The sequence below is a fragment of the Jaculus jaculus genome, chromosome 2 (genome assembly GCF_020740685.1).
Source record: "Jaculus jaculus isolate mJacJac1 chromosome 2, mJacJac1.mat.Y.cur, whole genome shotgun sequence".
Taxonomy (NCBI): Eukaryota; Metazoa; Chordata; class Mammalia; order Rodentia; family Dipodidae; genus Jaculus; species Jaculus jaculus.
In genome coordinates this window covers 99,486,572-99,558,660 of record NC_059103.1, presented here as the reverse complement: position 1 = coordinate 99,558,660, position 72,089 = coordinate 99,486,572, and positions in this window count along the sequence as shown.

Below are 72,089 nucleotides of genomic sequence, written 5' to 3'. Positions count from 1 at the left end.
GTCCTTAGCTTCATGTTGACTCTGGATAGTACAGTAGTAGATCCTCTTCCAGGTCAAGTGTCACTCCCATTTTCTCCCTAGCTTTGACAATCTTTTCCGTGTCCTTTCATACAGATTTCCTTTATTCCATCATTTTGCATTTGACAAGTGAGTGAGACTCTGAGCCATATCTCGGGGCCCCATAGATCACACACAGTGACACAATGTATATTATGGGAATCAACACCACTGGTCCAGCAGAAATGACCTGTACACTGATGAAAGCAGGCTATTGGTAGTCCATGGCAAAAAAAAAAAAAAAGTCATATTGTTATGTTTGCTTCCTGGATTCATTAGTCTTATTATTTATTTACTAATTTTTATTATGTCCCTGAAATAAATAGAGGGCAATTTAAAAGTCAAAATCTTATTCCCAGTACATAATTTTGTGGAAATTAATGGTAAAGTCTAGGAAAATTTATAACAGAACAAATACTCAGAATTGAAGGACTGGAGAAGTTCTCCCAGGGAATCACATTTAAGCAGATATCCATGAAATACATAGGCATAGCTCAAAACCAATTCTGAAAGAGCCTTATTCTCAACAGATAGAGCAGCCTGTGCAAAGCCCTGAGACAGAATAACATAGGTAGGCTCTTAATATTTAGAGAAGTTAATGAAGGCCAGTGTAGCTGAAAACTGATAAATACAAAGAGGAAGCAAGTTCCAGATTATATATGGTATTATAAACCACAGCATCCACTTACACCTTTATTTTAATTAGGTTCAGTGCTGTTAAAATATTGGAACAATGCAGGTGGGAGGGAAATATAAGATATACTATGCAGTACAAACTGACAGAGAGTCAAGGATAGATTGATGAAGAGTCATCAGGAGGTTAATATAAAAATCTAGATGCAAAACTAAAGACAGAAAGAAATAAGAGGTTCAGGAAAACATCAGGGTGGAGAGAATATTTGGCTAGACATGGTGCCCAAGTAGAGAATGGGAAAGCTGGGCTGGATTAATGGCTCAGTTGCTAAGGCATTTGCTTACAAAGAAACAGGAAGAAAACATACAGGATTTTCCCCATGAGTTTCTGTCTTGGGAAGACACAACAATGCTTAAAACCTATGGGAAGCTAGTGTTAAATATAGGTCAGGGCTACATCTCCATTGCTTAAAGGTGCTATATAAAAGTAATTATGAAAGCATTTATTATTCATTATATGCTCTTAATTCATACAAATGTACACCAAGCAAAATGATGGTCATCATTCTTTTCTACTTGAGCATGAGGTGTTGAGGAACTCCTAGTCCTAAATCATTCCCTTCTCCATCTATACTATTTCATAGCATTAAATTTTAGTTGATCTGTAATCAAATGCTTCAGCTCATAGAAATTAATGAAGAGATAATAATGGAAGTAAGGAAAGAACTAGTATAAGACATATAAAAGTCTGTGCCTATATGAAAAAAGAGATATGAGAGAAAGGAGAGGGAGGGATAGAGAAAGAGAGAGAGAATGATTAGGCTGACTTATTACCATTTTTGAAAGAGTGCTCTCTATATAATGCATTAAGTATAAATTTAGAACGATCTTTATATGTGTAGTTTCATACATTAGCCCTTCTGATAAAAGTACCTGGCTTCCCTTGAGACTGGATGTCATTCATTCTTCATCCATGAATGTAGATGTAGCTAATAAGAGCACTTCCCATCAAAGGAGTCATAGAACATCACTGCCCTAGTGAGTGCTTGAGAGACAGAAACAAAATCCAAGCCCTATTATCTGAATCTGAACCCAAGTTTCTGGACTTCTGTTGCAATAAGTAAAATAAATTCTTTCCTTTTACTGAGCATACTGAGAAGTAGGATGTGAAGATAGAGCTAATGGCAATGACTCTGTCACCTTGGAAGAAATTCTGCTTGTGGATCCCATAAGAAAGAAAGGCCGGCAGACAGTACAGAAAGATCACATAATCTATGCCTTTGGAGTCATATGGAAATAAAGATACACATGCTTTTAATGTATTTTGAGGAACTTTCATTTTATGCTTAATGAAAATGTACATAATGAAAATACCCAGCCTAAATGAATGTAGCATAGTCACATGTCAGGGTGAAAAGGAGACTTGTTATGGTTTAACAATTATTGGGAAGCTAAATTTACAGAAATAAAATCAATAAAATCATATTACTTTACAGGGTTCCATGCATCTAAAGATTCTTCAAAAACCAGTATTTTACACATTATACAGGTCAAGAGATTTTATTACTTTTAAGGACAAGAGACATAAACTTGCTCATGAATTTTTCCTCAGGTCATCGTTGTCATTAAAGAACAAGCTAAGCATTTACTATGATGTGTAATTGAAAATAGAAAAATTGAGATGCAGATATTTCTCAGTTGATAAGGCACTTGCCCACAATGTATCATGACGTGGGTTGTTTCCCCAGTACAGACATAATACTAGATGCACAAAGTCATGCATGTATTTGGAGTTCGTTTGTAGTGGCTACAGGCCCAGCATGACCATTGTCTCTCTCTCTCTTTCTTTCTCTCTTTCTCTGTGTGTGTGTGTGTGTGTCCTTGCAAATAAATAAATGAATAAAATATTTAAAAACAACAAAATTGTACTTGTGGCCAAGATGGCGACCACCTAGCTACGCTGCAAATACCTGGGAAAGAAAGGCAAGAAATTAAGGGTTATCAGGGTCTTCTTACCAGCGGGAGGGCACAGAATGGGGAAAAACAGGGAAACATGGATCCCCTCTCGGGTGGGTAGTCTACTCCCCCATAGAGCCGCCGCACCCCATGCCCCAAGTGGCTGTGATCCTATTGAGAGCTGGCCAGCCCACTGTGCTGATGTGGGGACCTCCGCCATTGTGCTCTGATCACGCGCACCAGACTGCCACGCTGTGCTCGGTTCGCACACCCGTGGGGGCCACCTCTGCCATTATTAGGCAGCTGCCAGACCCCCCGCTGCTGTGCTCCGATCTCTTGCCCACTGGCCAGACTCTGCTGTGTCCCGATCCAGTGCCCACATCAGCTTCCTCTGCACTACAATTGCACGTGCAGCAGGCCCAGTCCCACAGCAAGGGCCACACAAGCCCACACTGAGTCACTAGTGCCAGCTCAGGTGCCATCCCCTACCTGTCCATCACCACCCATCCCCCACTCCCCTGAGGTGGGAGAGCACAGACTGTTTGCAGGTCCCAGTGTTCCCAGCCAGAGTTTGGGTAGCTTCAGGGCTTGTTACCTCAGTCCCCTTTCAAGCTCGAAGGCAGGCAGCTTTGATGCATCACTGAGTAAGAATTCAAGCAACTTTGGTGCCCCTGTCAGGCAGTAGATAGGTGGCTTTGGCAAGAGACAGCAAAAACCCAGGCTACTTGCAACTGCCCCAGGCTGCCTTGGATTCTCATTGAGCTAGAGCCCAGGCTGCTACCTGCCCATATACTGACATGGGTAGACCACAGCACAAAAAAAATAACATGAAAAATAAAATTCAAGAAAATCCAGACAGATCACCCAGTCCAACAAGGACTACATCTAACCAAAACATAGAAGAGTGTTTAGGATCAGAACATCAAGTGGAAGCTATGAGCAATGCAACCCTGACCAACCTACTGCTAGAACTTGCAGGAAAGCTACAAAGGACAGATAATCGTGTGAATGCTACCATCACTAAGCTAGAGCAATATGATAAGACACTGGAAGGAATTCAAAGAGAGCTAAGAGAGTTGAGGGAGAGTGAAAAAAAAGAGGACCTTAAAAATCAGCTGGCCACACTAAATGAAAACATAAAGAAACGCAAGGATGATTTCCAAGAATCATCAAGAAAATCAGAAAATGAGGTGAAAAGGAAGGTGGACAGAGCGATGGAAGTGATACATAGGAAAGTAGTAGAAAATGCAAACTTAATTGAACACGTCCAAAACTCGCTAGAGGCTCTCAAGAATAGTGTCAGTGAAGTAGAAGATAGAAATTCTGATCTGGAAGAAAGGATGGAAGAAACAGTTCGAGAGTCCAAAATTTTCAGTAAGTTCAAAAGTTCCTGTGAACAGAACATGAGGGAATTGTGGGATACACTTAAATGTCCTAATATCAGAATCATTGGAATACCAGAAGGAGAAGAATTTCAGACCAAAGGCATGGAGAACTTATTTAACACAATAATTGAAGAAAACTTCCCCCATCTCTTAAAAGAAAGGCCCATCAAGATACAAGAAGTGAACAGAACTTCTAACTGACTAGACCAAAGGAGAAACTCCACAAGACATATTATCATTAAGACTCTAAACATTGACACCAAAGAGAAAATCCTAACAGCAGCTAGGGAAAAACAGCACACCACTTTCAAAGGAAACCCCATCAGAATTACTTCAGACTTCTCAATGGAAACCCTGAAAGCTAGAAGGGCCTGGAATGAAACTCTCAAAACTCTAAGAAACAATGGCTGCCAACCCAAACTACTCTACCCGGCAAAAGTCTCCCTTATAATAGATGGTGAAAGGAAAACTTTCCATGATAAAACTCAGCTTTACAATTATATGAACACAAAACCAAACCTACAGAAAGTATTCCAGGAAATTCTCCACAGAGAAGAAACAAATAACCAATCACAAATGCCTACAAGAAGCAGATCACAACAACCCAAACCAGAGTAGACACAAAAATTTCAAATTTCATGAAAACACCCACACACCTCTACCACCACAACATGGCAGAGATCAAATCAAATCTCACAGTCATCACCCTAAATATTAATGGCCTTAATTCACCCATCAAGAGACACAGGCTAACAGGGTGGATCAAAAAATTAGACCCCTCAATCTGCTGCCTTCAAGAAACCCACCTTACCACTAAAAACACAAACCTCCTCAGGGTGAAAGGGTGGAAAACAATATTCCAAGCAAATGGGAATAAGAAACAAGCAGGTGTAGCTATATTAATATCAGATAAAATTGACTTCAAACAAAAATCAATCAAAAAAGACAAAGAAGGCTACTTCCTACTTATAAAGGGAACAATCAATCAAGAGGATATTACAATTGTAAATCTGTATGCACCAAACAAAGGGGCACCACAGTTCATAAACCAAAACATACTTGACAATAAAACAGAAATAACCACCAACACCATCATAGCTAGGGACTGCAACACACCATTATCAGTAATAGACAAATCATCAAAACAGAAACTCAACAGGGAAGTAAGAGAGCTAAACAAAACCATAGAACACATCGACCTAACGGACATCTACAGAACTTTCCATCCCAAATCGACAGACTACACATTCTTCTCAGCAGCCCATGGAACATTCTCTAAAATAGACCATATGCTGGGTCACAAAGACTGCCTCCACATATTTAGGAAAATCAACATAATTCCCTGCATGATATCAGATCATAATGCTATATTCCTAGAAATCAACAACAAAAAAACGAACAAGAACCCCAACGGCAACTGGAAACTGAATAGCACACTCTTAAACAATAAATGGATAGTGGAGGAAATAAAAAATGATATTGCAAAATTCCTGGAATTGAATGACAATGAGAACACATCATACCAAAACTTATGGGACACAATGAAGGCGGTCCTCAGGGGAAAATTCATAGCACTCAATGCCTTCATAAAAAAGACAGAAAGATCCCAAATCAATAGCTTAACCATACACCTAAAGGCATTGGTAAAGCAAAAAAAATCCAACCCAAAGAGCTCCAGAAGGAAATAAATAATTAAAATCAGAGCAGAAATTAATGAATTGGAAATCAAGGAAACAATTAAGGCAATTGACAAAACAAAGAGCTGGTTCTTTGAAAAAATAAACAAGATTGACAAACCTCTGGCCAATTTGATCAAGCAAAAAAAGGAGAGACTCCAATTTAACAAAATTCAAAATGAAAAAGGAGAGATCACAACAGACATAAGTGAAATTGGCAGAATCATCAGGACTTATTTCAAAAACCTCTATTCCACAAAACTGGGAAATGTGGAGGAGATGGATAAATTCATGGACGCATATCATCTACCAAAGCTAAACTCAGAGCAAATTAATCACCTCAATGAACCCATCACACGCATGGACATTGAAAAAGTAATAAAAAACCTCCCAAAAAAGAAGAGTCCAGGACCAGATTGATTCCCAGCTGAATTTTATCAAACCTTCATGGAAGAACTCAACCCAATATTTCTAAAACTGTGCCACACTGGGCTGGAGAGATGGCTTGGCAGTTAAGCTCTTGTGTGTGAAGCCTAAGGACCCCGGTTCGAGGCTCGGTTCCCCAGGTCCCACGTTAGCCAGATGCACAAGGGAGCGCATGTGTCTGGAGTTCGTTTGCAGTGGCTGGAAGCCCTGGCGCGCCCATTCTCTCTCTCTCCCTCTATCTTTCTGTCTGTGTCTGTTGCTCTCAAATAAATAAATAAATAATTAAAAAAAAAACTGTGCCACACAATTGAAGAACAGGGAAAACTACCCATCACCTTCTATGAAGCTAGTATCACCCTAATCCCAAAACCAGGCAGAGATGCCACAAGATAAGAAAACGACTGGCCTATTTCCCTAATGAACATAGATGCAAAGATCCTGAACAAAATACTCGCAAACCAAATCCAACAACACATCAAAAGCATTATCCACCTTGACCAAGTGGGATTTATCCCAGGAACACAAGGATGGTTCAGGAACAAGCCAGGGATGTCCTCTCTCACCTCTGCTTTTCAACATAGTTCTGGAAGTCCTAGCTAAAGCAGTAAGACAGGAGAAGGAAATAAAATGGATATAATTTCGAAAGGAAGAAGTTAAGTTAGCTCTATTCACTAATGACATGATTGTATATGTAAGAGACCCGAGAGACTCCATACCAAAACTCCTGAAGGTGATTAACTCCTATAGCAAGCAAATTAGCAGGATACAAAATCAATGCACAAAAATTGGTAGCATTTCTGTATGCAAATGACAAAGGTACAGAAAAGAAATAAAGGACATAGTCCAATTTTCAATAGCAACAAAAAAATTAAATACCTTGGAATAATGTTAACCAAGGAAGTTAAAGATCTATACAACGAAAATATAAAAACTCTCAAAAAAGAAATTGAGGAGGACTTGAGAAGATGGAAAGACCTCCCATGCTCCTGGATAGACAGAATTAACTTTGTGAAGATGACAATCCTACAAAGGCAATACATAGATTTAATGCAATTCCAATTAAAATCTCTACAGTGTTCTTCACAGAGACAGAAAAAATAATCTCAAATTTCATATGGAAAAACAGAAGGCCTTGCATATCCAAACATATCCTCACCAAAAGAAATACCTCTGATGGCATCACCATACCTGATCTAAAGCTATACTACAAAGCCATAATAATAAAAGCAGCATGGTACTGCCATAAAAACAGGAGTATAGGCCAATGGAATAGACTTGAGGACCTGGATTTTGAGTCAAGCAACTATAGCTACTTGATATTTGACAAATGCTCGAACAATATAGGCTGGAAAAAAGACAGCATCTTCAACAAATGGTGCTGGACAAACTGGATAACCACATGCAGGAAACTAAAACTTGATCCACACATTTCACCATGCACTACACTCAAATCCAAATGGATCAAAGACCTCAACATAAGACTAGAAACTCAAATACTACTGGAAGAAAATTTAGGAAGTACTTTCCATGATATAGGAATGGAAAAAGACTTCCTGAACAAAACCCAATGGCTCAAGTTCTTAAACAGTCACTCAACCATTGGGATCATATGAAGCTGAAGAGTTTCTTTACAGACAAGCAAAGATAATAGAATACCCACAGAATGGGAGAAAATATTTTCAGGTTATCCAATTGATAGAGGCCTAATCTCTAGAATCTACAAACAACTCAAAAGTCTAAACAATAAGAAGGCAAATACCCTACTCAAAAAATGTGGCACAGAGTTGAACAGGCAATTCACAGAGGAAGATATACAAATGGCAAACACACACTTAAGGAAATGTTCATCTTCCCTAATCATCAGAGAAATGCAAATTAAAACAACTATGAGATTCCACCTTACCCCAATAAGGATAGCCAACATCAGAAAATCAAATGAAAATAAATGCTGGCGAGGATGTGGAGAAGCTGGAACATTCATTCACTGTTGGTGGGAATGCAGGATGGTACAACCACTTTGGAAAGCAATATGGAGACTCCTGAGAAAGTTGACTATAGAAATACCAACAGACCCAGTTATACCCTTACTGGGCATCTACCCTAAAACATCTACCCTAAAACCACAGGCCAGAGAGATTTGCTCAACCATGTTTGTAGCGGCTCAATTCATAATAGCTAAAAGCTGGAATCAACCCAGATGTCCATCATTAGAAGAATGGATAACAAAGATGTGGTATATCTACACAATGGAATCCTATACAGCAGTAAGAAAAAACAACACAAAGAAATTTAAAGAAAAATGATTGAACCTGGAACAGATCATTCTCAGTGAACTTACCCAATCACAGAAAAAAAAAAAAAATCGACACATAGTCTCACTCATCTACAACACCTAACCTGAATCTACCCAAGATACCTTACATACCCAGCAAGCACCTCATGGACTAGACAATAGGATGGATGGGGAGGGTGGGGAGGGCATCGAAGTGTGGAAAACAGTAATCTGGACCCAAACGGCAATGGTACCATAAAATTCTACTTCCTAAAAGACAGACCAAATGGCTGAACTTTCACTAGACCCTTATAGGAAACACCTGAACCACAAGACACTGGAGAGGGTAGGATCAAGACTAACCTAAATCTTCTACATCTTCCCTCCCTTCCTCTCCCCTTTATCTCTCTCCTCTGTAACTGTTGTATATTAGTTTGTTTTTCCTCAATTTCTTAGTGGGCACTGACCTGTAACCCCCACTTCCAGCTTGGGGCTACCATCCACAATGAGCTTTTGATCAGAGAAACCTACAAGGTTTCCCAAAACAATGACAGACTTCTGTCAGAGTACTTGATGCTCCACCAAAGGCCAGTGGTAAGACCCTATTGCTGAAGACTCCATACACAGCTGACACGTAAAATGGAATGGCATGGCTGGAAGCCAGGAGAGAGTCAGTCCCCAGACAGTCAGTGTGTCTAGTGCCAGAAGGTGCTACATGGGCAACTGGGTAAATGACCAATATCTGTCCAAGCAACTCATTGTCTAACCTAATTAACCACAAATAGCCTGATGTGATGCCCACACAAGTGCAATAGTAGCACACAGCCATGGTGGGGAACCAACTGCTCTTGATTTGGCTAACTGATCCCCTCAGTGGTACGAGACCCATAGCTGGAGCTGGGAAACAAGTTGGAACCATACCCAAACATAAGCCCACTCTCCAATATCAAGCTACCATCAATCATGGGGTACAAGAGGGCCTACACCTATCAAACTCTCTATAAGGAAAGTAATTGTTATCTCAATTTTCCAGGTGCTAACTTACTCTCTGTTGGAGAATCTGCTTCTCTTTTTCAGATAGATGCAGATCCTAAGGAGAGAGCTGCCCTAACATACTTCAAAAGGGGCCCGACTGAAACTAAGGACAATTGGAGAAACAAGCAAGGGTGATATTTTCCTGATGAACTGGATACCAGCACAAAGGGGAAGGAGACCAACACAGAGAAAAATCAACCCCTATCAACTCAGAGAGCCAGAGCCTCAGAGGCCCCCAACACCTCATCACTGAAGCAGACCAAAAATGAACCCAACATGGCTCAGGGAAATTTTGCAGAAGAGGGGGCAGAAAGAATGTCAGAGTCACATGTTGGGTTATGATATGCAGAGACATTTATCATACCAATAACTGTGGGCTAACTCCACAATGCACGACCCATTTACATCAACAAGGAGGGTCCAATGGGAAGAGGTAGATCATGGATGAGCCTAAACAATGGTGCCAAACTGCCTGTATTTGCTGAAAAGGAAACTAATAAATTAAATTTAAAAAAATGAAAAGATCTTACAGAAACTAATAAAGTATTATCTAAATAAAAAATGTCATGAAGAAACCCATTATTTTGTACAATTAATATATAGCAATCAATAAAATGAAAAATATTAAAGGTAAAAAAAATTATGTCAAAGAGAAATTTGTTAGCCGATGTTGTTCTAGTGTTCATGTAGCAATCTAGTTAATTCCTTTGCTCACATAGCTCTATTCCATCCTTCTTTCAGGTCTCCATTCAAACCTTAGCTTTCAGTATATAAAGAGATCTTTCCTGCTGTTCTGCCCTTCCTTTACTCATATGCTTTCTTTGTTGGCACTATCATCTAGAATCACACATGAATACTGACTTTTTTTTTTTTAATTTAATTTATTAGTTTTCTTTTCAGTAAATACAGGCAGTTTGGTACCATTATTTAGGCTCATCTGTGATCTACCCCCTCCCATTAGACCCTCCTTATTATTGAAAATGGGTTGTGCATTGTGGAGTTAGCCCCCAGTTATTAGTATGATAAATGTCTCTGAAAATCATGACCCAACATGTAACTCTGACATTCTTTCCGCCCCCTCTTCCGCAAGATTTCCCTGAGCCATGTTGGGTTCATTTTTGGTCTGCTTCAGTGCTGAGGTGTTGGGGGCCTCTAATACTGACTTTTAAAGATATTTTTATTTGTGCCTGTGTGTGTGTGTGTGTGCACCTGTGTGCTTGCCTACATGCCAGGTCCTCTGCAATGCCAGGTGTTTGTGCCATTTTGGGCACCTGGCTTATGTAGGTGGCTTGAAAATTGAATTTGAGGAGAGAAACCTTTGCAAGCAAACAACTTTAGTGGCTGAGCCATCTTTGTAGTCCTGACATATAATGACTAATTGTTTCTTTCCACAAGAATATATATGTTTTAAAAATTCAGAACATTTTATTTTTATTTTATGCTCTGTGTCCTTGTGACCAAGACAGCCAAGTGGACACTAGAGGAATTAGGTGTTGCATAAATGCTGGAAGTACTATGAGTTCGGGATGGTAGAGCTACTGACGTTTCCCAGAGTGCTTCAGCTAGATCAAGGGTTCCACTCTCAGCATAGCTGCAGCTTCATGGTTCCATGTCCTGGAACTCCATCTTCAGTAGTTGAGGGTCTCATGGTATACTCTGATGTACATTTTGAAGAACTGCATGGGAATTATGGTGCATACTTTACTTGTGTAATATGAGAACTGCATGGGACAATCTATGTAATTAGCCAGTGAGTGAATATAGTACTCAATAAATGCTAGTTATTTTATTACGGTGTAGAGAGCAGATGGTGAGAGATAGTAATATTCAAGAACATGTTTTAAAATGAAGCTGATGAAAAAGTTCAGCAGATCATCTGAAAGTTGGGAAAAGTGGGGTATGTCAGAAGTAACTCCAAGATGTTGTCTTCTGCATCTGGAATGCGGAGTTAGAATTTAATGACATGGTAGACATGAGAAAGAAGCAGCCTAGAGGAAGTGAGAACAAAATATATGTTTTGTTCATAGACAAAAGCATAGGAATCAAAACAAGTAAGTACTGATTAGAAAGATATTATGGACTAAAATGTTGCAAGGTATGATTGTTATTGGAGAAGCAGCAAAATAAAATGGAGTCAAGTAAGGTAAGAAAATTAAGAGACAATTACAAATCAGAACTAAAGTCCAGAAAGTGTGTTCACATACTGAAATTGACTGTGCTAATAGTTACAGTTTTTGCAGAGGGAGAGAGAGGGAGTGTGCGCATGCGCACGGTGCATGTGAGTACGCACTGGGCATGTGGGGGGGGGAGGGAATATTCAAAACACAGTGACTGAAGACCAACTGTCTTAGGAATTAGCTGAAGAGGGAAGCATAGCTTATGCAGCACTCCAGGTCAGACATCTTTGTTTTGTAATTTTCATATTGGAAATAATGCGTTCAAGTTTGATACTAAGAAATTTATCTCAGAATGGGAATGTTTGATGATTTGGTACTGGGCCACATATGGAGATAAAACCTCAAGTATGTGAAAGTGAAGTTATTGTCCACAGAGAGAATGTGGTTATATACGTAGCAGACAAGACAATGTAAACAGGTGGTCATAAGTCTCTGCTTCCTTTTTAAAATACTTTTATTATTTATTTATTTATTTTATTATTTATTAGTCTTCTATATTACTTGCAATTTCACTTTGAACATCATTAATTTAATTCAAACTGTCACTTTTTCAGAAGCATCCAAATAAAATAACTATAGGCAATGTTAAAAAGTTATAGTCAGACTATCTATCTTTCAACTACATGGAAAGTCTGTCAATCCTGTTAAGATTTTAAGAATTAAAAATTATTTATTCACTTTTGTATGTGTGTGCTCATGTGTATGCATGAGCGTGTGTTTGTGTATACAGAGAGCATACCAGAGCTTTTTGTCACTGCAAATGAACACCAAATGCTTGTGCCACTTTTTACACCTGGTGTGGGTGGGTAGCTGGGAGTTGAACCTGGGCCAGAAAGCTATGCAAGCAACAGTAATTAACCACTGAGCAATCTTTACAGCTCCATATTTTAATATTTTCAAGTTACTTGGATGTCTTAGTGTTTCTAACACTCTATTATTTGTGCATTGTGATCATTTAGCAGATTTCCCCCATCTACCACCATCTCCTAAAATCATTTTCCTTTCTCTTCTTTACCACCTTCATAAAAATTGAATAGTAGTCTAACAACCATTTTGGGTATCAATACAATATTCAAACTGCCAACCCCCAAATTGGAATTTTTTTATCATTTTATTAATTGTTTTTATTCACCATAAAACTGCAGTTCCTGTAACCATTTTGTATTTGTTGCTCTCGTCAGAAAATCTGTGGGGAGTCCAAGATGAAAAACATTTAAAAAAATGTTTCTTAATGACTTGAAAAACAATTACTGCTAAAGGTCAACTGAGTCTCCTTCAAGAAAATGAACTGTATCTCTGCTTTCTACCCAAGGAAACAAAGCAGAAGAAATTCCTCCTTGGCAAATGTCTGATCTTCATTGTGCTTTGGATTTCCTTCTTACTTAAGATACAGATAAAGGAAAGAACCAGAATAAAAGAAGGAAGAAAATCACCTAAAAAGAATAAATGAGCATTAAAAACTGATGCTTAGAGAAAAAAATAATTAGTCAGGGCATCCAGGGGACATATAAGCCAGGGAAGCTGTAACAGTGTTTCAGCAGCAAAGAATGCAGCAGGAAACATGCCAGAGATGAGAAGTGATTATGAAGTCCAGGCACGCCAGCTGAAGGGTGGGCTCATTGCTTTTCAGGGACAACAGAAAAGCTGGATCCAAAAAGGTGAGGGTTGAAATTCTTAATAGCTACTTTGCCTCAGTCATTGACAAAAAATACAATAAGAACAGGATGCCCAGGGCAATAAGAGTTAATGAGAAAAACATTGTAATGGGGCAAAATTTGAACCATATTTAGTTTAAAAAATATCGAAGCAACTTAGAATATATTAAAATGAGCACAATGCATGACATTTATTGTAGAATACAATTTTTAAAGTTGTCTAACAAGAGAACATTGTAACACATTCCAGACAAGTATAGTTAGCTTTTAATTTTTATTTTTCTCACACGAGCCTTATAAAAACTTCTAGTTCACTGGAGAATTAGTTAAAAGACCTCTGAAATACCAAAATCCAAAATGTATAAAATGGTATAGAACTTGGATATAACCTACATGTATCCTCCTGTATATTTAAGTCACCTCTAAATTACTTATAATAGCTAATACAACACAAATATGTAAATTTTGGTTTAATTCCATTCCTTAGGGAATATTAACAAGAAAACAATTGTCTGTGCTTGTTCAAACCACACACTACTATTTCAATATCTTCAATTCACTGTTGCTTAAATCTGTATATGCATTAATACAGGCAGCTGAATGCAGGGTAAAAAATAAAATACCCTTAAAATTCCACTGTTAACACCTCAGATAAACATTAACAATTTGATGAATACATCTAGGTATCTTACATCTGTACCACAGATACATACCATGTGTAATTTCCACTCAAGATGTGCATCACAAATACATATTATATGTAAATTTCCATGTAAATATATAGATACAAAAAAGTAATGTTTATTTTCTGCAGTGGAACTTGAATTTTATCATGCCCTCCAACCCTAATATCCATTTATTTAGCCTCAGGGGTTGTGTTATCATAGATTCAAGGGCTCTGTTTTGCACTAGAATGTTAGGAGTAGACCTGAGTATGTTACTTTGCAAAGTCTCCATCAAAACAGGGGTGTGTGTTCTGTCTAGTGTTGACCTTTATCCCACTGGGTTCCTTCTCTGTGCCTTCCTTAATGTTCAATTCCAAGATCCCCACAAACATAATTGAAGATATCTTCTATCAAAAGTGTATTTTCAATACCTGGACTACAAAAGTCATTGCTGGACAATGAGGTAGGGTAGAATATGGGTTATTAATCCTCATTATCATTTGGCTCACATAGCTGTAGTTCATTCAGTCTATATAGTATCAGAAGAGAATTTTGTGTGGCATATCACAGTCAAGGTATAGGATAAAAAATGCAATTCAAATATACTGTCAACTTGATGTATCTTTTTTTGTACCAACATAAAGTCAAAAAATCATAAATCAAGCCATCTTATGTTATGCAAACTGTAAATTCACAAAATGATGCATAAAATATTAGCACTCATATCAAGAAATGGAATATTTAAGGAATTAAGAAGTATCCTTATGTCTTATTTCCATCTCCATAAATATAAGTGGCATCTTAATTTTTATAATTACTTCTTTGTAATTGCAAAAAATCCTATACATGTTTTGACACACCGCCAGCCCCCATACAAGACAGCCTCAGGTTTTCAGAGATGAACTTCCAGACCAGGCACAGTTACAGAGGAAGGGATTTATTGAAGTTTACAGATCCAGAGGAAGTTCCATGATGGCAGAAGAAGTTGGCCAGACTTCACAGGTCTAAGCAGTGACAGAGAAGCACAAGCCAAAAGGCAAACAGCACAGCACACTTCAGGAACTTTCCCTAGGCACACTTTGCATAGAGAAATCTGAAACCCACCACCACACTTGAAGATCTGACAGTGACACTGGCTCCAGCCAGGTGGCTGTGGATACAAATTTCAAACTAATAAAACACTGAATATATTGAGGATATCTATTCAAACGACTACACCCCCCACAAATTTATCCATTTGTTTCCTCTATACCTTGTTGTTTTTTTTTTTATTCAGAATTTTTTGTGGGATCCCTCAAGATATATCAAGATATATTCATTTTCTAGTAATGCATTGTTTATAACACAGTGGAGTCAGTCTGTTGTTGATGAATTGAGGGACTTTCACAATTAGTTTTCTATTAGAAAATACTCTAATTAGAAAATTCTTCTGTGTCTGTATGTACACATATATGATAGAGGCAAATATTTTTCTATGTCATACTTCTAAGGAAATTACTTTATCTAGGCATGGAGACTTCCAAATTTATTACAAAATGAACTGTTTTTCCAATGTTTTCATAATCAATGTTAAAGTTTTCCTGTTGCACTCTCTTTATCACATTTGATGATGTGCAAATCTGCCAACCTCATATGTGAAAAATAAAATTCTACTTGTACCCTAAATTGACATTCCCTTAATGTATGATGAGGGTGTATTAATCATTTCCTGTATTTACTAGGCATTGCAGCCTTTAATATCAATGAAAATGTTTGGCTTGATCTTTCATTTGTATTTTTCCCACTGGTTTGTAAATAATAATCTTATGACATATTATTAGGCTCATCCATGTCCTACCCCCTCCTCATTGGCCCCCTCTTGTTGTGGTATATGGGTCATGCATTGTGGAGTTAGCCCACAGTTATTGGTACGATAAATGTCTCTGCATATCATGACCCAACATGTGGCTCTGACATTCTTTCTGCCCCCTCTTCCACAAAATTTCCCTGAGCCATGTTGGGTTCATTTTTGGTCTGCTTCAGTGATGAGGTGTTGGGGGCCTCTGAGTCTCTGGATCTCTGATTTGGTAGGAGTTGATTTTTCTCTGTGTTGGTCTCCTTCCCTCTTGTGCTGGTATCCAGTTCATCAGAAAAACAGCACCCTTGCTTGTTTTGCCAATTTTCCTTAGTTTCAGCCAGGGCCCTTTTGAGGTATGATGGGGCAGCTCTCTCCTTAGGATCTACATCTGTCTGAAAAAGAGAAGCAGATTCTCCATCAGAGAGTAAGTTAGCACCAGGACAAATGAGATAACCCTTACTTTTTTTTATAGAGAGTTTAATAGGTGTAGGCCCTCTTGTAGCCCATGATTGATGGTAGCTTCAAATTGGCAAGTGGGCTTATGTTTGGATATGGTTCTGACTTGTTTCCCAGCTCCAGAGCACAGCAGCTGCGGCAGCTGGTGCGATGGCTATTTGGTGGGAGGGGAGGTCTACCCTCCCACTAGGGGATCCGAGATTCCCTGTCCCCCCCACCCCCTGCCCTCCCACTGACAAGAAGACCCAGAAAACCCTTAATGTCGTGCCTTCCTTTCCCCAGGATTTGCAGAGCATCTATGCGGTCGCCATCTTGGCCGGAAGACCAATTCTTTATATTTAATTATATTTTATATTGAAGAGGAGTCTTTATTTGGAACTTTCTGTTTGTTTTTTTTAAAGAATATATTTAAGCAGTAGCCATTAAAATTTTATTCCATATTATTTTATAAAGGTTATATATAAGCTGTTTCATATTAAAACTTTGACTCAACTTAACTTACTTTTTGTATACATAATATAGAAATATTTTAATCACTAATTTCTATGCAGATATCCAATGTTGCCAAAAACTGTGTATAGACCTATTTACTCTGATTGCTCTTACAATAAGTTCTCTATAACAAATGCAGTTATTATATATTTGTAAGAAGATGTTGGCAGTAAATATATAATTTAAAAGTCTATTTCCAAATACTATACTATCTTTGTAATGCCAGCTCACAGTGCACCATGTGTTGATTTTTGTTGGCATTCCTGTCCTTTCCTCTTGTCATATTTTGTTCAACAGTGTCTGAGTGTAAAACTTCTGAACATGATTTAAAATCTTAGGTATGTGATTGGTTGAGTAACTGTTTAAGATCCTGTGCTACTGGGGTTTTGTTCAGGAAGTCTTTCTCCATTCCTATATCATGGAAAGTTCCTCCTATGTTTTCTTCCAGTAATGGCTGAGTTTCTGGTCTTACATTGAGGTCTTTGACCCATTTGGAATTGAGTGTTGTGCATGGCGAGATGTGTGGATCATTTCAATATCCTGCATATGGCTATCCAGTTTGTCTAACACCACTTGGTGAAGATGCTGTTCTTTTTCCAGCCTATATTGTTAGGGCCTTTGTCAAATGTCATGTAGCTCTAGTTGTTTGATCCAAAGTCCGGGTCCTCAATTCTATTCCAATGGTCTATACTTCTGTTTTTATGCCAGTACCATGCAGGTTTTATTACTATGGCTTTATAATATAGCTTTAGATCAGGTATGGTGATGCCTCCAGAGATATTTCTTTTGCTGAGGATGCTTGGATATCCAAGGCCTTCTGCCTTTCCATACAAACTTTGATATCATTTTCTCTATCTCTGTGAAGAACATTGTTGCTGTTTTAATTGGAATTGCATTAAATCTGTATATTGCCTTTGGTAGGATTTCCATCTTCACAATGTTAATTCTGCCTATCCAGGAGAATGGGAGGTCTTTCCATTTTCTCAAGAACAATTTCTTTTTTGAGTGTTTTTATGTTTTTATTGTATAGATATTTCACTTCCTTGGTTAAAGTTATTCCAAGGTATTTTAATTTTTTTTGTTGCTATTGAAAATGGGACCATGTCCCTTATTTCTTTCTCTGTATCTTTGTCATTTGCATATAGAAAAGCTACTGATTTTTGTGCATTAAGATTGTGTCCTGCTACTTTGCTATGGGAGTTTATCACCTTCAAGAGTTTTGGGGATGGAGTCTCTCAGGTGTCTTATGTATAGAATCATGTTGTCAGTGAATAGTTAACTTCTTCCTTTCCAAATTGTATCCCTTTTATTTCTTTCTCCTGTCTTATTGCTGGAGCTAGGACTTCCAGTACTATATTGAAGAACAGAGTTGAGAGTGGACACCCCTCTCTTGTTCCTCATCTCAATGGGAATTCCTCCAGGCTCTCTCTAATAAGTATTATTTGGGCCTTAGGAGCTTTTTATATTGTATTGATTATGTTAAGATATGAACCAACCATGCCAATTCTCTCTCATGTTTTGGTCATGAAGTGATGTTGTATTTTGTCAAAGGCCTTTTCTGCATCTGTCAAAATGATCATGTGGTTTTTGTGTTTAACTTTGTTTATATGGTGTATTCCATTGACAGATTTCCATATGTTGAACCATTCTTGTGTTCCTGGGATGAATCCCACTTGATCAAGCTGGATAATGCTTTTGATGTGTTGTTGGATTTGGTTTGGGAGGATTCTGTTCAGGATCTTTGCGTCTATGTTCATCAGGGAACTAGACTGGTAGTTTTCTTTTCTTGTGGCATCTCTGCCTGGCTTTGGAATTAGGGTGATACTAGCATCATAGAAGGAGTTGGGTAGCTTTCCCTGTTCTCCAGTTGTGTGGCACAGTTTGAGAAAGATTGGTGTGAGTTCTCCCATGAAGGTTTGATAGAATTCAGCTGAGAAGCCATTTGTTCTTGAACTCTTCTTTTTGGGGAGGATTTTTTTTATTACCTTTTCAATCTCAATGAGTGTGACAGGTTTGTTTAGATTAATCTGCTCTAAGTTTAGCTTTGGTAGGTGGTACGTGTCTAGTAATTTATCCACTTCCTCAATATTACCCAGTTTTGTGGAGTAGAGATTTTTGAAATAAGTCCTGATGATTCGCCCAATTTCACTTATGTCTGTTGTGATCTCTCCTTTTTCATTTCAAATTTTGCTAGTTTGAAGCATCTTTTTTTTTTTGCTTGATCAAATTGGAAGGGGAATCTCTTCCACTGTTGGTGGGAATGTAAAATGGTACTACCACTTTGGAAAGCAATATGGAGACTCCTAACAAAGCTGACTATAGAGTTACCAATGGCTCCAGTTATTCCCTTACTGGACATGTACCCTAAAACCTTCAAGCCTCAGTCAAGAGAGATTTGCTCAACCATGTTTAAGTCTGCTCAATTCTAATAGTTAAGAGCTGGAATCAAGCCAGAAGTCCATCACTAGGAGAATGGAAAGCTAAGAAGGAATTTTACACAGCAGTAAGAAAAAAGACAAAATGAAATTTGAAGAAAAACAGTTGAACCTGGAACAGATCATTCTCAGTGAACTTACCCAATCACAGAAAGATAATCACTATATAGTCTCACTCATCTATAGCACCTAACCTGACTCTACCCAAGATGCTGACATACCCAGCAAGCACCTGGAGGACTAGACAATAGGATGGGTGGGAAGGGAGGGGAGTACAAGAGAGGGGGTAGGGGACACAAATTTAGACCCAAATAGCAATGGTACCATAAAATTTTACATCCTAAAATGCAGACCAAATGGTTCAACCTTCATTCATGGCTTCAGAGGGAACACCTGACTCACAAGACACTGGAGAGGGTATGATGTAGACTGACTCAAATCTTCTAAATTTTCTCCGTCTTTCTCTCTCTCTCTCTCTGCTCTCTTCTCTCTAACTCTTTTATATTAGTTATCTTTTTCTTCCTTCTCTTAGTGGGCACTGACCTGTAACTTCCAGTACAGCATGTGGCTATCATCCAAAATTAGCTTTTGATCAGAGACACCTACAAGGTTTCCTAAAAGAAAGACATATTTCTGTCACAGAACTTGATGACCCACCAAAGGTTAGTGGTAAGACCCTACTGCTGTAGACACCTTATGTGGTTGACACATAAAATGGAATGGCATGGCTGGAAGCTGGAAGGAAGTCAGGCCCCAGATAATTAGTGCATCTAGTGCCAGAAGGTGCTACATGGGTGACTGGGGGAAAATGACCAATATCTGTCAAAGCAACTCATGGTCTAACCTACTTAACAACAAGTAACCTATTGTCTTGCTCACATAAGTGCAATAGTGGTACATAGCCATGGTGGGAAATCATCTGCTCTTGATTTGGCTAACTGACCTGCACAGTGGAAAGGGACCCATAGCTGGAGCTGGTAAACAAGTCAGAACCATATCCAAACATGAGCCAACTCTTCATTAATAAGCTACCACCAATCGTGGGCTACAAGAGGGCCTACACCTACTAAATTCTCTATAAAATAAGGGTTATCTCATTTATCTAGTACTAACTTTACTCTCGGTAGGAGAATCTGCTTCTGTTTTTCAGATAGATGCAGATCCTAAGGAGAGAACCACCTCATCATACCTTAAAGGGGCCTCAGCTGAAACTAAGAATAATTGGTGAAACAAGCAAGGGTGTTTTCTTGGTGAACCTAGTACCAGCACAAGGGTGAAAGAGATTGACACAGAGAACAGTCAACTCCTACCAAATCAGATATCTAGAGACACAGAGGCTCCCAACACCTCATAACTGAAGCAGACCCAAAATGAACTCAGGGAAATTTTGTGGAATAGGAGATGAAAAGAATGTCAGAACCACATGTTGGGTCATGATACACAGAGAGATTTCCTCCTACCCATAACTGTGGGCTATTTACACAATGAATGATCCATATACCTCAACAAGGAGGGGCCAGGGGGAGGGGGTAGGACATGGAGGAGGCTAAAAATGGTACCAACTTAATTGTATTCACTGAATACAAAACTAAATAGCAACAACAACAACAACAAAAAAAAACCTGTCAAAAAAATCCTAGGTATGAATTTAGGAAGACATGATAAGTTTAAAGTATCTAATTCTTTAGTGTATGTTGCTATGCATCTCAATTTAGTTTTTGTAAGTTTGATACAATAAAATTATATGCTTTTCGGACATTTCCTACAGCAGTAGAGCAGCTTGCAATCCTAGTACACACTTTGAAACAGAAAATTAGTTGCAATTTTCTTTACAAAATAAATGAAGGTATATGTGAACTAGCTAGGCAATCCACAATTAATGGCAACAAATTTTGAGGAAGGAAGGATTATGGGTGACAACCAAATTTTTTTAGAAACTCAAAGAGACATTTAATTTTAAAATGACAGAGCTAAATAATGTATAGTCCCTGGAACTAGATGGAAGATCTGCTTGCATAAGAAATTAAAATTTAGAAAATCTGTGCCTTTCCATTACTGTAGCAAAAATAGGATAGAGTCAATGAATGAGAAGGAAATGTTTACTTTTTCTCAAATTTTGATGCTTTGAGTCTATAACCTACCTGTTGGACTATAGTTATGGAACTCTTTTGTGCAGTGCATTGTGGTACACACAGAGCCCTCCATCTCATGTCCAGGAAATAGAAAAGGAGAGAATAGAATAATCAAAGATGCTAAGTTTCCACAGATCCTTTTGTTGCAGTACTTTTTCTTTATTATTAATATTCTTTAGTGTACAAAATAATAGATTTCATTGATAATTTCATAAATGTATATCATTGTACTAACATTCATCCTCTAATTATCCTGTTTTCATACTTTCCTTCATCATTCTCTTCCCTATCCTAAAAGTCTCCCTTTTGGTTTTCATGTCATATCTACATCACCAGTGACAGAAAGTATGATATTTGCCCCACCCATACCCTCTGTAGTTTCCTCCTCACCTTCCTTTTAGACCCCTTCCTTGCCCCACATAATCCTCCAGTTTTCATGTCATATGTATGTGTGTGATTAAGTTAGAATCTGTATATAAAAGTAAACATGAAATTTCTTTTTTGTATTTCGTTTATTCACTTAACCTGATGATATCCAATCCCCTTCATTTTCTTACCAGTGGCAAACTTATTCTTCTTTAGGGCTAAATAAAACTCCCACTAATATTACATTACACTAATATCACAATTATTAAATAAAACTGAGGAACTTAGGAATAATCTTCACTATGGAAATGAAAGACCTCTGCAAGTCAAAACTTTAAAACACTAAAAAACCAAACTGAAAAAAGACACTAAAAGGTAAAGGTCATCCAAAATTGTTGTATCAGCAAAACAAATGTGAAAATGTCTACATTCTAGTAAGTGTTCTAGAAATTTAATATAATCTTTACCAAAATTTCAATGTCACTTTTTATTAAACTAGAAATGTTAATCCTAAAAGTCCTATAGAAGTACATAGGCCCTGAATACCCATAGCAGTTCTAAGAAGAGAGCAATGTTGCAAAGGTTACTATGCATCATCACAAATTATGCTGTTGAGCCACAGTGACAAAGCCAGCATGGTGCTGTCACACAGATAACATGGAAATGATGAAATAGATTGTGGTTACAACCACAATTACTTAAGACCTGCCGATAAGCCCCACTTCTTAAAGACTTCCAGCCACCCTTAATAATGCTAAGCACAAAATTCAGTCTTGGACGCATGGGTATTTGGAGGGACCTTCCAGACCTGACCTATAGCAGAAAAGTAAAGACTGTTTTAGGTTTATCTTAATAAATTTACTATTTTCAAAAATAGCATAAAATGTTGAAAATATGCCAATTCAAAAATCTCTGAAAGTCGTAGGTTGCTTCCATTCTTATCCAAGTCAGAACTTTAAGATGGCAGGTTCTTCTGTAGTTCAAACAAACTACTTTTCTGATTTATGTTCTTTGCACATTTCATGATAAATTTGAGTGATAAATTATTTCATTTTCTCCCTCTGGTTTCTTTCAAATGCATTTTTAAGTGTGGTATTCAGAATGTGATATGTTGTGCCTCTGCAGTATGTGGGTTTATACTGCTTGGGATTCCCTGAATTTCTTGAATATCTAAGTTTCAGTCTTTCACTTAACTTGGGGAGTTTATTTCACAACTAGTAATTCAAATCTTAATTCTGCTTATTTTGTTTTCTAATTTTCTGTAGCTGTACCCAGTTATTTGCACTTTAAAAAAAGTTGGTTCCCAATCTGTGAAGTTCTACCAAAAATTTTAAAATAATTTTCAGGGCTAAGCAGATGGCTCAGTAAATAAAGTGCTTGCTGCTCAAGCCCAAGTAACTGAGTTCAGTCCCAGACCACATGTAAAAAAGAGGAGTGCATAGTGGGCTTCTGTATTCCCAGTGTGCTTACTGAGATAGAAGGTAAAGACAGAAGAACGTTCAGAAGCTCAGAATATCACAAGAGCTCAGCAATGAACAGAAGCAACGAGGATAAGCCTAGGACTGCAGAGTGAGTTCCAGGTCAGCCTGAGCTAGGGTGAGTCCTTACCTCAGGAAAAATAATAACTAAATAAGTAGAATAAGAGAAGACCTGTTTTACAAAAAAGAACTTACACCAGCAATTGTCCTCTAATCTACACATTAACACACACACACACACACACACACACACACACACACATTTTTAAATACTTTCTTCATTGGAGAATGTAATTAAGTCACTTATGGGTCTCTTGTACTTTGTTAACTTCTTTCCATAGTTTTAGCTAGTAGATCTTTCACTTCAAATTTTGTAACTTTTACAACTAAACTTTATAGCTATTTTTGAATCCGATTTATCTCTGATAATATGTCTAACATTTTATTATGAGTATATTTTCTTTAATTCATTGAGTACAATTATATTAACTGTTTTTAAATTTTATTTATTCATTTATGTGCACATGCATTAGGTCTCTTGCTGCTCCAAAGGAACTCTAGATGCATGCATCATTTTTAAATACATCTTTTCATGGGTCCTGGGGAATTGAACACTAGACAGTAGACTTCATGAGCAAGTACCTTTTACTATTGAGCCATCTGCAAAAATACTATTATTTTTATTACTTTATTTAACTATTTTAAAGCCATTTTGTGCTGTTTTCAATATTTGTAATACTTTTGTATTGACTCTTTTTTTTCTCCCTTTGGAGCACTATGTTTTCCTGACTCTTTGGCTGCAATATAATTTTAAATTGGAATTGTGAATATTTTATCATGCAGACTCTGGATTTTGTACTAGTCTTCCAATAAATATTGGCATTCTCAATTTAACCAGAATTTAATTTTTCTGTGCTCAAATGAAAAGTATGTTATGCTTGTTATTGGCACTGGGTCATATTGCAAGAGAATGTTTTCGGCCTGCTTCAGTCACATAGAGAATCCAGGACTTGGGAAAACTCAGGCATTCTTTATTCACAGAATTGTGCTTCCCATTTGTGGCTTTCTCCTTTCCAGTATTTCCCTAGATATCTGCCAATTTTCCCCTACAATTCCTGCCTGCAAGTGTACTGAACTGACTTAAAAAAAAAAAAAAAAGAAAGAAAAGAAAGACTATTTATTTATTTCCAAGCAGAGAGGGTGGGGGGAGAGACAGAGACAGAAAGGGTATGGTTAAGACAGGACCTCTCGTCACCTCAAAGAAACTCCAGATGCATGTGCCAATTTTATATCTGGCTTTATGTGGCTACTGGGGAATCAAACCCAGGCTTGTAGGCTTTGCAAGCAGGTGTCTTAACAATTGAGTCATCTTCTCAGAATATATTGAATTTTCTATTAGCGATTTTACTTCCCTCTTGTGATGGTTTGAATATAAACATGTCGCCATAACTTCAGCTGCTTGACGTTAAGTTTTCTACCTAGTCTCCACCTAGTAGAGCATTTGGGAATTGGAGCCCTGCTAGAAGAAGTGTGTCACCAGGGGCAGGCACTGAGGTGGAGTACAGTCCGGTGTGTTGTGAGCCAGCTGTTCTTTTTTTCTGTCTCTGCTCTGGATGTATGATGGAGTGAGCCAGCTTGTTCTCCCATGATGAAGCTTCCCCTGGAAACTTTAAGTCTGAAATAAACCCTTTCATTCTATAAGCTACTTCTGTCTGGGTGTTTGTCCCAGCAACGAGAAGGTAACTATAACACCTTTGATGCCACCACCTTTCATTTGGACAGAGCCAGAAAAATGAAAAACTAGCATGTACATTTTACTCAGTTTTTAGCTCTTCCAAAATCTAAATGCTTTGATAAGTTTTCTGAAATATTCAGTAACCGACACTCCCTTTGCTAGAAGTTTGACCTATTATTCATGGAAGGGCCAGCTTTATGGGAAATTATTGCCCACATTGAATGCAGAGATCTTGCCTTCCATGGTTCCTATTTCCAAGCCAAAATTTCTCATTATTAAAATAATTTGGGGCTGGAGGGATGGCTTAGTGGATAAGGCGCTTGCCTGCAAAGCCAAAGGATCCAGGTTCAATTCCCGAGGACCCACGTTAGCCATATGCACAAGGTGGCACATGCTTCTGTAGTTTGTTTGTAGGCACTGAATGCCCTGGTTTGCCCATTTTCTCTCTCTCTCTCTCTCTGTATCTCTCTCTCTCTTCCCTTCTCTCTAAAATAAATAAAATTAAAATTAAATTAAAACAAACTGTTTAATTTTCTATTACATACTTTAATGTACAGATCTTACCTATATTAATTCCCTTGTCATCTTATCCTATCATATGGTTATCTCTGAATTGCTGTTAATTTTCTTAATTATAGCTAATTAACATCAATCATAATTAAGATATTTCATATTTGATATTATGATAGGTAGATATGTAAAAACAGCACAGTCTAGAGAAAATACTGTCTTCCCCAGAGAAGACCATGGTACTATATTCCTAACAGGTTAGTAATACAGGTCTGAGTCAATCTATGCTGCTTTCAAGCAGGGTTTGAGGTTAGTATAGCTAGATTTTATATATATATATATATATATATATATCTTATATATATATATATATATATATTAAATATATATATATTTAGATTAACTTCATATATCAAGTATTTTTTGATCAGGATGACAATTAAATTGCTGAAGAGCCTTAAATTTCACCACTTGTAAGACTGCATCTAACTTATGTCTTCATATTCCATAGCTAAATTACCAATTATCAAACTTGTAGGAGACCTTTACTGCCCCACAGTCTAGTCACAAGCTTTTTGTTAGACTTCTCTTCAATCTCAGTCTCTCTCTCTCTCTTCCTCTCAACCCTTCTTCCCTCTCTTCTCCCTTTACTGCATCCCTGCACCTAGGCTCTGGAGAACCATCTGTATTCTTGCTGAAGACTCAATAGTCCTAGTGGCCAGCTCTCCCTTAAAGTGTTCACCTTTCTGAGTTATTCCATGCTACAGTTTACTCAGTCCTATACCCTCAAGAGATTTCTCTCATCCCCAAGCCTGTACTTTGTGAGGACTTGGGAAAATACTCAAGAGCAAAGGAATTTATTTCACTGCTCCTATCTCCCCTCAGGCTCAGGTGCACTACCCTTTGTTCATCTCAAGAGAGCCTGTGAGAAACTGTTGATGGGTGGGTGCAGACATATCACGTTAGTAGGGTTTCTCTAGATGCCAATCCTTCATGCCAGGCTACATGTTGGCATTCAACATTGCTAAAAGTGGGGCTAGCTTTTTCTTCCCTTGTCTTCATAGACTCTCTCTGCCAAGCCTGATGGGAGCCATGAGTTTCATCTCTTCCAAAATAGATTTTTAACTTTCGGTACCTCTTGGAATGTAGTGATTTGAGTGCCTTTGCCTATTTTACTTCATTATCATGAAAGAAAAATAATACCCACAGAAGCCAAATGACCCATTTCTTCCAGTATATTTTCATTGCTAGGATGGAAACAGAAGTTTCATATGCTTTTTCTCTAGCACACACACTCTGGAAGCATGATTGTGCTCATAGATTTTACTTTTCCTATAGAGGTGTTTTGTATGAGTTTATGAAGCTAGACAGTTAAATATCTATTTGTACTTCAGGCGTGGTGGCCTATACCTATAACCCCAGTACTCACTTATAAGGGTGAAGCAGAAGGGTTGCTATGAGTTTAGGGCCAGTCTGCATTATATAGTGAGTCCCAGGCTACTATGGACTATAGTGTGAGAATCTGTCTCCAAAACTAAAAAAAAAAAAATTTAAAAATAAAAGTCTAATTTACATTGCCACCATATTTTCAAGATTCCTAATTTCTATTTTTAGTTATACATATTCTAATATAAAAAGCAATTTTAAAAAAGATGCTTATGCTAAAATTTTGGGAAAGCATCAGAACTCTGAATTAAATATAAATGAAACACAGTTACATTTAACAAATTTATTATATGTTTAGTGATTTTAGAAAAAATATATTCACAATTAATTGGAAAATATAATTCACTGAAAATCTGTTTTGGTTTTATGGCTCAGTTAAAAGACTTTGGACTATGGGGACTTTTGAACATCATTAAGACTGACAAAAATTATGCAGACTTCTAAAGTTGGATGATTGTATTGTATTTTACATTGTGTATGGTTATCACTTTATGGGAGCCAGGGGTGGAAAGTGGTGGTTTGATTCAGGTGGCCCCCATAAACTTAGGTGTTCTAAATGCTAGGTTCTTAGTTGGTGGAGATTTGGGATTTAATACTTTCTGGAGGGAGTGTATTGTTGGGGGATGGCTTATGAGTGTTAGAGCCAGTTTCTCCTTGCCAGTGTTTGGCACACTCTTCTATTGGTATTGTCTGCCTGATGTTGGCCAGGAAGTGATGTCCACATTCTGCTCATGCCATCATTTTCCTCTGCCATGAAGTGTCCCCTCGAATCTGTAAGCCAAAATTAACCCATTATTTCCCTCAAGCTTTTTGTCTGTGTTATTTCTGCCAGCAATGCAAACCAGATTACAACAGTAAAGTTGGTACCAGAGGAGTAGGATTGATGCTAGTCATCTGACTGTGTGGCATTGGCCTTTTGGAGCTGATTTTTCAAGAGGAATGTGGAAGAATTTGAAATCTTGGCCTAAGAAACACCTTGATTCTCTTTTGCTATAATTTGAAGTGGCCTTCTTTTTCCTTTGCTCTGGAACTTTTCTGCTTGTACAGATCTCTCAGGAACTCAGTAGGCTTCTTACCTATTTGATTTCTGGGAACACGATGATTAATCAGTAAGTGTCAAAGATCTATACCGGTCATACCTTTATGCACATTGTTTTGATGCTGTGCATTAAAGTAAACATGCTCACCTCACTTTTGGCAATTCAGCACTGCCACGTGGCCCTTGTTATCCAAAGTTCCAATTATACCCATTGCATCTAAATCACCTAATTCAGCAACTGTTCCTCCCACTATGATGTCTTCTTTACATAAAAGATCAATGATGGGGCACTTTAAATATGCTGGTGCTCCCCTCACAAATTTGTTTCTTAAAGTCTTAGTGAGGGGCACATCTTCTGGATGTTCCCATTGTGGGGGCAAAGATGAGTTTACATTGCAAATCCACTCCAGGATTCCAAGTTCTCTGAGCTTTTAACCTCTTTATCAACATTAAGCCAAATAATAGCAGGCAGCTTGAATTCATTCCCAGTAGGCCATCTTTGGATCCATATTTCAGCCAAACAAACCCATTCTCATGTTGTTATTGTACACCTGATGGTAGCCAGAAGGTAATGTCTACCCTCTGCTCATGCCATCATTTTCCCCTACCATTATGGAGTATCTGCCTATATCTGTAAGCCACAAAACCTTTTTTCACTCTAAAGATTCTTGGTTGGGTGCTTTTTTCCAGCAATGTGAACCTGACTACAACACTAGCAATACCTAATGTAGTTCAGATAATATTTTCTAAGACTTCTACTTCTCATTACCTTTTCTTTTTTTAATGTTTTTATTAATTAGTTTAGTATTCAGCAAATACAGTCCGTTTGGTACCATTATTTGGCTTATCCATGACCTACCCCCTCCCTATTGGCCCCTCCTTGTTGAGGTATATGGGTCGTGCATTGTGGAGATAGCCCACAGTTATGGGTAAGATAAATGTCTCTGCATATCATGACCCAACATGTGGCTCTGACATTTTTTCCACCTCCTTTTCTGCCAAATATCCCTGAGCCATGTTGGGTTCATTTTTGGTCTGCTTCAGTGGTGAGGTGTTGGGGGCCTCTGAGGCTCTGGCTCTCTGATTTTGGAGGAGATGATTTTTTCTCTGTGTTGGCCTCCTTCCCCCTTGTGCTGGTATCTGGTTCATCAGGAAAACAGCACCCTTGCTTCTTTTGACAATTTTGCTTAGTTTCAGCTTGGGCCCTTCTGAGGTATGATGGGGTGGCTCTCTCCTTAGAATCTACATCTATCTGAAAAAAACAGAGTTAGCACCAGGACAAAATAGATAACCCTTACTTTTTTATAGAGATTTTAATAGGTATATGCCCTCTTGTAGCCCATGATTGATGGTAGCTTCATATTGGAGAGTGGGCTAATGATTGGATATGGTTGTGGCATGTTTCCCAGATCCAGCTATGGGTCCCATACCACTAAGGGGATCAGTTAGCCAAATCAAGAGCAGTTGGTTCCCCACCATGGCTGTGTGCCACTATTTCACTTGTGTGGGCATCATAACAGGTTATTTGCTGCTAAGTAGGTTAGACCATGAGTTTCTTGGACAGATATTGGTCATTTTAGATGAGCTGACTGTCTGGGGAATGACTCTCTTCTAGCTTCCAGCCTTGCCATTACATGTTAGGTGTCAATCACATATGGTGTCTTTAGCAGTAGGGTCTTACCACTAACCTTTGGTTGGTCATCAAGTACTCTGATAGAAGTCTGTCTGTCTTTTAGGAAACCTTGTAGGTCTCTCTGATCAAATGCTCATTGTGTATGATAGTCCCATGCTGGTAGTGGGAGTTACAGGTCAGTGCCCACTAAGAACATGAGGAAAAAGTTAACTAATATACAAGAGTTAGAGAGAAGACAGACAGAGAGAGAGAGAGAGAGAGAGAGAGGGAAAGAAAGATAGAGAGAGAGGATGGGAAGATGTAGATTAAGGTTAGCCTTGAGACTACACTCTCCAGTGTCTTGTGGCTCAGATGTTCTCTATAAGGGCCTGGTGAAAGTTCAGATATTTGGTCGGCCTTTTAGGAAGTAGAATTTTACAGTGCCATAGCTGTTTGGGTCTAGATTTGTGTTTCCCACCCCTTCAATGCCCACTCCTCCCTCCCCATCCATCCTAGTGTCTAGTCCACGAAATGCTTGCTGGGTATATAAGGTATCTTGGATAGATTCAGGTTAGGTGGTGTAGATGAATGAGAATATGTGGCGATTTTTTTTCTGTGATTGGGTAAGTTCACTGAGAATGATCTGTTCCAGGCTTAACCATTTTTCCTCAAATTTCATTGTGTCATTTTTTATTACTGATACATAAAATTCCATTGTATAGATATACCACATCTTAGTTATCCCTTTCTAGTTATAGACATCTGGGTTGATTCCAGCTCTTATCTATAATTAATTGAGCCACTACAAACAGGGTTGAGCAAATCTCTCTGGCCTGTGGTTTGAAGGTTTTAGGGTAGATGCCCAGTAAGGGAATAACTGGGTTTGTTGGTATTGCTATAGGCAGCTTTTTCAGAAGTCTCCATATTGCTTTCCAAAGTTGTTGTGCCATCCTACATTTCCACCAACAGTAGATGAATGTTTCTTCTTCTCCACATCCTCACCAGCATTTATTTTCATTTGATTTTTTGATGTTCGCTATCCTTATTGGGGTAAGGTTGAATCTCATAGTTGTTTTTAATTTGCATTTCTCTGATAATTAGGGATGATGAACATTTTCTTAAGTGTGTGTTTGCCATTTGTATTTCTTCCTCTGTGAACTGCCTGTTCATCTCTTTGCCCCATTTTGTGAGTGGGATGTTTGCTTTCTTACTATTTAGATTTTTGAGTTCTTTGTAGATTGTAGAGATAAGGCCTCTATCAGTTGGATATCCCACAAATATTTTCTTCCATTCTGTGGGTAATCTATTAGCTTTGTTTATTGTATGCTTGTCTCTAAAGAAACTCTTCAGCTTCATGTGATCCCATTGGTTGAGTGACTATTTAAGATCGTGAGCTACTGGGATTTTTTTCAGGAGGAAGTCTTTTTCCATTCCTATATCATGGAAAGTACTTCTTAAATTTTCTTCCAGTAGTATTTGAGTTTCTGGTCTTATATTGAGGTCTTTGATCCATTTGGATTTGAGTGTAGTGTATGGTGAAATGTGTGGATCAAGTTTCAGGTTCCTGCATGTGGTTATCCAGTTTGTCCAGAACCATTTGTTGAAGATGCTTTCTTTTTCCAGCCGATATTGTTCAGGCCTTTGTCAAATATCAAGTAGCTATAGTTGCTTGACCCAAAGTACGGGTCCTCAAGTCTATTCCATTGGTCTATACTCCTGTTTTTATGCCAGTACCATGCTGTTTTATTACTATGGCTTTGTAATATAGCTTGAGATCAGGTTTGGTGATGCCTCTAGAGGTATTTCTTTTGCTGAGGATACATTTGGGTATGCGAGGCCTTCTGCCTTTCCATATGAAATTTGAGGTCATTTTTTCTATCTCTGTGAAGAGTACTGTGGGTATTTTTATTGGAATTGCTTTAAATCTGTATATTGCCTTTGGTAGGAATGTCACCTTCATAATGTCAATTCTGCCTATACAGGAGCATGGGAGGTCTTTCCATTTTCTCAAGTCCTCAATTTCTTTTTTGAGTGTTTTTATGTTTTCATTGAATATATCTTTCACTTCCTTGGTTAATGTTTTTCCAAGGTATTTTTGTTGTTGTTACTATTTAAAATGGGACTATGTCCTTATTTGTTTCTCTCTTTTTATGTTTTCATTGAATATATCTTTCACTTCCTTGGTTAATGTTTTTCCAAGGTATTTTTGTTGTTGTTACTATTTAAAATGGGACTATGTCCTTATTTGTTTCTCTCTATCTTTGTCATTTGTATATAGAAAGTCTACTGATTTTTGTGCATTGATTTTGTATCCTGCTACTTTGCTGTAGGAATTAATCACCTTCAAGAGTTTTGGGATGGAGTTTCTCGGGTCTCTTACATATACAATCATGTCATCAGCAAATAGAGCTGACTTAACTTCTTCCTTTCCAAATTGTATCCCTTTTATTTCTTTCTCCTGTATTATTGCTTGAGCTAGGAATTCCAGTATTATATTGAAAAGCAGAGGTGAGAGTGGACAACCCTGTCTTGTTCCTTATCTTAATGGGAATTCCTTCAGTCTCTCTGCATTGAGAATTATCTGGTCCTTTGGAGCTTTGTATATTGCCTCTATTATGTTAAGATATGAACCAACTATGCCAATTCTCTCCATTGTTTTGATCATGAAATGATGTTGCATCTTGTCAAAGGCCTTCTCTGCATCTATCAAAATGACCATGTGGTTTTTATGTTTAACCTTGTTTTTATGGTGTATTACATTGACAGACTTCCATATGTTGAACCACCCCTGTGCTCCTGGGATGAATCCCACTTGGTCATGGTGGATAATGCTTTCGATGTGTGGATGAGAACTGCCTTCATTGTGTCCCATAACTCTAAACTTCCATGCACAGGGATCAATCTGTGTGTAGCTGCGCTGTGGATATGGGGATGAGTGGGTTACCCAGTCCTGAGTGAATCAGGGGTTCCCTGTTATTGCCAGAATTTGCTGAACATGCAGTGGCCAGAGCAGAAAATGGGCCAGTGTGTGGAGCAGTCTAATATCTGCAAGCGGGGATCAATTGGTACACAGTGGCGGCAGCAGCAGCAGCAGCAGACATAGCAGCTATTTGGGGGAAGGGGTGGGCTACCTGCCCGCGAGGGGATCTGCGATTCTCTGTTTCCCCCCACCCCTGTGCCCTCTCACTGACAATCCATTGGAGATTGCTCTCCCCTAAACGCCCCAGTGTACCTTTAATGTCTTGCCTTTCTTTCCCTGGGATTTGCAACGCAGCTAGGTGGTTGCCATCTTGGCCAGAAGTTCATTACCTATTCTTTATCATAAGAAATATCTGGTGAGAAGGCTGGTATTTGAACTGTTTCTATTATAAATCCTTTTTCTCTCTACCCCAACTATACCCTCCATTGTCTTGCTTTCCTGGCATGATTATGAGCTTTTTCATTAGTAGGATATCTGACCTGTGGTTTTCTTGATAGGTGTACCAACATTTCAATGGCCTATTTTCTCTGCTATCCCAGATTGGTACTTCACAGTCAATGCCACTCCCTTTGGTACATTTCCATGGATGGCTTTCCCCATAGCTCCTTGGGTTTCTTTGCAATAAATTCTGAGCTATGACCCTCTCCATGGACAGTTTTCCAGTTCACAGTGAAGATATATGACTTTGGTCAGTTCACCACCAAGAGAACTATAGCTACACCTCTGAAAGGAGGTGGTAACCCCAGGCTCACATGTCAGGGTTGCATATCAGTCTCTGTGTAGCAGCTGCTCCACTCTTCTGTTCTCGTTAGGAAATATTTGAAATCTAATATATCCCTGTGTCCTGTTTAAATCAATGCATATTCTCTATCTGTTGATAGGACCATGGATAATGGAGATAAGTACCTAACAAAAGAAATAGTACAGGTTATAGGGAGTGGTTGTTCATTCAGGTTGATTTGAGTGAGATGAAAGATTTTGTTAATAATCAACATGATGAACATATCAAGAAAACTCATAATGAAAATACTGTAAGTTAATACAAATATTTAAACAAATCTGCAAATGGAGGGGCACAGTGGTCTGGAGTGAGTAGGCTGGACCTGTTTCTGGACTCCACCTACCTCCTGGGTCTGAATTTCTTCCTATGGTCACTGTGTGCACAGGCATGGTGGTCTGGAGTGAATAGGCCAGACAACTGTATCTGGGCTTTTCCAACTTCCCCAGTCTGGGTTGCCTGCACTCATCTGTGTCCTGGAGGGCATGACCCAAAGTAGGTCAGATCCCTGTTCCCTTGCTCCTCCCAGTCCCCTGGTTTTCGTAGGTTCCACTGTGCATTGCTCAGAGGGTAAATGGGCCAAAGAAAATAACTTGCTTTCTCCTCAATAAGATAAAGAGTCATCCTAAAATGTGTCAACAACAATGCAAAAAAGCCTGTGAAAGTCAGAAAACTGAATAGGAGAGTCCTATTCTTTAAAATTGACTTTATTCTGCCTCTAGATTATCAAATTAGTAGCCTACCTGGTATAACAAATGCAGAAAAGAAAGGATCTTTGAATTTGCAACATGGTTTAGTTTTTTGGAAATGGTCATGGGCAATGTGAAGCAGGCTTATTGGATTACCTGTGTGGATACCCAATGGAGCCATGAGGATAAACCATGGGTTGCAGTTGGAGAACCAGTGGACATGTCAGGACTATGATGGCTGCCAAGCAAAGCTGCTGGAACCAGATGGAGTACACCTGGAACTATGAGCAGCTGAGCTGCAGGGGCATAATTGGAACTCCAGAGACTCACCACTGGTTAGAATTACTGAACGTGGAGAATTGTCATTGGTTAGTTGTCAGACTTGGAGCTACGAAGTTTGATGTCTGCCCTGTTTTCCCCCCCCCCCCCAATCTTGTATTGACTCAGTCTTTCTTTGCTATTCACAATGCCATATTTTGCAGTGTGAATATTTATTCTATGCCATTATTGTTTTTCTGTTTGTTTGGTATTATGATTCAATTAAAGACCTTGGACTAGGCTGAAGATATGGCTTAGTGGTTAAGCGCTTGCCTGTGAAGCCTAAGGACTCTGGTTCAAGGCTCCATTCCCTAGGACCCATGTTAGCCAGACGCACAAGTGGGCACATGTGTCTGGAGTTCGTTTGCAGTGGCTGAAGGCCCTGGTGCGCCCATTCTCTCTATCTATCTGACTATTTCTCTCTCTCTCTGTCACTGTCAAATAAATAAATAAACAAAAAAATTAAAGAAAAAAGACCTTGGACTATGAGGACATCATTAGGATTGATAAAAATTATGGGACTTTTAAAATTGTAGTGAATGTATTGTATTTTGTATATGTATGGTTATCAGTTTATGGGGGCTAGGGACAGAATGTGGTTTGATTCAGGTGTCCCTCAGACTTAGGAATTCTGAATGCTAGGTTCCCAGCTGATGGAGATTTGGGAATTAACAGCTCATGGAGGCAGTGCATTGTCGGGGGAGGGCTTATGGGTATTATAGCCACTTCACCCTTGCCAGTGTTTGGCAGACTCTCTTGTTCCTCTTGTCCACTTGATATTGGCCAGGAGGTAATATCCAAACTGAGCTCATGCCATTGTTTTCCCTTGCCATCAAGGAGCTTCCCATTGATTCTGTAAGCCCAAATAAACCCTTCCCCCCACAAAAATAAAAAGAAAACTGAGAGATCTTAAGGATAACTAGTCCTACAATGGAAACCTCCAATGAAATCATAGAGAAATCAACAGAAATTCATTCCTCAAATGAAAACACAAGAATCAATGACACCCTGATTAAAAAAAAAAAATACTGAACATTAAGCAAGCTATCAAAGAACCAACAATTGTAACAATGAAATTGAACAAAAATATCTCCGAGAGCATTCAGCCTTTGACAGTAGGCTTAACTTGATTGAAGAAAATGTTGGAATCCCCCAAAGAGATATGAATAAATTGAAGGGAAGTCAAAAAAAAAGAAGACCTCAACAAATGGTTGATTAAGCTTAATGAAGAATTAATCAAATGCAAGAATGAACTACAGGAAGCATCAAAAAAAATCAGAACTTGACTTGAAATTGCAACTCATAAAAGAGATGGATACCATACAAAATAACACAACAGAAAACAAAAATTAAATAGAAATTATAAAATCCTCTCTAGAATCACTAACCAACAGAGTTACTCATGTGGAAGACAAAACCTCTGACCTGGAAGATAAGACAGAAGAAATTGATTGGGAGGTCAAAATCATGAGCACATCACAATCATAATTATATATGCATCAAACACAAGGGCACAACAGTTTATAAAAAAAAATCTACTCAAAAATAAAACAGAATATCATCATAGTTGGGAATTTCAATACTCCTGTATCAATAGACAGATCACCCAAACAGAAAATCACCAGGAAAATAATAGAACTCAACAATATCATAGATCAACTAGACATAATGGATATCTACAGAACTTTCCACCCCAACTCTAGAGAATACACATTCTTCTCAGCAGCCCACAGAACATTCTCCAAAATTGACCATATATTGGGTCATAAAGGATGCCTCCATAAAGTCAGGAAAATTGAAGTAACTTCCTACATCATGTCAGATCACAATGCTTTAAAGCTAGAAATTAACAACAAGAGCACATCAAGAGCTCTACCAACTCCTGGAGACTAAACAACACACTTTTAAACAATGAATGGGTCATGGAAGAAATCAAAAAAGAAAATGGAAAATTCCTAGAATTGAATGATTATAAAAACACAACCTACCAAAACTTATGGGACTCAATGAAGGCAGTCATAAGGGGAAAATTCATGGCCCTAAATGCCTTCATTACGAAGACAAAGACAAATCAAGAACATGACTGTCCACCTACAGGCGTTGGAAAAACAATAAGAATCTAACCCAAGAGCTCCAGATGGAAAGAAATAATCAAGGTTAGAGCAGAAATTAATGAGTTGGGTACTAAGAAAACAATTTTAAAATCAATGAAATGTCAGGGCTGGAAAGATTGCTCAATGGTTAAGACATCTTCCTGCAAAGCCAAAGGATACAGGTTTAGATTCTCCAGGACCCACATAAGCCAGATGAACAAGGGGGAGCATACATCTGGAGTTTGTTTTCAGTGGCTGAAGACCCTGTTGTGCCCATTCTCCCCCCCCCCCCCACTGCCTCTTTCTCTCAAATAAATAAAATACATATTAAAAAAAAAAACTGTTCATCATTGTAAGGGAGCAAGGTTACTAGCTTCTCTTTTAAAATTTACAATGTAATCCTGTAATCATTCCATGTGAAAAAAAATCAATAAAATAAAGAGCTGATTCTTTGAAAAAATAAACAAAATTGACAAACCCCTGGCCAATGTGATCAAACAACAACAACAAAGTCTCAAATTAACAAAATCAGATATGAAAAAGGAGACATCAATGAAATTGGAAGAATCATCAGGGAATAGTTCCCAAACCTGCACTCCACAATAATAAATAATCTGGAAGAAATGGATTAATTCCTACACATATACCTCCTACCAAAGAGTAAACTCAGAGCAGATTAATCTCCTAAACAAAACTATCACATACCTGGTGATTGAAAAGGTAATCAAAAATCTCCCCCAAAAGAAAAGTCTAGGACCAGATGGCTTCTTAGCTGAATTCTATCAAATCTTCATATAAGAACTGAAACCAATTTTTCTCAAACTAGTCTGTATAATCAGAGACAAGAGAATCCTACCCAACTCCTTTTACGAAGCTAGCATCTCCTTAATACCAAAACCAGATAGAGATGCAACAAGGAAAGAAAATTAAAGGCCTATATCCCTAATAAACTTAGATGCAAAGATCCTGAACAAAATCCTTGCCAACCAAATTTGGCAACACATCAAAAGCATTGTCCACCTTGATCAAATATGCTTCATCCCAAGGATGCAAGGATTGTTTAGCATACAGAAATCAGTCAACATAAACCACATAAATAAACTGAACCATAAGAACCACATGATCATCGCAATTGATGCATAGAAGGCCTTTGACAAAAATACAACAGCACTTCCTGATCAAAATGCTAGAAAGAATAGGCATGGCAGGTTTAAATCTCAACACAAAATAAGCTATGTATAAATCCTCTGAAGCCCAAACAATCCTTAATGGAGAAAAACTAAAGGAGTTCCCACTGAAATCAAGAACAAGACAGGGCTGCCCATTCTCACCACTGCTGTTCAATATAGTACTAAGAGTTCTAGCCCAAGCAATATGACAGGGGGAAGAAATAAAAAGGATTCAAATTGGAAGGAAGAAGTCAAGTTGTCACTATTTGCAGATGACATGATCCTTTATATAAGTGACCTGGAAGTCTTCATCTCAAACTTCTAAAGGTGATAAATTTCTTCGGCAAAGTGGCAGAATAGAAAAACAATGCACAAAAAGCAGTAGCTTTTCTACATGCAAAGGACAAATATACAGAGAATGAAATCACTGAGGCTGTCCCATTTTCAATAGCAACAAAAAATTAAAAAATTTGGAATAACACTAACAAAAGATGTGAAAGAACTATATAATGAAAATATGAAAACACTCAAGAAAGAAATAGAGGACTTGAGAAGATAGAAAGAACTCCCATGCTCCTGGATAGGTAGAATTAATATTGTGAAAATGGCAATTCTACCAAAAGCAATATACAGATTTAATGCAATACCAAGAAAAATACCAACATCATTCTTAAAAGAGATTGAAAAAATGATCTTAGAATTCATATGGAATGGCAGAAGGCCTCTGGTATCCAAACATATTCTCAGCAGAACATACACCTTTGTTGGCTTCACTATACCTGATCTAAAGCTATATTATAAAGCCATAGTGACAAAAACAGCATGGTACTGGAATAAAAACATAAACATAGACCAATGGAACATAATTGAAGACCCAGACCTTAGGGCAAGCAACTACAGCTGTTTGATCTTTGCTAAAGTTGTTAATAATATAGATTGGAGAAAAGACAGTATCTTCACAAAATGGTGTTGGACAAATTGGATGACCATATGTAGAAAAATGAAATTAGACCCATTCATTTCACTATACACAAAAATCAAGTCCAAATAGATTAAAGGCCTCAATATAAGACTTAAAATTCATCAACTAGTGGGGAAAAAAGTAGGAAGCACTCTCCACGATATAGGATTGGGAAAAGACTTCCTGTACAAAACACCAGTAGCCAAAGAAATTAAACAAGCACTCAACTAATGGGATCTCATGAAGCAAAAATACTTCTGCTAAGACAAACATACCCTAAGCAGACCCAGTAGATCACCCACTGACATATACCTATAGTACTATACCACTCACAGAAACCTAATATCTAGAATCTACACAAAGAACACAAAAAACTAAACAATAAAAATACAAGCAATCCAATCCAAAAGTGGGGCAAAGACCTAAATACAGAGTTCTCAGAGGAAGAATTACGAATAGTTAACACACACTTAAGAAAACCTTGTATCCTATATAATGACTATCCATAATACAATTTTTAAAAAGAAAAGAAAAATAGAAAACAAAGCTATTCTCCAAGGTAAGTTCAAGTCTCCACCAAACAATTGAAATAGCAATTCCATTTTGTAAACTGCAGTAGGTTTCCTCCCATTGCATGTGAATATGTGGGTGAACAAGAAAGAAGTTAGGCATCTTGGAATTTAAGACAAATCAATTCAGTCCTCACAGGAAAGTCCTGCTGTGGAGACTGGCAGTTTCTGTTGTGTTTGTATCTCCAATATGTAGGAGAATATAAGTAGCTTGTAAACTTAGAAAAATGACTTAGAAATTCAGCAAAGCAGCATAATATACTGATTCTTTTATTGAATCAAATAATAGTTTTTTGATAGAATTGACCAAATTGACTTATTTGTTTTACAGCTTATAACAACCAACATAACAGATAGTATAAAACCATTAAATAATTTAACATGGGCAAGAGCACTACAAATTGAGCGACAAGGATAAGAATTATAAGTTTCATCTCTTCTTAAATATTAACAAATTTAAATTAATATAAATGAATGAAAAGACTCTATAAAGACAATATAAAATGACCCTGATCATATCTTAAAAAGACAATTATTAAATCAGCTGAACTCAAGTATGCCTGGCTTACTGTGCTTGGATTAAAAAAAAATAAAAAGAATGTGGACCTACTTTAATTTTCTCTTAAAGGATATATGAAAAGCTACAATTAATGTTCCCTTTATAAGCCACATATTGAAGCTATCTATTAAACTTGAGGTTGCTATGCCACTGGTTTAGAATGGGCAGTGTCACTGTGAAGGCTTCAAATCAAGCTAGTCACTTCTCCTTGGGGCACGGAAGCTTCTTCTGTTTCCAATCTAGCCTAGCTAACTGAGATCTTGGAATCATGATGCAGCTGTCTGAGGACTAGGAGCATTGTCATCTGGAAGCATTTCAGAAATGCTGACATAGCTACATTTCAGGCAAAAATCTCCATGACATTAGGTTTTATATAATGAATTCTTCCTTTTTATTCCATATGCCTTAAAAATAGAATTTGATAGTGAAGATTACTGAGTATAAGTTAGTGACCACACACTTGACTTACAACATGTGCTAAATCATGGGGTACTAAGCAGTGTTAGACTATTGAAAGGGTGGACTCCTGCTCCCAGATGAGTTAGGCTTTTGATTGCAGTGGAAATATATAATTCACAGCTCCCAGTCTTGCTACCTTTGCTAATCTGAAGTTAAGCATTAGCTGTCTAACCCAAGGAGTGCTCTGGGAATAGTGAGAAAGGTTTCTGTAACAGAAAATTGTACTCTAAAATTAGGAGCCAGAGGTTCGGGTTCTGGAGCTCCCAATAATTTGCCATCTAAGATTAAGACATACTTTATATTTGGATATTTTATTTTCTAAACTAGAATCCTTGACTGTCACTTAGCAGGCACACACATATGTAAATGTAATAAATTTGTTAATATATTTATAGATTCATTGGCATATATTTATATATATACATATGTATATATATATGTGTGTGTGTGTGTGTGTGTGTGTGTGTGTAAATTTATTAAATAACACATAAATCTTTAGAGTTGGTCATAAGCAATTGACTTTATCTCTCTGGGTTTTAGGATTAACTAGATGTTTACTAAGAGGAGGTTTTTCAAACTGCTTCCAAATCTAGAATTTTGGATTTTGCCAGTCTTAACTATTCTTGTGTGTGTGTGTGTGTGTGTGTGTGTGTGTGTGTGTGTGTGTGTAATGATACAGTAGTTTGAATGTGAATACCTTTTACTAAACTTACAACTTAAGTCTTCAGCTGCCTGCTGGAGATGTCAGATCTTGTGGTCTAGCCCTAAGGTATGTTCAGAGCAGTTTGAGCTCTTGATGTTCATTGTTGCTGGTTGTTTGCTGGTGTCTCTCTGCTTGGATCTGTGGAAGTGAGATACCATCTTCTGCCATGGATGGTATTTCCCATAGATTCTATAAGCCTGAAATAAACCCTTTTTATCCCATAAGCTACTTCTTATTGGGTGCTTTCCAGCAAGCAGAAGGTCATTGCAACAGTATAATTGGTACTGAAAGTGGGGTCATTGACATGATAAATCTGACCATATGTGCTTTAGTCTTTTAGAACTTGTGTGCAAGAGGAATGTGGAAGGATTTAGTATTTCAGATTGGAAAAGTCTTGCTGTGCTGTAAACAGAGCTTGATGGGCTCTTCTGGTGAAAGTTTGAAAATGCTAAACACAAAGAGAATGTGGACCATGAAGGCCTGGCTCATGAACTTTCAAAGGGGAAAGAGAGAACTTTGTTGGAACTGGTCTACTAGTGAAAAGGCTGGCTGCATTCTTCTGCTCATTTCCACAGAGTTTGATCAAGATTGAATTTAAGAGTAATGAACAATGTGTTGGTAGAGGATATAGAACAGAAAGATATGAGAAATGTAAGGTTTATCTTAGAAAAAAATCAAGAAGCTTTAAAATTACAGGGAAAGAGACTGGTTTTAGGTTACTAAAGTTGCTGTTAAGCAAATTACCACATTCAAGTGTGGGCCAACTGTTTTTCATTGAATGAAATAATGCCCTGAGGGTGAGTCATGGATGATCAAATGAATAAGAATACAAACTCTTTTGAAAGAAGGTGGCTTGAAGGAAGATGGGTGAGGAGTATACAGCTTTTCAAGGTCAAGATTTATTCCTTCTACCCCAGCCAGCTTAACAAATTTGTTAGCCCACTCAATATTATGGAGTACAAAAAAATGCTAGAGTCTTTGGATGTACTACATACTTTTGATTTTTGGATATGACCCTGGGGCAAAGTGAAACTGGGCAATTTCTGTAAAGAGGCCAAGTAAGAAGTAAGAAGGAAAATGGGAGCCACTGAGATGCAGCATGTGAAACAGGGTAGTTAGAATCTCTGTGGAGAGGAGGCCCAGTAAGGCCATTGTATATGGAAATAATGGGAAACATGGTTCAAACCCTATATAAAGGACAAGTAATGCCATTGCATGTAGCTATGAAGATGAACTGTGGTTTGTAATGTATATATGAAGAAGTTTTGGGGGCAAAATTGGAATCCAGAGACTTTTGTCACTGGTTATGGATGTTGGACTTGAACTGCATGTGTTTGATGTTTCCCTGCTAGTTATGGATCTTGCATCATTCAGGTCTCTCCTTGTTATGCCTTTTTTAACAGTAGAAATATTTACTTTGTGCCACTGTGTGTTGGAAGTAATAACTTGTGTTATGATCTTACAAGACTCATTGTTAAGAGACAATCTTGAATCCCAGATGTGAATTGGGACTTTTGAATGATGTTAAACTTGGTTAAGACAATGGGGACCTTTGAAGTTGGTCTGAATACAATTTGCATTGTGAGATGTTACTAAGTCTATGGGGGCTACAAGCAGAATGTGGTAGTTTGAATGTGAATGTGTTTTCTCCATAGCCTGAGGCACTTTTTTATATTTTATTTTTATTGATTTATTTAAGAGAGTGAAATAGGCAGAGAGAACAAGAGAGAGAGAGAGAGACAACGGGCATGCCAGGGTCTCCATCTATTACAAACTCAAGGTGCAAGCACCACTTTGTTCATCTGGTTTATGTGGGTACTGCGGAATCAAATGTGGGTCCTAAGGCTTAGCAGGCAAGGACATTAACCACTAAGCAATCTTTTCAGCCTGCCTGAGATAGTTTTTATTAAGTTTTCAACTTGAGTCAGGCAAGGCCCTGTCAGAGGCAGTGTCAATGGGGACCAATCTTGTAGTCTAGCCCTAAGGTGTGATCAGAGCAGTCGGTGTTCTGGTTGTTCATTTCTTTTTTCAATTTTTTTATGAGACAGAGAAAGAAAGAGGGAGAGAGAAAGAGAAAGAAATGATGCACCAGGGGCTCTAGCCACTACAATCTAACTTTGGATGCATGTGCCACCATGTGTGGACTTGTACACATGTGTCGCCTTGGACTCTGCAGGCAAGGGATTTAACTGATAAGCCATATCTCCAGGTCCTGGATGTTCATTTGGGCTATGTGTTTGATGATGTCTCTCTGTTTGGATTGATGGAAGTGAGCCAGCTTCTTCTGCTATTGATGGTGCTTTCCCCTGCATTTTGTAAGCCTGAAATAAACCTTTTTCTTCCATAATCTACATAGGTACTTTCTTCTTATAAACTATTTCTCCTCAGGTATTTTCCCAGCAACCTGAAGGTAACTACAACAAATGGCATTTGAGGAAAAATGAACATTGGTTAAATTATGAGTTTTTAAGGTTCAATATTTTAGTGATATAAAACAACTAAGAAAAAAACAGAAAATTTAAAACCATTTTGCCTTTTAAAACTTATATGGTAATTTTTATGCCTTTTCTATTTTTGTACCTATAGAATGTTTTTGTTTCTTTGCTCATCTTCAGAAAAGGCAGCAATAATAAACACCTTAATAGTGAATGAAAATCAAAAAGTTTAATTCATTCAGCATTTAATTTTGTTTCTGTTGGTTGCTACTGTTTACAGAAAGAGGGTAGTTGGATACTAGAAATAATCCAAGTTCAAACAACCTGAAGGATGCTTCAGTTGCCAAACAGTATTGTTATACCAATGACCTTCTTAGAGACCTATACAAGCCAGTGGTAGCAATTTTGCTACTACCTAAGTTTATGCAATGTTGGTAAGATTCTGCTTACTTACAAGCACTCCATTTCTGTTAGTTCCACTAAATGCCAAGGGAGTCCTTATAAATTGGGTGTCATGCAAAACACCACAAAGCTTTCTTAATCTGCTTTCCCAAAGGTATTTTTGGCATGTGTTAAAATGCTGCATTTAGATTATAGCAGCAAATTTCAAGAGTCATAGATAGAGCAAAGAGTTCAGAAGAGAGCCACAAAGATGATAAAAGGTACAGAAAATAAGACCTGTGTGGGAAAGTTAACGCAGGTAAGCATGTTCTGCCTGGAGAAAAGAAGACTGGGGGGAAACATAACTGTCTGCAGATTCATTAAAGGCTGTTATAAAGAGAAGAGGGACCAATTCTCATTAGTCAATGAGGACAGAACAAGAACTAATAGGTTTCAATTCCAGAAGGGAAGATTTAGGTTAGATATAAGCACTAACTTTATAACAATATGAATAGTTGGGAATGGCACCAGCTGCCAGGGGAGGATGTGGAATCACCATCATTGGAGAGATTCAGCTGAATCCTCACATCCATCGATCAGGAATGACTTAGTAATAATAAAATCAATGCTGCTGTGATTCACAGGAATAGATCAGTGCACCAGCATAGGTCCTTCCACCCCAAATGATTATATGATTAAGACACTAGCACCCAAGGGGAATTGATTTGTGTATGAGGGAGGGAAGAGAAATTCTTTACAAGTCACAGCTGTAAATCTGAAAATTAAGTAATCCAAGATATTTAGCTAAGGGAGAAACTGAATCTGCTTAAGAGCTATGAATTAAACAGTACCACCCTTATTAAGATTTCAAATTTAAAAATTGTACCTATACCATTATCTTTCTGGCCTATTGTTCAGCTGGAATGTTGCGCTAATATTTTATCAATAAAAATCATGATTTAGACTATTCTCATGGTCTGACAATAAAAACGAAAATGAAGATTATACTTAGACAGATAATTTTGCCAAGTCAGATCCAGGGTCTTTTCCCATGTTCTTTTATTTAAAAATATGTTTAAATGATGTTTTGGCTTCATTCCTACCCAAGGGTTTTTACTTGATGGGCATGAGACACTAATTAAAATCCAAGATCCACATAATTCAATCACAGTGTGGGCCCAAAATTACCAATTCAATTTTTTAATCTTTGAATTGATTTCTACGTCTGTGAAGCCCAGAGTGAATTTCAGCATTATCCACAGCTTCCACTTCTCCCGGCTCCCTGCTTTATCACACCAAACCTTGCCAGCACAGCACACTGCAGTGGCTGCTCTGAATCTCTGAAAAGGCAATGTTTAATTTTTTAGTTTGCCTTTCCCCTTCTACCACACCAGTTTACCTTTAAGAGTAATAATAAAAAATGTTCAGCCTTGTCCCCTCTAACTAGGTTGTGTTATTATTACCATACCCATCACCGGGGTGCAGCACTCTGAGCAGTAGATCATCCCTGTGCTGTCGTGGCCATGATAGATGGCAGAAATAGTCACCCGTAGGACTGTGTTCCGTGCAAGGGCTGGAACAATAGTGAGGGAACCCAGCACAAGCTCAGCCTGCACAGGGGTAGGCATTTTCCCCTAAATGAAAAACTAGAAGTAGACTATTCTGTAAATTGAGATTCTTTACATGGAAATGTGATATTTTTGCTCAGAGACTTTTTATGTCTCCCAAAATATACTAATTGATTCCTGAATTTAAAACCTCTCATCTTCTCATTTCTACTTCTTAGATTTATTATTTTACCATCTATGGTATATGTTGTTTCTTCCTATACTCCTTGCTACCACCCTAAACACAGACTTGATGTGTCATCCTCATGGACAATTGAAATGATATTATATCTTATTTCTTCACTTTTCTTCTCTTTAGCTATAATTCACTTTCATATGTGACTAATCCCAGTAACTGCTGCAGTCATATCAATCAGAGAGGTTTTAGTTTCCTTTGTGACGTATCTAGTGCAGGTCAATTCCCACGGCATCCAAACCCCTTTCACGTGCACGTCCAGCAACAAAATTTCACTGATTCATTATTTGTACTCTCTTTTCAAGTAGAGTGCAGGACTCCTGGTTTTTCAATATGGGCTTCAATCCTTGAAAATAGTTTTTGCTTGCTCTCCCTTATGGTATATTATGTGTATGTGTGTATGTGAGGGGAGGTGCACGTATGCTTATGTGTATGCAGATGTGTGCCTTCTATGTGCAAAGGCCAGAGGATAATATTAGATGTCCTCCTCTGTCCCTCCTATACATTGTTTGTTTGAGATGGAGTCTCCCACTGAACCCCAAGCTGATGTACTTTGCTTGTTTGTTTGTTTCTGGCCAGACTGGCTGAACTGCAAGCCCCAGCCATTCTCTTATGAACACTCCAACTAGCAGAGGTTACAGTTGTGCACCACTGTTCATGCTTCTTTACATGGGTATTACAGACTGAAGTTGGGCCTTCTCTCTGATCCTAGCAGGTCCTCATGCTACCATAGAAAGTATTTTTGTTTGTTTGTTTGTTTGTTTATTTATTTATTTATTGGAGAGAAAGAGACAGATAGAGAGAAAGAAAGAATGGGCATGCCAGGGCCTCTATCTACTACATATGAACTGCAGACATATGTGCCCCCATGGACATCTGGCTTACGTGGGTCCTGGGGAATTGAACCTGGGTCCTTAGGCTTCACAGGCCAATACTGTAACCGCTAAGCCATTTCCCTAGTCCCTCATAGCAAATATTTTTGAAATAGTTTATACATTTGTTTATTTGAGAGGAAGAGAGAGAGAAAGAGGAAGAATGAGACACAGAGAGAGAGAAAGAATGTGAGTGTTTGGGCTTCTACCTATTGTAAACAAACTCCAGACATATGTACCACTTTGTGCATCTGGCTTTACTTGGGTAGCAGGATATCAAACTTGGGTCCTTTGGCTTTGCAAGAAAGTGACTTAATAGCTAAGCCATTTCACCAGCCCCCATATCAAGTTGCCCCCCACCCCTAGGTAGGGTCACACTCTAACCTAGACTGACCTGGAATTCACTATGTAATATCAGTGTAGCCTCGAACTTAGGGTGATCCACCTGCCTCTGCCTCCAAAATTCTGGTATTAAAGCATGTGCCCCCAGATCAAGCTCATAGCAAGTAATTTTACTCACTGAGCAATCTCCCCAGTCCCTTTGGCTAAATCTTTCATGTGAGCTGTATGGTGCCTTGTGCAGTGGTACACATCTTTAATCCTAGCACTCTGGAAGCAGAAGTAGGAGGTTCACTGAATTTGAGGTCAGCCTGGGACTACAGAGTGAGTACCAAGTCTGCCTTGGCTGCAGTGAGACCCTACCTCAAAAAACCAAAAATATGAAAAGAATGGAAAAGCTTGATTTCAATAATAAATTCATATCTGAATTTACTAGTTTGATGGCCTAGACAAACTATATATTCACTAAGACACCTCTTTCAATTTCTTTATCAGTAACATGAGGTCAACAATTCCATTCCAAAGAATGTTCTTTGAGGAATAAATGAGAAAATTTTAGTAAAACCACAGCATAGAGCCAGGCACATGGTAGTAACCAAAGGCAGATTTGATAAGGCAATTGCTGCTCTACAGTTTAAATAGTGGAATGCTCCATCTCAAGTGGGCTTTTCATTGCTGCCTTCTCTGTGAGGCTTCTTGTCTCACTTTCCATTTTGATTGGGATTTCATTCTTCCATTCTAGTACAGCATTTTGATAGTGCATTCGTTCTATCCTGACACAATTTACATACAGCAAATGTAACTCTTCCTCCAGATATTTTAGAAGTAGTCATTTCATTTAGTCCTATCTCAAACCATCTGGAATGAAGGATATTCCAAAAGAGTTCTAATGATGCTGATTTTTAGGCTTTCATTGTTTTGGATTTTTTATGTTTTCATTGTTTTTAGATGTTCTTTTTTCTTGTCTTGTACCAAACCCCAAAGGGGAAAATACTTATGATGAAATAAAATATTCTAACCTTTTGGTTGACAAGAAAGAATCATACCATTAGTTTCATACTCCAAAGATAACAATAAAGTTAAAGCTAGTCTTATGGTAAAGTCCATTTCTACTATCATCACATAAATAGCATTGACTCGTCTCTTATTTTTTTTCCTTTGAGACAGGGTCTCACTATGTAACCTGAGGTGGCCTAAAACTCCCCATGGAGATCAGGCTTGACCTTGAATTTGTGATTATCTTCTTGTCCCTGTTTTCTGAGTGCCAGCATTACAAAAGTTTGCAACCACACCTAATTTAAATACTTTTAATCACTAAAAACCCCACAGGAATATTAAAACTTACTGGTTGTTCATACTGATTTAAATAACTACATTTCTTTCAACTTCTCTTTATGCAGTGGTATTATTTCTAAGTCCCAACTATTGGCATGATAAGCTTATCCGCATTGCAAGAAGCTTTATCCCTTCACTGCAAATCTTTTTGTTATAGAAATATATCTACAACTTTAGAGTGTTAAAGTATATGTATGTATGTATATATGTGTATATATATATATATTTTATAGAATATATGACTATATATATATATATCTAGATTATATTTTTTTTCTGAAGAGACAATCTCAAAGTCTTGCCAAGATTTAAGTTAAAACCCACACATACATACACACACACACACACACACACACACACACACACACACAGAGAGAGAGAGAGAGAGAGAGAGAGAGAGGACTGGCCAAAATAAAGAAAAAAGAATAAGAATATAATTTACATGTGCAAATTCAAAATAGAGACATGAATTGCTATTAACTTTGCCTAAAACATTCTGTAAGTTATTAGTATATATTGATAGAGGAATTATATTGAAAACATTATCTTCTATTTGAGGGGAAATTTATTTATGTCATTGTCTATAAATTGATCCATCCTTTAATCTTTTTTTATCTAATGGAGACTATATATTTACAATATATACAATTATTTTCTAAATTTCATTAATATCTGTCATGATGACCCTCTTTTCATTATTAATTTTATTAAACTTAGTCTTCTCTTTCTTTTGGTTAATTTGGCCATGGGTTTCAATCTTAATCTTTTCAAAGAAGCAACTATTTGATTCATTGATTCTTAGGAAATCTGTTCTGTTTTAATTTTATTCATTTCTTCCATTATCTTAGTTATTTATTTTGCCTACTAATACTGTATTTGGCTTGTTTCTGATATTTTCCAAGGCTATAAGATGAGTCATAGCATCCATCTGAAAGGTTTAAGATTTCTGAATGTAGACATTTAGAGCTTTGACATTCTCTTACAACTGATTTCATTTTACCCTACAAGTTTTGCTATCTCGTGTTTTTAAATTTCATCATTAATATGAATTTCTTAATATCATTTTTGATTTCTATAATGACACATTTACTACTGTATTGCTTAATCTCCATGAGTTTGTGTATATTCCATAATTTTTCATGTTTATTTGTGGTGATCAGATATAATGTCAGAAATTATTTCAATACTCCTATATTTCTTAAGATGTGTTTTATGTCCTAACACATGATCTATTTTAGAGAAGGTTACATGGGCTTCTGAGAAGAATGTATGTTCTACAGTGTTTGGGTGAAATGTTTTGTTATGTCCATTATTCTATGATGTCCTTCAATCCAGATATTTCTTTCTACATTTTTTTCAAGATGACCTGTCTATAGAGGAAAATGGAGTGTTTAAATCTCCCACTATTATTATGCCAAAATCTTGGCTTTTTCCTCTCATAATACTTGTTTTATGAAATCAGGTACATCCATACTTGCTTTGCATATGTTTAGAATTATAGTGTCCTCTGGATGGATTCTGCCCTTAATCAGTACAAAATGACCTTCTTTATCTCATCTGACTACTTTTGGTTTAATGGTGATTTTTTTTTCAGGTATTACAACAGTAACACTTGCTTATTTCCTATTTTCATTGGCTTGGAAGATTTTTTTCACCCTAAGGTATCATCTGTCTTTTATAGTGAGGTGGATTTCTTAGAGACAACATCAAGATGGAACCTGTCATCTAAAAGCTAGTGTGTGTTTTTGAATGGGTAATTGAAACCACTGGTATTTAGAGTTATTATTGAAAAAATACCCATTTTCCTGTCATTGTGCTGATTGTGTAATGTTCAGTGTTTTTTTATTTGAGTCTTACTTAATTATTACATAGACACTATGTATTCCTGTGGTCATACTTATGTGTCTTTCTCTTCTGTCTGGAGAATTCCTGAGTATCTTCTGTAGAGCTGCTTAAGTGGTTATAAATTCTTTGATCCTGTTTACATCATGGAAAATTTGGCTTTCTCTTTTAATTATAGTGGGCAGCTTTGCTGGAGATAAAATTTTGTGTTGGAAGCTGATATTTTCAGAACTTGAAGTACATTATTCCAAGCCCTACTTACCTTGCAATATTTCTGTTGCAAAATCAGACAATATTCTGAAAAACCTGCAATTGTATGTAGTATGGTATTTCTCTCTTGCTGCTTTCAATATACTTCCTTGTTCTGCATATTTAGTGGTTTAATTATGACAAGGGGAAGTTGTTTTCTAGTATTAGGTGATATTCAAAATGCCTCATTTTGGATTGACATCTCTCCCTAACTTAGGGACATTTTCTATTATGATTTATTGAGAATATTTTGTACACCATTATAATGTAACTCTTCACCTTCTTTTATGCCCATGAGTTTTAGATTTGGTCATATAAAGGTATCACCAATATCATTAAAGTTCTGCTCTAGCTTCTTAATTAATCTTCATCCACATTGTAATGTTCCAACTCTTTTACTGTGTCTTCCAGCTCAGATATTCTGTCTCCTTTGGATTCATCTTATTTGTCAGGCTTTCCACAGAAATTTTACTTTGATCACTGTGCTCTTCATTTTAAGCTTCAGTTTGCTTTTTATTCAATATTTCTCTCATAGAATTCCTCCTTCATATCTTTTTTCACCTTTCTTGTTTCAGTCAGCTGTTTATATTCACATGGAATTTGTTCAGGAGTTAATTTTTTTATTTTATTATCTTTTTTGCTCTTGGTGATTTTTGAGTTAGGGTCTCACTCAATCCCAGGCCAACCAAGATTTCACTACATGTTCTCAGACTAGTCTCCGAAATTCTAGGATTAAAGGCATGTGCCACCACACCTGGCTACTCTTTTATTTCCTTTAATCTAAGGCTTTATTGTAACGTGGTACAGGGAAAAGAGAGAAGGGGAGAAAGATTGATAGTGAGAGAGCATGCACCAGACTAAGAGAGACTATTTTCTCTGATTTCTTCAAAGTATGATTTGACGATATTTATAATTGTTCCTCTGAATTCTATCTCTGGAATTTCTGTAACTTTAATCTCATTGTATATCATTTCTGAAGGATTAATTTTTAGAAGGGTCATGTTGCCTTGGTTTTTCATGTTACTTTTCTTTTTGCATTGCAACTTAGGTATCAGGAGCTAGGCTGTTGGTTGGATTTATTTCTGAAATTTTAGTTATTTATTACTTAACACTATTCTTTTAGAGTGAGGGCTTGTACAAGTATTAGAGAAATTGACTTATTTTAAGTGGGTTTATAGTGTTATTACCTTCTGCTGAATTAGTATCATCATATCAGATTCAAGCCCCAGCAATCTACATGTTACTCTTTACCAATCTATGAAAAGGCTAGAGGCCTTTGGATGTGCCAAACTCACTGTAGATATCAGGTGAGCTGAAGTCTCTTTGTGAATAGAAATTCCTGAAGATAAAAGAAGGCTGAAGACTCTCAAGTGTATCCAGCTCCCCAGGCATAAAAACCAAAGGCTGTCAGGTACAGAAAGCTTCCTGGAGACAAGGACAGACTAAAAAGCTCTCCCATACATAGTCCCCCAGAGACAAAAAGTGTGTTTGAGAAGTTGTTTGCTAGAAATGACAAAATGGGAGTTGACAAATGTTCCATAGAGCTATCTGTTTGCTAAGGCATACTATGTTCTTCACATTCATTCACGGAGCTAAGTAAGATAGTATATTTATAGTTCTAAGCACTGTTCCTTGTTCAGATTGATGCAGTAGCATCATTTCTGGATAGGTTATGGATTGTAGTTTTGTTTGATTGTTGCCAAATCTTCATATTTCTTTTCATGAGTCATTTATATACTACAGTTTAAAATCCTTTAATCTATTTCTTTAATTATAATATTTTAAGCCAGTATAGATACCCTTGCTGCTTTACTTCACATAAATCTCCCTTTGACATTCCTAATTTAATTGGCCTATTCATTACAATGAATAAATTTTCACTGTAGGAGTTGCTCCTTATATTACCATTCCATTATATAATGGACTTGTATCCTAACATTGATGCCTTTTCATTTTCCCTTAGTGTTTCAGTCTTTTCCCCTTCTTCGAAACAAGAACTGTCTCATCTTAGTCCAATACTTTGATATTTTTGACATTGTGGACAGTAGACAATTATTTGTCAGAAAGTGTATTAGTAAAATTAGCACTTCAAAGAAAACTACTTACGTTGCTTTTAAAGCATTCTATTTTGTAACTATCATGCCGAATCATTGCAACTTCTTGTTTTATATCTTTTAACACCTTCAAGGTTCAGAGAACAGAAAAGGTTATTTTCATTTTTAAATTGGATATTATTTAGTGTGTTTATGCTAAATATGTAATATGCATAAAGCTGTTGTACCAATACTATTACTTAGTTCTAAATATTTTAAGACTTAATAATAATAAGAACTTTATGCAAGTGAGTTAAGATGATTAATAGTTATAAGAATAAGAATCCTTGAAGTAGCATGTTACCAAAAGAAGTGCTAGGTAGTGACATTGAATTTCATCATAGTGACAGTATTTGTTGTGATTTTGTTAATGAAAATCATTTAAACAATACAAAAATAAAAAATAATCAAAAAAATCCTGATTGCAATAACATATATGACTACTTATAACCTTTATAACAATAATGTCTTCAATCTAGGCATCCTAAAGTCATAGTTAGGTGGCATTTTCACATTAATTAATAAGTAAACATTTACTCCCTAAATATTATTTCCATATTAACTTCTAGATTCTTGCAACTGTGGGTATTTTGTTTGTTTGTTTGCTTAGTTTTGGTTTTCCAAGGTAGGGTCTCACTGTACCCCAGGCTGACCCAGAATTCACTATGTAGTCTCACGGTGGCCTTGAACTCATGGTGATCCTCCTAACTCTGCCTCCCAAGTGCTAGGATTAAAGCCCAGCAACTGTGGGCATTTTAATATCTACATAGTAGACATGCAGAAGTACTTCTCCAATGTTGCTCACTACACATTATTTTATTGGGCAATTAGAAATTCCCACCAAAATGTTGATCTTAGGGCAGGAGAGATGGCTAAGTGGTTAAGGTGTTTGCCTGCAAATCCTAAGGTCCTAGGCTCAATTCCCCAGTACCCACATATGACAACTGGCACATGCATCTGGAGTTTGTTTGCAATGGCTAAGGCCCTGGCATGCCCATTTTTTTTCTCTCACTCTAATTATCTTTTTCTCTTGCAAATATATTTTTTTTTAATTTGAAAATGTTGAGTTTGAAAGACTTCATCATAAACCATCATATTCTAATTTATTTGCAGTTTTATTTCCTTTTTTGTTGTGTTCCTGAATTCACAAGTACTGCTCACTCATCTCTTAACCTCACATTGTCTTTTCTGTTTTAAAAACATGCATATTTCCCCATAGTATTAAGAATGAATATCCGTTGCCTCAAATTCTGTTCTCAACATGAAAGTATGTAAGCCTGATTAAAATTGACTTTTGCTTCAGGAAAGAATAAATGGCAAATAGCTAAATTAATGTTGCTCTGGAAACGCATTCAGTGCAGTGATTAACATTTGCCAAACAACTGTTTTCCTCATAACATGTATTCATGTGCGTGTATGTGCTGCAAAGGAAGGGGAAGAAGATCCTCAGGCTCTATTTTCCTTTCACCACATCAGGTAATTCTATTTTTATAGAAATAGGTGTAAATAAAAACAAAATAGGGAAAAAGTTAATCTTACATACCCAATATGAACACAGGTAAAAGTTCACAAATGACTGTTTCCAAAGGTAAGTGTTTTCCCAAAGAGTAGAGTAGGAATGTAATTATTACAATACTAAACTTTGGCTGGAATTTCCTAAAACTGAAAGGTCACTTTAAAGGCTGAGCTTTTCATGAGTCATGTGGGGGAAAAGCCTTAAAACAATAAAAAATTAAATAAATATTAAATAAAAGCACTTTCAATGCATATTTTTATAGTCTGCCTTATTTTGATTCTAGGATTCTAGGATATCAGTTTGGATAAAATATCAAAATAAAATCTAACGTGAAATAATAGAATCCACATAATATCAAGGCAAACATCAGTACTTTGAGAAAAACTTCAGAATACAATCCCATGGCATCTCCACCTATACAAGTTCTGCTAGAAAAATTATAAGCCTTTATTCCTAAAAAAAAAAATGAGCTTGAGAATGGCACGATGAACTAATGAAGACTACACAGAAGCATTACAGAGGACTGTGCAGGTGTGTTAGACGGCATGGGAATTATCACTGCATTCAAAAATCAACTACCTGTGTGATGAACTCAGGCAATTTATTCAGCTTTCAAAAGGCCAAATCCTTATCCAAAGAATAAAATAAACATCCTTTAACACAGTTCTCTTTCCACAGATTCAGGTATCCATAGTCACCTTTTGCCTGGAACTACTAAGTGAAGTTTTTTTTTAGAAAAAAAGCTCCCTGATTTTTTTTTTTTAAGCTAAGGTTCTGAAATAAATATCTTCTTTCAATGAATTAAACTTTTTTTCCTCCCATAGTCTTAAATAACTCACATATTTGAATATTCAGAAATATAACTTATTAGTTGGAGATTGCTTTTAGAAATGTTATTAATATTTTATTTTCATTTACTTATTTGAGAGAGAGAGAAAGAAAGGCAGATAAAAAGAGAAAGAGAATGGGCATAGTAGGGCCTCTAGCCACTGCAAACAAACTCCAGATGCATGTGCCACTTTGTGCATACAACTTTACGTGGGTACTGGGGAATCAAACCTGGGTTCTTTGGCTTTTCTAGCAAGGACCTTAACTGCTAAGCCATCTCTCCAATCCCAGAAAATTTTAAAGTTGACAAATAATCAACACACATAAATAGTACAATAAAGAATAAAAAAGATGGGCTGGAGAGATGGCTTAGTGTTTAAGGTGCTTGCCTGCGAAGCCTAAGGACCCAGGATCAATTCTTCAGGTCCCAAGCCAGATGCACATGCGTCTGGAGTTCATTTGTAGTGCCTGGAGGTGTACCCATTCTCACACTCTCTCTGTGTCTCAAATAAATAAATAAATAAGTATCAGCAAAAAATTTTTTTTAAAAGAATAAAAAAGAAAACATGTTTTTAAGATGAAGAAAAAGTTTTCGACATTAACAGAAGAATTTAAATATATACTCACTGGGTTATAGAATACTATTAAGATATCAAAAATAGATATAATATCAGGTGATATCAGACTACAATGAAATTATAATTAGAAATCAATATGAGGAAGATACCTTCCTTGGTACTGAAATTATAGGCACATCTCACCATGCCTGCCATTTTATGTGGGTGCTCAGGACCACACTCAGGTCCTCATGCTTAGAAAGTCAGCATGTCGCTGATGGAACTACCTCCCATGCCCATCAGCTGATATACATGATTTGTCAAGATAAGGTCTCACTCTAGACCAGGCTGACCTTGAACTCACTCTGTGTACCATGCTGGTCTTAAACACTTACGGTTCCTCCTATCTCAGCCTGCCAAGTGCTGGGATTAAAATGTGTGCCCCTATGCCCAGCTTGTTAGCTAATATTTTAAGACAGTTCATTGATTGTCTATAGAACTTTGGGGGACCATAAAGTGAAGAGATATTTGCATTTTGGGACTTTCTCAAGGTGATCCTCTTTGTCTTTTCTACACATTTTCTTTTGAATGTATTTTACTGACTGAAAGAACAATGGCATCTTTTCACTTGCTTTGCATGTGCCCACACTATTTTTCCCATCATTTTACTCCAAGTCTGTGTACATGTCTTTACTGGTGAGGGTCACATCTTGTGGGCATAAATTTTGTCTTCATGTTACCAGTCTATTTGGCTAAGTCAAATTTAGTCTATTATACAATCCAGCCATTACTGAAAAGCAAGGGTTTCTGTCACTTGTTAAATGTCTTCTGTTTATTTTGAATCTTTTGTTTTACTCTTCCTCTTTTCTTGTTTATCTTTGTAGTTTGACAGTTTACTTTATTTAAGATTTGCTTCTTTTCTAGGCCTCTATGGTACATCAGCTTTTGCATTGGGCATAGTACTCTGACATATAATTATAAATGTATATGAAACTAATAAGTGTTTCATTTGACAACTACAGAATATGCATTATTTTCACTGGCCCATAGAATATGCTCAAGGATTCATCATATATTGAACTAAAAATTATTCTCAAATATTCAAAAAATTTAAAATACCAATAAATTTATAAAATAACAGGTAATTAAAGAAGGCAAGATCTGATTATTGAGGTTTTCCTTATTCTTTCTTATGATACTAGTAAACTTTATATGTTTATATATATGATGCATTGATTGTGGGAGGAAATTATATTCTTATAAAATTATTTGCAGTAATAATAATATAATTTTCTACAACAATAATTAGCAATATTAATAAAAACCCTAAAAATGTGAGTCCAGTTGGAATTCCACAAGTAAGTTATAGTTACCATAGTGAAAAATTGCAGTTCACCTAATATAAACTGGTCAAAACATGTATGCACATTAAACATGTCCTTCCAAATATGGAGTTTTATAAAAAATTATTCAGATGAATTGTTACTTAAAAACAAATTATAGAAGGCATATAACATTTTCCCAACTTTGTGTAAACAAAATAGTAAAAAACAAATGGATATCCATGGCTGCCTCTATGTGATAACATGTATAACCAATGGCTATCTTGGATTTTAAGATTTTGGATGGTTTTATTTTCCATCAAAATTTTACATTTGGTATCAAAAAGAAATATAAAATTTAAATGTTAATCTCAATAAAAAATACAGATAAACAAATCTTATTAGAGAGACCAGGTATAGCTTTTAAAAGTTAGTGATGTTTCTCTTAAAGTATGGCACATTTGCAATGAAATCTTTAGGGCATGGCAAACCCTCAAATACCATTTTATATAATGCAATGCAAAAAAAATGCAAGACAAAACTCAAACTACTCAAAATACATTAAATATTAGCTTTAAAAGTGTTTTGGTTTCAAAAATTCAGGGCCTATGAGAAAGATATTCAAAGGCAACCACTCATGGCAGATATTTTGGTTATCATTAGCACACTATATCTAAAACCAGAGTTTCTGTTGCTTATAGGGTACAGGGCTTATCCTTCAGATGAAAGTGAAAGAGTTCACAGCCATATACACACATCAGCATGAAAATGACCATCCAATGTCTATCATTGTACCTCCTTAAAGGAGGTTGTTTGTAAGCAATGTCTAGAGGACAAAAGTAAGACATGGATTTGGACAACCCCCATTGGTATCCTACATCTTGCAACAAGGGATTTGATTACCCTTGTCATTTTCTCTGCTTGCTGAGCAAAGCTCCCAAGCTATTAGTGGTCGTAAAATTATCCAGCTGTTTTTCAGATTCAACCATCATATTTGACTCAGTGACCTCCTTGGTCAATGAATTTCACAGGTTGACTATACACATTCATAAAGCATTATTTACCTCAATTTGTACTGAATTTACTGCCCCTTATTTTTTATCAAGTATCTCCTTGTCCTCATCTTATTATAGAACAGGGTTACAAAAAAATGTCCTTTGTAATTCTGAATGCTTCAATCAAGGACTTTTCTAAAATACATCAGATTTTGAAATTGTTTTTGAAGTAAAAGGAAAGTCTAGTTTCCATGTATCCAGTTTCTATTGACATTTTATTTTCTTCTTCATTTCTTATGGTTTATCTATGAATGTCACTCTACCTCATGATTCTATATGTTTTGGTACATTTTTTTAAAAAAACACATAATGAGATCCATGATCATATATCTTTTCAATAATAAAATTCAAATTTACAATGCTTACTTTACTAATTCCATGATTTTTTAGAATTAAGTAAACCATTTGTTTTTATAAACCAGTATATTCAAAAGGCTTAACTTTATTAACTGTGCCAAAGTATTGTAATGTTCAAAAGGAATGTTTATAGCATTATCTATTTTTTCTTTTTCTCAATTTTTATTAACATTTTCCATGATTATAAAACATATCCTATGGTAATACCCTCCCTCTCCCACCCACTTTCCCCTTTGAAATTCCATTCTCCATCATATCCCCTCCCATCTGAATCAGTCTCTCTTTTATTTTGATGTCATGATATATTCCTCCTCTTATGATGGTCTTGTGTAGGTAGTGTCAGGCACTATGAGGTCATGGATATCCGGGCCATTTTGTGTCTGGAGGGAGCATGTTGTAAGGAGTCCTACCCTTCCTTTGGCTCTTACATTCTTTCTGCCACCTCTTCCTCATTAGACCCTGAGCCTTGGAAGGAAGGTGTGATCAAGATGTTACTCAGTACTCCAGTCACTTCTTTCCAGCACTATGATACTTTCTAAATCATCCCAAGGTCACTGCCATCTGAAAAGAGAAGATTCTTTAGCCAAAGTGAGAGCAGTGTTAATATAAGGGTATAAATATTACGAGAAGGGCATACTGGGCAGTTTGATAAGCATAGTATATACATTTTTCTAGACATCAGCAGATGTTACACCCCCTAGGGCTCATGACTACCCCTGTTTTAAGTTTTCATTATCAGGGATGTATACCCCCCATGGAGTGGGCCTCCAGTCCAATTGAAGGGCTGTTGGTTTCTAACATGATAGATGTTCCACTGTTGCATCTGATGGATCATTTGGCTTGGCTGGCCAAATATAAGGCTTGCAGTGTCCACTGTTGAGTATCTTCACTGGTGGCATCTCTTTCTCCCATTGAACTACATGTAGAATGGCTTCTTCCAGCTTTCCGTCAGTTGGTATACATGAAGGAGGTTATCAGCTCAGTTCCAACAGGATCTCTCAGTGGCCTTGCAGCCCAAGTTTGTGGAGTCTTCAGCAATAGGGTTTTACCATCGATTCCTAGTGGGAAACCAAGGGCCTCGGCAATGGCCTATAATGTTTTGGGGGCATCAGGGACCTCTGGCCAACATCTCACTGGAGGTATCCCAATCCTGGCACTGAAAATTTTCTAACAATGATCTACAGCTCCTGAGTGTTCCATTGTCCAAAACCAGAGGATTCCATATGATTTATTTGCATTCTCTTAGATTTTGATTAGCCCTCCCTCCACCTTTCCTTTACTCGATCTGTTCCCCTGACCTCACTTTGGGCCTTTCCACCCCTGTTAATTTATTCTTCTACTTACATATATACAATACCAACCTATTAAGTACTCTCCTCCCTTCCTTTCTCTTCCCTTTATATCTCCTTTTTAACTTACTGGCCTCTGCTACTGAGTTTTTTCCTTCTCACACAGAAGTCCAATATCTTTTTGAACAGATGGTTTTGCTGTGTTGTTCTTGGATAACTTGCATCTACCATAATGACAGGGATAGATAAGTAAGCTTTCAGTCATGAGATCTTATTGTAATTCATAGATGGGCATAATTTTCTCACCACAGTGTTTATCAAGATGCTCAATACTCAAAGAAATAACTTCCATATATAGCATTTATATCTGTGTAGTATTATTTTTAGTCATGAACAATTATGCTAAGCTGAATTTTGCCATTTTCTAGTGTATACTAAGGTAAAATTATCTTTTATATGATTGCATATTTTCATAGTTGGAAGCATTTGCAATTCCTGATATGTCATCATATTCATTGAGAATTCTCAAATTTATGTAATAAAGACATATGAAACTGCTTTAGAAATAAAGCAGGATATGATGCCCATGTACAGAAAAGCAAACAATATGAAACCAAATAGTAATTCTCCCTTATTATTTAGACTTTCATAAGATATAGTCCAGAGAACATCTGGTTACTAGAATTGCATATGCCTGGACTTTCTTGTATACTTAGTATATCAAATTCTCTGTGGATGGAGGAGGAGTCAGCCTTTTAAACTATGCATTATCATACTGAGCACAATTCACTTTGGGCTGCTTCTCAGTAATTGTCCCCTCGGAAAGTTCTTTCCCAGCCACAGCTTCTATAACCTTCAAATGTTTCCCAAGCATCTCAGTGTGGAAAGCATATTTGAGCCCAGATGTCACTTTCTGGTTTGTCTTGGAGATATACTGGAATTGAAGCAGTGGCTTCCCCCTGAAATTTCCTTTCATCTACTTTCATATGCTTATGTCATTTAAATGCAAACATCAGAAGCTGGTCTTCATGTATTCCTCTTTCTACCTTTCTAAATTTTTTGATAGAGAATGAACATTAGTGGATTTCCTTGGATTTTACATTGAGAAAATGTGCCCATATCTGCAACCAGACAAACCATGACATCTCTCTCTCTCTCTCTCTCTCTCTCTCTCTCTCTCTCTCTCCATATATATATAATATATATATATATATATATATATATATATATATATATATATATATATACATGGTATTATAGGATAGGTTTGTAGGTGTGCGTGGGTAAAAGCAGGTAGCTGAAAAGCATCCATCTTTCCCCACTATCAAGAAAAAGGCCCAGGACTTTTGTTCAGCAACAAATATGAATGGTTAAAATTATAATTAATATCACCATGGGCCTTTTAAATACTTGATAAACATATTCATATTCCAATTTTATTTTAAAAAATTAATTTTAAAGACCTATAGACATCTTGAATGAAAAGTAACAATGATTAAAATAAACTTAGTTGCATATGATGATCAATATTTCTATAATGGTTGAAAATTTGATATTGCTCACAGTTTTCTATTTGTAAAATTTTGGCTGACTTTGGAATAAAACATTGTTTGCACTTGTCTTTTTCTTGCAGCTGAATTAGAATTAAGTTACATTAAGTCATATGCTCAAGGACAAAATCATGACATTCTGAAGGTTTAATTCTCAATGCCATTTTGAAATTAGACTACCAGAAAAGTACATTTCCAATATCTCAAGGATTATTCTCTTCCACCTTCTCACATTGGGCTTTCTAATTGATTTGCTAGGCCCAATTACAAACACATTTGTCTCAAAAGAAAAATAGTTAAAACAATAATATATTGTGTCATCTTAAATTTATATAAATTCAAATTTTTATTATTTTATTTATATTCACAATTGGATTGGTTTTAGATCTTTGGAGTTTGTTGTATTTATATATATATATATATATTTTCAATCAGACTTAACTCTACAACTTTATTATATTGAATACAATCATTTGATATCATACAGGAAAAGTTCTGCTTTTGTACTATTCTTATTAGTATCAATTGCTTTCTTTTCAAATCTTCCTCATATACTTTCTCTTAACTCTCTCATTTTAAAAAATATGTTAATTTTACTAGAAAGAAAGACAGACAGACAGACACAAGGACATCTTGCTGCTGCAAACTCCAGATACATGCACCACTTTATACATTTGCCTTTAAGTAGTTACTGGGGGATCAAACCCAAATTGGTAGGCTTTGGAAGCAAGTGCCTTTAACTGCTAAGCCGTCTCCTTCACCCCTTCTCACTTTTTACTGATAACTTTATTACATGAACATACTATAATTTGATTGGTTCTTTCCCATTATCTTCTTTTATCCCCAAACTCCATTCCACTGATATCCCTCTTTCTAAGCAATCCTTCCTCTGTTTTGTTGTATCATTCCTTTTGTCTTCTTCCATCCTCTGTGTCAAAATATTGATAATCTCAGAACACTGCAGGTCTTTGGGGGGCACCAGAAACCACTGTAGGGTCAAGAATGCACAAGTTGCCTCATGTGGAGAAGACAGAGCCAAATTATTCCTTCCCACCCTGTGGCACTTACCTTCTTTTTTCTGTGTTCCCTGAGACTTGGAGTGCATGAGAGAGATGACTCACTTAGTATTGTTCTTGTAACGGACTTATATTCAGCCTTGATGATTTTAGATTCTCTTCATTGTCTACCATCTCCATAGGAAAAAAATGTTTGGCTAACAGGGAAACAAGCACTAATATTCTTTCTACTCATCTCCTCCACGTTTTTTCCTAACACTAGGCTTCCTCTTCATCGTGATGAATGTTGGGTTTTCCTATTATGCCCTACCATCTATAAAAAAACACTTCTCAGGGCTGGAGAGATGGATTAAAAGTTAAGGGGTTTTACTGCTAAGCCTAAGGACCCAGACTCAATTCCAAATCACCCGTGTAAGCCAGATGCACAAGATAGTACATGCACCTGGAGTTCATTTGCAGTGGCTGGAGGCCCTGACACACCCATTCTCTCTCTTTCTGCCTCTTTCTCTGTCTGTCTGTTTTTCTCACTCTCAAATAAATACATATTTTTTTAAAAAAGATGTTCTTTTTTCAAAAGTGAAAACAGTATTAATCAAAGCTATCAGCATATACATTTATAAAGCATTTTGATTATTGTAACATCTCCATTTAGCCAAATAACAGTGGCTGCTTCCTTGTAGGATCTATGATTTTCTAAGTCATAGACTTTGGACACTTTTCTTAGTACCAAGAATGAATACAATCAAAAGCAGTTGGCTACTCTCCTAATGAATGCACCACTATTACACTCATGGGCACATCTTATCTGTCTCATTGTGTAACTTGCGGGATCCAATGATGGTTAAGACTGTTGGTGACTTTTCTCCTTCAGCAGCTAGCAGGCAGGGACATGGTTTCCAGCTCAGCTGCAGTTTGATGTCTCAGTATCCTGTTACCACATAACCTATTGTTCACTGAGGAAGTTCTTCCAAACCAGGCACAGTAATGGAGGAAGGGGTACTTATTGAAGCTTACAGATCCAGGGGAAGTTCCATAATGGCAGAAACTGACCTGCTTTCACAGGTCCAGGCAGTGAGAGAAAAGCCATATGCCAAATCATACAGCACACTAAAGGAACTCCAGGAGAAACTCAGGCACTTTGCATATCTTTAGATTGGATTGGCAAATTCACCATCACACCTTAGAGCTGGACACTAAGATACACTAAGATACATGATACCTCCTCCATCCAAGTGGCTACAGATCTAAGAAGTTTTAATGAACTCCTGAATCTGTTGGGGGGTTGGTATTTCTTCAAACTACTACATTCTGCCCCTGACTCCCAATAGATTCATAACTGTCTTACAATGTAAATTGTATTCAGTCCAATTCAAAGGTCCACGCAGTCTTTACCAACTTAAGATAATTCCAAAGTCCCAAGTCTCATCTGAGATTTAAGATTGTCTCTTAGCTATGAGTCCTGCAAATTCAAATAAGTTATATATTTTCAACATATCAAGGCATACAGTAAACATTTTCAATTGGTATAAGGCATAGTAAGGTGAGACTAAAGCAATGCAAACTCAACAACCATCAAGCAAACATCAAATTTCTGCAGTTTAAGTCTAGTGACTAGCAGTCTCCAGATTTTCCAATTCTGCCCCTCCAGCTGGGCTGAGTAGCCAGGGAAAACTGCCATCTCTAGCCAACAGCCTCCATGTCAGTCCTGGTATATCCAAAACATCTTTGGGTCTCCATGCAAACCACCGTCCATCTTCCAAAGGCTTTGCCAACATATTTGTGAAGGTTATCAAGCCCTGCCTATATGTTGCATCTCAGCGGTGGCTCCCAGAACTGTGTGTAATTCATGACCACTTCACACATTTTTCATGCTTCCAAAACCAACACCAGGTATGCAGGACACAGCCATATTCTTAATTCAGGGACAAAATAAATCATGACCTTGAAGGAGCAGGTTCCTTCTCCAGTCAACTCTTGCCAAAAGAGTTTGCAGGTCTATCATAGTCTTTCCTCAGGCATCTACCCCATTGTTCTAATGTAAAGCAGATGGGCCATCTTCCTTAAGATTGCCAAAGACCTAAAGAAAACTGTAATGAATATTGGCTCAATTTCTTCCTGACTTCCGTGGTTAATACTGAATATTTAGTTTCTACATAGACTCAAAGAACAAATCTCCATAAATGTAAGCTTTTGCCTCGTTTGAGTTTGCATAGAATGTAAAACTGCTTCTACCTATGTCAGAGCTCAAATTAATTTTCATGTAATATATATACACACATATATAATCTTACATATACACCTACATTTATATTTTGTATTTGATGAAATTATTAAATATCATTGTCAATTTGAATCAAAAATAAAATCACTACTAATTATTTAGTCTTCTCAATAGCCACATTGAGTGCTGTAGCTGAGGAGAAAGCTTATCAGTCTCGGTGTTCCATGTGACAACACAGTAGAAATCATTTTGTCACTAAAGACTAGATGGCCTACAAGGAAATAAACAGTGGGGATGCCATTTTCCAGCCATCAGATTAGGAATTACTTATTTTTTTTAACATTTCTATTTATTTAGTTACTTCTATTTATGAGCAGAGAAGAGAGACAGGCAGTGAGAGAATGGGCCCACCAAGGCCTCTAGCTGCTACAAATGAACTCCAGATACGTGTGCCACCCTTTGCTTCTGTTTTTTTTTTATGGATAACTGGGAAATTAAAACAGGTCATTAGGCTTTGCATGCAAGTCCTCAACCACTGATCCATCTTTCCAACCTGGTAATTGTATAAATTGTATAAATTTTATGAGTTGATAATCGTTTGTTTTTGTTCAACAATAACCACTCATTTACTTTAATATTTGGTTTCAGTTCTTCACTGTGGCAGTGTTACTTCTTAAGCTCATCACAAGAAGGTTGTCATTCCCAAGTAAGTACTCTGCAGGAATGTCCCTTATACTCTGAGCTCCATAAGAAAATAGTGTATTTGGGGAAAAAAAAAAAGATTTGGGGATAAAAGTTGCTTGACTTTCCAGGAGTTTCTCCCAGACCCTTTTCTTTCCTATATTTGTTATTTTTCTTTGCCTTTACAAATTTGTTTGCCCTGTTCCTTTTTTTTTTTTTTTTTTTTTTTTTTGCTTTTCGAGGTAGGCTCTCATTCTAGCCCAGGCTGACCTGGAATTCATTAAGGAGTCTCAGGGTAGCCTCGAACTCATGGCAATCTTCCTACCTCTGCCTTCCGAGTGCTGGGATGAAAGGCGCGTGCCACCACACCCGGCTGCCCTGTTCCTTTTTAAAAGCTTCAAACCAAGACAGACTTAAGTTCCTAGAAACCATTGAGTGTGGTTTGCTTAAAGAAAAAAACAAAGAACAAGAATTATCACAGACAGTTTAATTAAATTAAATGTGCTGTAAGTGGTAGGGTGGTTGTTCCAGTGAGGATTCTCAACATCTTCCATGGGACACTGACATCACTGAGGCTCTGCAAGCATTCTGTTATTCTAGGACAGTCAAGATAGCCAAGATTTTTAAGAACTACTTTGTTTCCATAAACAAAGAGGAAATCAAGATTTCTAGGCTTCTTCCATGAGTCTATGGGAATATCTTCTTCTATTGATGGCTTCAAAACTTCCTGTAAACTACAGGGATCTCGGTGTACTCAGGGTAGTTAAATCCCAGAACAAAAAGTATTTGTGAAGGAGAACATAAAGATGACCAAAGGAAATATGGCTTCAATTTTTAATGAATACAAAACAGACAAACTAAGCCATTTGACTTTATGTTGTTAAAATTCCTCAGAAAAATAGTCTATATAAATTTTTCCCTTTATTGTAACAACTACTGCAGGCTTCCTGGTAATGTTTGAATGAAAGCATTTAGAAAGTTTTCAGAAAATATTAAATTGTTCACATGTCTTCAAGAATAAAAGTCCAAGGCTGGGAAAAATTTTAGACAGTAGAAGAGAATAAGAAAGGAGAGGGGTGAAAGAATATCATAAAATACCAACAGCTTGAAAAATTAAGACAAGCTAGTGTTGCCAAAATAAGTTTTATCTTAATATTTCTTTTTATTAAAGGATCAAAGGGAATTCATTTTAAGCAGAGGAGGATGAATATGATAGAGTAAGGAGGAAGGCGAATATAAATTCCAACTTATGAGTGCCAAAGAAATTGAAGTGTCCATATGTGAAGATTCTCAAATAAGACAGCTAATTTAAACATTTCATTATATAAGGTCAACCCTTGACAACTTGGTATTGGCCAGGTTTCTGAGCCACTGATGTTTATATATATATCTGTATTAATAGTCTAGTTTGAGAATGAACTAAAATTTTTCTCATATTAGTTTCTAAAGATAGAGCTTAATTGAGTACCACTGACTCACCAGAAGCAGTAAGAGTTTTCCCATTAATCCTGGGAAATATTTCCTATGGCAGGGATAATTATAATGTATAATTATTTCCTAAAGATATCCATAAACTTATAGAAAGTGTTTTGCTGTCTCCACTGAAGCAGCTTTCATTTTATAAGTTTTAAAATTTTAATTCATCTAGTGTTACTAACAATTTGATGATAAAGCTAGTGTAATGATGAAGACATAGATGAATAATCAACTGACTCCAGTTGCCAAACAATAGGTAAATCCACCATCACTCCTGTCTGCATCTCTGACTCTAGGGTCTTCTTAGCATATAAACACCACACGATGCCATTCACAGAAATAAATAAAACAGTGACTTCTAAGTGCAAAAGAACAACTAGATAAAGCTTTTCAAAATATAAATTAAATGTACAAACTTTTAGCTAGATTAATAAAAAGCTCTAATATCAAATAAACTCAGTGTTATAAAACACATTGCAAGAGATACCACAAAACTACAAAAGATCATGCGATGTTACAATATTATGCTTTGAGAAATTAAAAAGCATCGAAGAAATAGATAAATTTTTGGCACATAAACCACCAAATCAAATCAAGAAGTCATAAAAATGGAGGCTATTCAATAATAATTTAAAAGATTGCATCAGTAATAAAGAGGTCCGCATTTAAAAAATTAATAAAAGACAAGGCCTGGCAACTTTACTACTGAACTTTACCAAACTTTTAAAAATGAACTAATACCATTTCTTCTGAAACCATTCAAAAAAAAAAAAAAAAAAAAAACTGAAGAGGAAGTGGTTGCTTCCAAACTCATTGTATGAGCCCAGAATGACCCTGATGAAAAAAAAAAAAAAAAAAAACTAAATAAAACTATCTTCTAATATTCCTGAAAAACAGACCATGACTGTTCTGTTGTAAATTTGATCATATTAATAATCAAGTAAAAAACGTGCCTTTTCTGTGGGCCTGTGAGGGTATTCCCAGGAAGGGTTAGTGGAGGGTGGAAGACCTTCCCCAGAGTAAGCAGCCCTTCCCATGGTGGACTGTGTATCAAGAAGCTCCCAGGAACACAAGGCCTTTGGCTTGGCTGCTGATGCTTCTTGCTGGTGTGTGCATCTACTCCATTGTTGCTATTCTTCACACAGTCGTTGGAACCCAGCTGCATCGTATTCCAGTGCGGACAGCAGGCCTGCAGCTCTCCAGAAGTTCCCCAGGTCTTCAGAGCCACATTGGGCAGGCTGAGGCATCTAGCTCCTGACTCAGCAGTTACCACGTTCTCCAACTCTCTGGCTCACAGATAGCTCTTGTTGGACTGCACAGTCCTTATCCTATATGCTAGTCCAATAGTCCTCCTTATAAAACATATTCATTCTACTATTGTTCTGTTAGCTCAGAGAACCTGACAAGTATAGATTAAAAAATTCTCTGGGAGGAGTGCTTTGAAATAATATCTTCCAGACACAAAGTGGTCACAGCACTTATGACCTCACCATGGCTGTTGCTATCTGTCTCAAATCTGATAACAGGAGTGCAAAAAACATTGATTTCCTATTCATCCTATGTATGAACACTTAATTTTTCCACTGTGTATAACTTCTTATATTTTGCATTCTGAATTTTTGCCATAATATATATTGTGGTCTATTTTGTTAGTTCTAATCCAATATTTCTTTGTGCTCTGTTAATTTTAATTCTCACATATATAGATAATTTCATTCTATACCATAGACCTTAAAGTGCAACTACTTATAAGTTTACTTTAAAAATCATTATATTTTGGGCTGGAGACATGGCTTCATATTTAAGGCACTTACCTGCAAAACCTAAGGACCCAGGATTGATTCCCCAGTACCCATGTAAGCCACATGCACAAGGGGGCACTTGTGTCTGGAGTTTGTTTGCAGTGGCTAGATGCCCTGGTGTGCCCGTTCTCTCTCTCCCCATCTAACTCTCTCTGTCTCACACACACACACACACAGGTAAATAAATTAAAATATTAAAATAAATAAATGATGTGTTTTTTAGTTTTCACGTGTGTGTATGTGTGGAGGATGCATAAATGTATGCGGGACCCCATATCCTTGCATACCATGGGGGTGTCTGCCTGAGTTGGCAAAATGGAATGTTGGTTATTGATCTCCATCACTATTTTACTTAGTGTTGTTTGTGAGCACGGGTCCACTTTACTGACTCCAGATCCTGAGTGACTCTGATGGGTCTCAAGTCTCTGCTTCCCTGCAAGACAGGGGCTACAGGAGCCCAAGGCATGCCCAGCACTTCCATGTGGGCATTTGAACTCTGGCGGTCTCCGGTCCCCTCAGGCTCATGTCTGAGGAGGAAAGGCATTTAACTATTAAGCCATCTCTCTAGCCCTATGCTTATTTTTTTTATAAAAAAATACTTAGATTTGGGCTGGAGAGATTGCTCACTGGTTAAGGCACTTGCCTTCAAAGCCTAACAACCTGAGTTCAGTTCCCCAGTACCCATGTTAAACCAGGTGCACAGGGTGGTATATGCATGTGGAGTCCGTCATGAGCAGCTGGAGGCCCTGGTATGCACATTCTCTCTGTCTCTCTTATATCTCTCTGTGCTTGCAAACAAATAAAAATGTTTTTTTTTAAAAACATACTTGGGATTAATAATGAAAATTTATATACTGAATAGAGAAAATACATACATTCCCTTTCTGTGTGTCTCACATGTTCATATTTACATACACAAGCAGCATTTTAGCATTTTACAAATTTAATTTAATTCCAATACATTTCTAATTTTCATATATCTATTTTAATTATTACTATGTCATTATGTTTGTATGTAAAAGTTAGCCTGAAGTAACATGTTAAACTGTTTTCATTGACCTATTATTCACCAAACCTCTCCTGAAGTAGACAATGACTTTGACTGTCTATGTAAAGAATAAAATAATTTAAAATATTCTATATACTTATTTATATGAGAATAAGAAAAAGGCAAATAGAGGGAGAATGGGCATGCCAGGGCCTCAAGTCTCTGTAAATGAACTCCAGATGTATGTGCCACCTTGTGCATTTGACTTTATGTGGGTACTGGGGAATTGAACCTAGGTCCTTTGGCTTTGCCAACAAATGCCTTAACCGCAAAGCCCTCTCTCCAGCCTCAACAAAATAAATTTTGACAAAATATTTAGTTAATTATAAAAAATATAGCTAGATCCTTGCAATAGTTTTAATGGAAAAAAATGAAGCTGATCACAACATTTTTTTTTTTAAACAGGGTGTCATAAAGCCCAGGCTAGCCTCAAATTCACTATATACTTGAAGATGACATTGAAATGCTGAACTTATGCTACAAGATCCTGGGTGCTGTGACTACAAACATATGTCACCATGCCCAGCTTGAAACTGACAAAATTACATATTATAGATTACAATATATTTGCCTGTCTTTATATATGCCATGTGTTTTTATTTACGTGTGAGTGCATGTGTGTGGAAGGTGCATATGCACACATGTATGCATGTGTGTGGAGGGCAGAGGACAACCTGGAGTATTGTTCCCAAGTGATGATTCACTTCTTTTTGAGTCAGGGTCTCTTTTTGAACTGGAACATGCCAAGTAGGCTAAACTGGCCAGCAAGCCCCAGAGATCTGCTTGTCTCTACCTCTCAGCACTGAGATGAGCACATGCCATCATATCACTTTTTGTATGTGTAATGGAGATCAAACTCAGATTGTCAAGCTTGCAAAGCTAACACTTTTCTAACTGAGTTATCTCACTAGCCCTAACATTTAACATGTAAAATAAATGCATCAAAATGCAAAAAAAAAAGTTTTTATGAGGTGAAAATATAGTAACTGGGAAGAGTGATCTTTCAAAAATACATGATAAATTATTTAGAATAAATACAGTGGTATATATTATTTATAGTAAAAATCTCATAAAATGATTAGAACATATACGCAATTTGGAAATATATATACATATGTATAGATATATCTCTGTGTATGGGCAGAAAGAGAAAGATGAAGATAGAGGGACAAAGACAGAAAGAGAAAAAGAGGGACACAGAGAAGGGAAGAGAGAGTTTATGGAATGTAGAAAATCTACCAAGTGAAAGAGTATGGAATTTGGGATTTATATGTTAATATCTGTAATTTATATAATATGCAAATATGTTTTAAAATTACATAAGAAAATACCATTAAGTTCAGAATCAGCATATAATATAAGCATTGTATTCAAGTATGTAAAAAGTGCACAAACACATTTAAGTGTATATTGGTAATAGACAAAAGAAATGAGATATCAACAAAATAGTAAATGTGAAAAATGTAAAATAGAAATAAAAAAATAAAATATGAAAAAATACATTAAAATTATGTGTGATGACTATATTAGTTAGCTCTATCATGCTAGGATGAACCTCCAAACCAGACACAGTGTGCAAGAAGAAGGGTTTATTTGAAGCTTACAGGTCCAGGGGAGTTCCATTGATGGTGGAAGAAGCTGGCCCCCTTTCACAGATTCACACAGACAGAGAAACCACCACCAGCCATCACCACAAAACAAGCTTCTAATGGCAACCCCCACCCCTGCAGAGCTCACTCTGCATCATACCTTAGGCTGGAATTCAGATCTGTCCCCAGTGACATGCTGCCCCCTCCCCCACAGCAAGAGTCTGCCTGCTGGGGGCAGAAACTGAAGCTGCAAACTCAATTTTAATAACACCTGAGTCAATTCAAACTATCACAATGGCTATTTAAGATTTGCCTCAGGAATGGAAGGGTATTTTTGTTTGTTTGTTTGCTTGTTTGTTTGTTTGTTTGTTTGTTTAAACTTTTGATAGCATTAACATACTATATTATAGGAATAGAATAAAGGACAAAATTATACATGATTGCTATTGTTAGAATATGACATGTCTCTGCATTGCTTCATGAGTTATGTCCTGGTCATAAATATGCGCTGTTTTTCAAGATTCTGGAAATGAAGGAGATAGGGCCTCATTAGAAGTCTGATCACTGAGGTGTGTTTTGGAAGCTGTTTCTTCTTCTTGGGTCTTCTCTACTTCCAACTCACCGTGGGAAGACCTTCCTGTGCTGTACGTTCCACTGCCATGTTGGTTTGCCCAAGCCAATTGGGCAAAGGAAAGATAAACCTCTAAAACACTGAGTGAAAATAAATCTTTTATCCTTTTTGTGATGTTTATGCCTGGCATTATGTTTATATCTATATTAGGTACAGTGATGAAAAACTGGAATGGTGATCATCCCAAGAGTGCACAAAAGCATTTGTATAAAGATCAACATAATGGCATGGAAGCACTTGAAATTAAGACTAGAGGAGAATTTATTTCATTTGATAAGTGGTATGTACATAAAGCAAAAATAAAACAACCAGCACTGTGTACATAAAGCTAACGATTGACTCCAATTCTTCTAAGACAGGCTGATTTGAAGTCATGTGACTACTGACCAAATGGTACCTAGCAGAAACGGGGATTCCCTTCACATGATCAAAATGTGCTAGAATGGGTTGTAGCAATCTGTTGTACATGTCAGTAATTAATATGACTTGAATTGTACATTTGGAATGGGTGAATTGTGTGATATATAAACATACTTCCATAATTCTGTCTTAAACATGTACGGGACTTTTAAAGACTTGTCTTATTGATAGTTATGAATGAGTTTTAGATAGTCTTTTTCTGTTGTGGTGAAATGGGCAGGATCTTAGATCAGTGTGAAAAATAAAAAATGCATATAAGCAACTAATCTGATTATTTTCAAGTAGGTGCTATCTTATAAATTATTATGTAGAGATGTAATGTAGTCAATGGACCCATTAACTAAGAAAGATATGGGTTTGAGAGACTAAGTTATCATATAGCTGTACAAATTTTGCAATTTATAAAAGCCCATTCCACATTTTGTGTGATCACATATATTTCTTGAGTAGCTTGACACAGAACAGTATATTCTTCACTCACTCTTGTTTTTCTTTTCTTTCTTTCTCCAATTTTGACAATTTTACAGAGCTGTCTGTTCATGTAATTCTTTCATTTTTTTCTCCTTAATCACAGGTCTATCCTATAAAAAGAACCTGATGTTTTAAAAATAGCTTATTTATTTATTGGA